General features: G+C 41.1%; 8 protein-coding genes and 2 long non-coding RNA genes across 10 annotated transcripts; 5 read left to right on the top strand and 5 right to left on the bottom strand.

Annotated features, from left to right (window-relative positions):
• Positions 1 to 3919: 3919 nt before the first annotated feature.
• Positions 3920 to 7821, bottom strand: LOC134184298 (TGF-beta receptor type-1-like). The gene is made up of 3 exons (XM_062651954.1): positions 7705 to 7821; positions 4761 to 5872; positions 3920 to 4142 (listed from the first exon to the last, which is right to left on the bottom strand). Exons 2-3 carry the CDS (start codon positions 5646 to 5648, stop codon positions 4023 to 4025), a joined length of 1008 nt encoding a protein of 335 aa, XP_062507938.1. The 5' UTR covers positions 5649 to 5872; positions 7705 to 7821; the 3' UTR covers positions 3920 to 4022.
• Positions 7822 to 16026: 8205 nt separating this feature from the next.
• Positions 16027 to 17849, bottom strand: LOC134178655 (N-acetylglucosamine-6-sulfatase-like). Its single transcript, XM_062645543.1, has one exon. It carries the CDS (start codon positions 17843 to 17845, stop codon positions 16178 to 16180), a length of 1668 nt encoding a protein of 555 aa, XP_062501527.1. The 5' UTR covers positions 17846 to 17849; the 3' UTR covers positions 16027 to 16177.
• A 727-nt stretch (positions 17850 to 18576) lies between these two features.
• Positions 18577 to 19447, top strand: LOC134178696 (U7 snRNA-associated Sm-like protein LSm10). Its single transcript, XM_062645582.1, has one exon. The coding sequence runs from the start codon at positions 18857 to 18859 to the stop codon at positions 19223 to 19225; it is 369 nt and encodes a 122-aa protein (XP_062501566.1). The 5' UTR covers positions 18577 to 18856; the 3' UTR covers positions 19226 to 19447.
• An 875-nt stretch (positions 19448 to 20322) lies between these two features.
• On the bottom strand, positions 20323 to 20912 carry LOC134178706 (HIG1 domain family member 2A, mitochondrial-like). The gene is made up of 2 exons (XM_062645594.1): positions 20777 to 20912; positions 20323 to 20718 (listed from the first exon to the last, which is right to left on the bottom strand). Exons 1-2 carry the CDS (start codon positions 20895 to 20897, stop codon positions 20537 to 20539), a joined length of 303 nt encoding a protein of 100 aa, XP_062501578.1. The 5' UTR covers positions 20898 to 20912; the 3' UTR covers positions 20323 to 20536.
• LOC134178687 (large ribosomal subunit protein bL35m-like) lies at positions 20913 to 21685 on the top strand. The gene is made up of 2 exons (XM_062645574.1): positions 20913 to 20962; positions 21024 to 21685. The coding sequence occupies exons 1-2, from the start codon at positions 20926 to 20928 to the stop codon at positions 21452 to 21454; spliced, it is 468 nt and encodes a 155-aa protein (XP_062501558.1). The 5' UTR covers positions 20913 to 20925; the 3' UTR covers positions 21455 to 21685.
• On the bottom strand, positions 21685 to 25728 carry LOC134178665 (sperm microtubule associated protein 2-like). Its single transcript, XM_062645553.1, has 7 exons — positions 25601 to 25728; positions 25470 to 25509; positions 25344 to 25406; positions 24041 to 24172; positions 23429 to 23566; positions 22990 to 23245; positions 21685 to 22088 (listed from the first exon to the last, which is right to left on the bottom strand). Exons 1-7 carry the CDS (start codon positions 25614 to 25616, stop codon positions 21795 to 21797), a joined length of 939 nt encoding a protein of 312 aa, XP_062501537.1. The 5' UTR covers positions 25617 to 25728; the 3' UTR covers positions 21685 to 21794.
• On the top strand, positions 25716 to 31071 carry LOC134178676 (uncharacterized). Its single transcript, XM_062645563.1, has 4 exons — positions 25716 to 25853; positions 25917 to 26169; positions 30453 to 30715; positions 30779 to 31071. Exons 1-4 carry the CDS (start codon positions 25767 to 25769, stop codon positions 30884 to 30886), a joined length of 711 nt encoding a protein of 236 aa, XP_062501547.1. The 5' UTR covers positions 25716 to 25766; the 3' UTR covers positions 30887 to 31071.
• A 1888-nt stretch (positions 31072 to 32959) lies between these two features.
• On the bottom strand, positions 32960 to 45478 carry LOC134182637 (regulator of G-protein signaling 12-like). The gene is made up of 13 exons (XM_062650076.1): positions 45240 to 45478; positions 43500 to 45166; positions 42892 to 43436; positions 42740 to 42826; positions 40023 to 40169; positions 39835 to 39954; positions 39479 to 39760; positions 39232 to 39420; positions 36141 to 36217; positions 35944 to 36067; positions 34676 to 34766; positions 34255 to 34611; positions 32960 to 33862 (listed from the first exon to the last, which is right to left on the bottom strand). Exons 2-13 carry the CDS (start codon positions 45076 to 45078, stop codon positions 33159 to 33161), a joined length of 4302 nt encoding a protein of 1433 aa, XP_062506060.1. The 5' UTR covers positions 45079 to 45166; positions 45240 to 45478; the 3' UTR covers positions 32960 to 33158.
• Positions 45479 to 52473: 6995 nt separating this feature from the next.
• On the top strand, positions 52474 to 53937 carry LOC134196872 (uncharacterized). The gene is made up of 3 exons (XR_009972570.1): positions 52474 to 52589; positions 53568 to 53641; positions 53709 to 53937. It is a non-coding gene; the product is annotated as an uncharacterized LOC134196872 (long non-coding RNA).
• Positions 53938 to 54249: 312 nt separating this feature from the next.
• LOC134196880 (uncharacterized) lies at positions 54250 to 54613 on the top strand. Its single transcript, XR_009972571.1, has 3 exons — positions 54250 to 54280; positions 54341 to 54435; positions 54507 to 54613. It is a non-coding gene; the product is annotated as an uncharacterized LOC134196880 (long non-coding RNA).
• Positions 54614 to 58446: the final 3833 nt, after the last annotated feature.

Raw genomic sequence — 58446 nt, 5'->3', positions numbered from 1 at the left:
TCGGCTCTTGATCATCATATGTAGTAAATGCAGTCGTATGCGTTACAGTATACTGTACAGTGAAATAAAACCTTGTGTCAACGTGAATTCAACGTACGTACTTCAACTTATTTTATTCCCTTTTTCACGTACAGCCCTAGAGTTTTGCATGAACTCACCAGTACACTGTGTCACTATTGTTGCTAATATTCGACATTATTATCGTGTCATTATTTGAGACAACCTCAAGTACGTTTTGACAGCACACGCATTCTACACGAATCATCATCTCACAAAGACCGCAGGTGAAACATGTGGATGTTGTTTACTTACCCGGATGTGAATCGATTACGTTGCTAACTCCTACTTCTACTTGCAATGATGACAAGCTATCGGGTAGCTTGTCCTCTTCCTCGTCCGCTTCCAAGGCAGCAAGCAATCTCAAAGCTTCAAAGGCATTGTCGCTGAACTCAAACCTGTGTGGTCTAATCACTACGTATACATACTAATGGCTACCAGTGGGTCTTCTTCATCCTGCGATTCATGCAATGACGGAACGTTATCATCACGTAAAAACTTCCAGAGCACTCTTCAGAGGACTCGCTGTTGCTGCCGTCGCCTCCACCCTAGCAGCGTTGCCTTGGATATGAAGATTTAGTCATTTTTACAGGCTGCTGACAATACAGACGCACACGCGTCGCCCCTCAGTGACGTCACACTACACCACGCCTGTTATCGGAAGTTGAAGAACTGGAAGCAACTTTGACGTGCTATATCTCAGCGAAGACTTAACCTAAGACTTATTGTTCTGTAGTCAGAGTTTAATTGATCTTTAAGACTTGTTGTTCTGTAGTCAGAGTTTGATCATTAAGACTTATTGTTCTGTAGTCAGAGTTTAATTGATCTTTAAGACTTATTGTTCTGTAGTTAGAGTTTTATCTTTAAGACTTATTGTTCTGTAGTCAGAGTTTGATCTTTAAGACTTATTGTTCTGTAGTCAGAGTTTGATCTTTAATTAAGACTTCTTGTTCTGTAGTCAGACTTTGATCTTTAAGACTTATTGTTCTGTAGTCAGAGTTTGATCTTTAAGACTTATTGTTCTGTAGTCAAACTTTGATCTTTAAGACTTGTTGTTCTGTAGTCAGAGTTTTATCTTTAAGACTTATTGTTCTGTAGTCAGAGTTTGATCTTTAAGACTTATTGTTCTGTAGTCAGAGTTTGATCTTTAAGACTTATTGTTCTGTAGTCAGAGTTTGATCTTTAATTAAGACTTATTGTTCTGTAGTCAGACTTTGATCTTTAAGACTTATTGTTCTGTAGTCAGAGTTTGATCTTTAAGACTTATTGTTCTGTAGTCAAACTATGATCTTTAAGACTTGTTCTGTAGTCAGAGTTTTATCTTTAAGACTTATTGTTCTGTAGTCAGAGTTTAATTTATCTTTATGACTTATTGTTCTGTAGTCAGAGTTTGATATTTAAGACTTATTGTACTGTAGTCAGAGTTTAATTGATCATTAAGACTTGTTGTTCTGTACTCAGAGTTTAATTGATCTTTAAGACTTATTGTTCTGTAGTCAGAGTTTTATCTTTAAGACTTATTGTTTTGTAGTCAGAGTTTGATCTTTAAGACTTATTGTTCTGTAATCAGAGTTTGATCTTTAAAACTTATTGTTTAGTAGTCAGAGTGAGATCTTTATGACTTATTGTTTTGTAGTCAGAGTTTGATCTTTAGGACTTATTGTACTGTAGTCAGAGTTTGATCTTTAAGACTTATTGTTCTGTAGTCAGAGTTTGATCTTTAAGAATTATTGTTCTGTAGTCAGAGTTTAATTGATCTTTAAGACTTGTTGTTCTGTAGTCAGAGTTTTATCTTTAAGACTTATTGTTCTGTAGTCAGAGTTTGATATTTAAGACTTATTGTTCTGTAATCAGAGTTTGATATTTAAGACTTATTGTTCTGTAGTCAGAGTTTGATCTTTAAGAATTATTGTTCTGTAGTCAGAGTTTAATTGATCTTTAAGACTTGTTGTTCTGTAGTCAGAGTTTTATCTTTAAGACTTATTGTTCTGTAGTCAGAGTTTGATATTTAAGACTTATTGTTCTGTAATCAGAGTTTGATATTTAAGACTTATTGTTCTGTAGTCAGAGTTTGATCTTTAAGAATTATTGTTCTGTAGTCAGAGTTTAATTGATCTTTAAGACTTGTTGTTCTGTAGTCAGAGTTTTATCTTTAAGACTTATTGTTCTGTAGTCAGAGTTTGATATTTAAGACTCATTGTTCTGTAATCAGAGTTTGATATTTAAGACTTATTGTACTGTAGTCAGAGTTTAATTGATCTTTAAGACTTATTGTTCTGTAGGCAGAGTGTGATCTTTAAGACTTATTGTTCTGTAGTCAGAGTTTGATCTTTATGACTTATTGTTCTGTAGTCAGAGTTTGATCTTTAAGAATTATTGTTCTGTAGTCAGAGTTTAATTGATCTTTAAGACTTGTTGTTCTGTAGTCAGAGTTTTATCTTTAAGACTTATTGTTCTGTAGTCAGAGTTTGATATTTAAGACTTATTGTTCTGTAATCAGAGTTTGATATTTAAGACTTATTGTTCTGTAGTCAGAGTTTGATCTTTAAGAATTATTGTTCTGTAGTCAGAGTTTAATTGATCTTTAAGACTTGTTGTTCTGTAGTCAGAGTTTTATCTTTAAGACTTATTGTTCTGTAGTCAGAGTTTGATATTTAAGACTCATTGTTCTGTAATCAGAGTTTGATATTTAAGACTTATTGTACTGTAGTCAGAGTTTAATTGATCTTTAAGACTTATTGTTCTGTAGGCAGAGTGTGATCTTTAAGACTTATTGTTCTGTAGTCAGAGTTTGATCTTTATGACTTATTGTTCTGTAGTCAGAGTTTGATCTTTAAGACTTATTGTTTAGTAGTCAGAGTGTGATCTTTATGACTTATGGTTTTGTAGTCAGAGTTTGATCTTTAGGACTTATTGTACTGTAGTCAGAGTTTGATCTTTAAGAATTATTGTTCTGTAGTCATAGTTTAATTGATCTTTAAGACTTGTTGTTCTGTAGTCAGAGTTTTATCTTTAAGACTTATTGTTCTGTTGTCAGAGTTTGATATTTAAGACTTATTGTTCTGTAATCAGAGTTTGATCTTTACGACTTATTGTTCTGTAGTCAGAGTTTGATATTTAAGACTTATTGTACTGTAGTCAGAGTTTAATTGATCTTTAAGACTTATTGTTCTGTAGTCAGAGTTTTATCTTTAAGACTTATTGTTCTGTAGTCAGAGTTTGATATTTAAGACTCATTGTTCTGTAATCAGAGTTTGATATTTAAGACTTATTGTACTGTAGTCAGAGTTTAATTGATCTTTAAGACTTATTGTTCTGTAGGCAGAGTGTGATCTTTAAGACTTATTGTTCTGTAGTCAGAGTTTGATCTTTATGACTTATTGTTCTGTAGTCAGAGTTTGATCTTTAAGACTTATTGTTTAGTAGTCAGAGTGTGATCTTTATGACTTATGGTTTTGTAGTCAGAGTTTGATCTTTAGGACTTATTGTACTGTAGTCAGAGTTTGATCTTTAAGAATTATTGTTCTGTAGTCATAGTTTAATTGATCTTTAAGACTTGTTGTTCTGTAGTCAGAGTTTTATCTTTAAGACTTATTGTTCTGTTGTCAGAGTTTGATATTTAAGACTTATTGTTCTGTAATCAGAGTTTGATCTTTACGACTCATTGTTCTGTAGTCAGAGTTTGATATTTAAGACTTATTGTACTGTAGTCAGAGTTTAATTGATCTTTAAGACTTATTGTTCTGTAGTCAGAGTTTGATATTTAAGACTTATTGTTCTGTAGTCAGAGTTTGATCTTTAAGACTTATTGTTCTGTAGTCAGAGTTTGATCTTTAATCTAAAAAGCAAAGCATCTCTCATGGGGCTAAAACTGCATTTACACGCTAAAATAAAAATCCGATCCCTAACTGATATGGTACAACTGGTAGCTAACTTAGTGTCTGTCTTTTGTTGGTGTGAAGGGTTTAGAGCTTCAACCACTCTTCCATGGATTGCAGTTTTTTTTTGACTCGCAAAGCGGTAAGTCGGGCTTGACTGTTTACGTACCAACATTCTTGCATGACTTTCACCATAATGTGAAAACACTAGAGACGAGAGGTGATGTTAGATGAAAGAGAAGAGAATTACAGCACTGAGAAGACAGAGAGACAAAATACTGGACTGACAGACAAACAGACAGACAGACAGACAGACAGATGGACAGACAGACACACGGACAGATAGATAGACAGACAGATGGACAGACAGACAGACAGACACACGGACAGATAGATAGACAGACAGATGGACAGAGACATATAAGGAGAAAGATGGACAGACAAAGAGACAGACAGCCAGACAGATAGACAGACACACGGACAGACAGATGGATAGATAGACACATAGACAGACAGACAGACAGACAGACAGACAGACAGACAGACAGGCAGACACACACACACACACACACACACACACACACACACACACACACACACGCACACACACGGACAGATAGACAGAACGACAGAGACAGACAGATGGACAAACAGACAGATAAACAGGAGAAAGATGGACACACAAACAAACAGACAGACAGACAGATGGACAGACAGACAGATAAACAGGAGAGAGTTGGACAGACAAACAGGCAGGAAAACAAAGACGGGCAAACAGACAGACACAGAGACAGATAAACAGACAAATACATCTCTTATATTTACCTCGTTATTGTACCATTTGTCTGGCAGCGAAGGTCGTCTGGCTTCAATACAAACAACCTTCTTCATTTCCTCGATCGAAGGATCAGACTGGACGACATCAAAGTACGGCAAATGGTACGAGTCCGACATCACGTCCGTCGCCTCAGTACACCTCGTAATCTCCCAAAACACGAGTCCCATCGAATAAACATCACCTGGTTTGAACGACTCAAACAGAGAGTAATTGATAGAATCATCGAGAACCTCCGGTGCCATGTACCTCTTCGTTCCCTGCTTCACAAGATTCAACATGTACTCACTCGACTCGTGCAAGAGATCACGCCGAACAGCCAACCCCAAATCAGCCAGACAACACTCGCCATCATTCTTCACCAAAATATTCTTACTCTTGATGTCTCTGTGAGCAATTGCCGGCTTCTTTGCGATTCCCGGTTGCGTCTTTGACCCCATGATCTCCATATGCAAGTGAGACAAACCGTTTGCTATGGACACACAGAATCTATACATTTCTCGGAGAGAAATCGATCGATCGCAGAGGAAATCATAGAGAGAGCCATTCGGATGATAATCCATTACCATCCACAGTTGAGTCCAAGTTCCGTTGTCTCGATTGTCGACGGCAATGAAGCCGAGGATATTAGCATGTCGCAGCATCACGGTTTGATACATCTCTGCCTCTCGAAACCACGACTGCTCATCGCGGGATGATAAGATTTTCACAGCGATGTTCTCTCCCCGCCACGTCCCTAGCCACACTTCACCGAACCGTCCAGCTCCGATGCGCTGCTCGAGCTTAATTTGTCGTGCTATCGTTCTTGGTTCTAGAAGCGGTAGTCCTGATCCACTGCCTGAGCATGTGATGCTCATGAGGTCGGTTAGTGATGCCATTACTCGGCCGTTTTCTGCTGTTCTGCCGTTAGCGTCTCCGTTTGCATGAGGATGGGGCACGTCCAGCTGTCGTGTTATTCTACGTTCCCGAATTTTTGCGACGAGATAAACGAAACTCACAACACACAGGCAGACGACACTGACGGGGATGATAGCGGCCAACAGGATGAAGGTGTTGTCACTAGCTTTACTTGGATCGCTTGGTTTATTACATGGTTTTGGACCTGCAGTGAAAACTATAGTCAAACACACACAGACAGATGGAAGGACAGACAGACAGACAAGACACACAGACACATAGACAGATAGACAGACAGACAGACAAACAAATAGTACTGGTTTATGAAAATATATTTTAGACAGACAAATGGACAGGACAGACAGACAAACAGACAAATACAGACACACAGACAGACACAAACACAGAGACACACAGACAGACAGATGGATAAACAAACAAACAGACAGACAGATGGACAACCAAATGGACAGACAGACAGTTGGACAAACAATTTACAAACAAACAAACAGACAAACAAACAGACAGACAAATGAATGTATGACGAAACATATCAACAAACAAAACGACAGATGGACAGACACATAAACAGACACACTGACACAACGGGTTATAACCAACGTTCAAGCATGCAGACTGACACACCATAAAAAACGACTCCAGACTCTATTCTCGGCATTCCAAAATGATCAAATACACAAAACGTGTGAATTCTAAAATCAACACACACACACACACACACACACACACACACACACACACACACACACACACACACACACACGGAACCTCAAACACCCAACTAAGGCTGTCTCCACTTGTTGCTCTTTAAGCATGACTAACGTTAAACATGTCATTTTATCCGGACTATTAAACTAATTATCCAGGACTTTTTTGTACGATGCGAATTCGTTTCTTGTGGACCAGACAGTCGGATATCGTCTTGAGAACAATTAGAGACACTCTCGCCGAAATCGCTCTCTCCAAACACCCTGCATCAGTCTACGCCGCCTCTAACATTGTCTTCTTCCAATAGTCTCCAAAGAAAGAGAGAACAGTGCGAAAGAAACATCATTCATAGTGTGGAACTCACATTACTATCAGGTGACAGTTAAACCTACATTACTTTCGCTAAACTACCTCTGCATGTTTAGCAAAAGCTGTTTAGAGGTTTACAGTTAAACAGGTTTAACGCTAGTGGAGACGATATTATTCTTAAACATGTTCAGACTTAGAAAGGTTTTAAACATGTTTAAGCCCTAGTGGAGATGCACCATAAGTCTTCACTTTGTTCTTGTACCAAACACCTGCACAGTTGCGTAAGAACCATTTACCGTTCATGAATTTTACAATCTCTGGTTCACTAAGGGTCACCAGACCTCCAATTATCACGAATAACAAAACTAGTTTTTATCGCTTACCCACACCCTCTAGTGTACACAAACAGTTTCCTGTTAGACACACATATTTACATCTCACAACAGAAACACCCAATGAAAGCACCTCACAGCTTAACACATCAACACCTACACCCTTCAAGGGAGCAAACACAAACAAACTAGAAAAAATAATTTTCTAATATTTTTGCAGCACACTAGAGCGACTTCTTATCACTAAGAATGGCGCCATCACATCCCCTGTCTACATTCGTTTGCTTCCCAATTTTTTTGCACAATGTGTTAGGTCTATGGTGTATTGCATATGTTGCTATACAATGTAGCTACAACAGTGTATCTCAAAAATAGAAATGAACGCCAAGAATGTCGAGTATTCCGTGTTTGTTGCTTCTGCACCAGCGCTTGGAGCAAGCCCAGTAGCTCATTTACCAATTAGAGTGACGAAATTCTGCAGCTACGGACAACACGCGCTCACAACACGAAGCGCCTACGTCTTCCATACACCAACGACCCTACGCCCTGCACACAACATCCCCCCACTGCTACACTGTAGTCAACATGTACCCACACTGTTACATTGTAGTCAACATATACCTAAACTGTTAGTATGTCGACATGTAGCAAGTTAATTAGCACAAACCATTGGGTTCCGACGACGACGGTGGCAACGTTGGAGCAGTGTTGCACAACGGTTTGTCGTTGCAACAGTCATGTCCACGAATGTTGCAAGCATGTGTGTCGGAATACGCGCAGTCTTGACTTATTTGTCTCTTGCTCTTGAATATAGTGTCTACCACCAAGCAGTATGGCACGCTACCCGTCCGTCCGGTGCACAACTTGGTCGTGTTTCCCACACAGACGCTGCAATAGCAGAGCAAGTTGATCTCTCGAGGATCCCCTAGGGAATGGACAGAGGTAAGCAGTTGAATAAAATAGCTACACTGTGACAGCAAGAGACGGTGTACGTGTTGCCTATGTGTCAAACTCGCCTGGTGATACTCGACGGAAGAACGAGGAGAAGAGAGCGAGGAACGAAAGCAGAAAGGCTTCGGATCTCATGGCTTCTCGGACGGGTCGTTAGGGTTGTGACGTGTTGGGTAGAGATCTTGGTCTCCACTCTCGGGTCGTTGAGCGGTCGGACAGCTAGAAAACCAGCGGACGGACGTGCTGATCAAGATAACATTAACCTCTCATTCGTACGGAATACTTGATGTTGACCTACGGGATATCACAGCTACTCGATTGCGACAGTGTGTTGGAATGATGAGCACGTACACACTGCTGTGCTGCTTGTGATTTGTAGTCCGCTATGTCGTTAATTTGCAGTGGATGGCGGTAATCGGTTGGGAAGACAAGAGTGACACCCGACGTCACATTAGGAGATTAGGAAGTGTTGGGCTCTTGTTCTCACCTTCACTTCATCTTATGATGTGTAGTCATACTGGTTTAAGACTTATTGTTCTGTAGTCAGAGTTTGATCTTTAAGACTTATTGTTCTGTAATCAGACTTTGATCTTTAGGACTTATTGTACTGTAGTCAGAGTTTGATCTTTAAGACTCATTGTTCTGTAGTCAGAGTTTGATCTTTAAGAATTATTGTTCTGTAGTCAGAGTTTAATTGATCTTTAAGACTTATTGTTCTGTAGTCAGAGTTTAATTGATCTTTAAGACTTATTGTTCTGTAGTCAGAGTTTGATCTTTATGACTTATTGTACTGTAGTCAGAGTTTGATCTTTAAGACTTATTGTTCTGTAGTCAGAGTTTGATATTTAAGACTTATTGTTCTGTCAGAGTTTGATCTTTAAGAATTATTGTTTTTCTGTAGTCAGAGTTTAATTGATCTTTAAGACTTATTGTTCTGTAGTCAGAGTTTGATCTTTATGACTTATTGTACTGTTGTCAGAGTTTCATCTTTAAGACTTATTGTTCTGTAGTCAGAGTTTGATCTTTAAGACTTATTGTTCTGTAATCAGACTTTGATCTTTAGGACTTATTGTACTGTAGTCAGAGTTTGATCTTTAAGACTCATTGTTCTGTAGTCAGAGTTTGATCTTTAAGAATTATTGTTCTGTAGTCAGAGTTTAATTGATCTTTAAGACTTATTGTTCTGTAGTCAGAGTTTAATTGATCTTTAAGACTTATTGTTCTGTAGTCAGAGTTCGATCTTTATGACTTATTGTACTGTAGTCAGAGTTTGATCTTTAAGACTTATTGTTCTGTAGTCAGAGTTTGATATTTAAGACTTATTGTTCTGTCAGAGTTTGATCTTTAAGAATTATTGTTTTTCTGTAGTCAGAGTTTAATTAATCTTTAAGACTTATTGTTCTGTAAGCAGAGTTTGATATTTAAGAATTATTGTTCTATAGTCAGAGTTTGATCTTTAAGACTTATTGTTCTGTAGTCAGAGTTTGATCTTTATGACTTATTGTTCTGTAGTCAGAGTTTGATCTTTAAGAATTATTGTGCTGTAGTCAGAGTTTAATTGATCTTTAAGACTTATTGTTCTGTAGTCAGAGTTTGATCTTTATGACTTATTGTACTGTAGTCAGAGTTTCATCTTTAAGACTTATTGTTCTGTAGTCAGAGTTTGATCTTTAAGACTTATTGTTCTGTAGTCAGAGTTTGATCTTTAAGACTTATTGTTCTGTAGTCAGAGTTTGATCTGTAAGACTTATTGTTCTGTAGTCGGAGTTTCATCTTTAAGACTTATTGTTCTGTAGTCAGAGTGTGATCTTTATGACTTATTGTTCTGTTGTCAGAGTTTGATCTTTAAGAATTATTGTTGTATAGTCAAAGTTTGATCTGTAAGACTTATTGTTCTGTAGTCAGAGTTTTATCTTTAAGATTGTTCTGTAGTCAGAGTTTGATATTTAAGATTTATTGTACTGTAGTCAGAGTTTGTTCTTTAAGACTTATTGTTCTGTAGTCAGAGTTTGATCTTTAAGACTTATTGTTCTGTAGTCAGACTTTGATCTTTAAGACTTATTGTTCTGTAGTCAGAGTTTGATATTTAAGACTTATTGTTTTCCTAACAGTAACACCATCATGTGATGTTGTATGTAGTTGTATTTCAAGCTGTGATCGCTACCTGTTCAACTCAACGCTAGTGATCTTTCAATAAGACAAACGTAACTGGCCACTATTCGTAAATCATAGTCCAAAGAGTAGATGTGCCACTCAGCAACGATAATCGACATAGATAGACAATATGTCTTTTACACTCTACATAACACCTAATCGTGTAAGAATCCAAAGTGCAACCCGGATATCTGTATCCGATTATTACATAGTAGCACTTTGCTTATGTAAGACTTTAATATGCAACTCGGATATGGATAATACTCGCTCATGTAAAACTCGAACATGCAACCCGGATACCTGTATCTTAGATAGATGACACTCCAATATAAGACTCGAAAAAAATACGCAACCCGGATATCTATATCCGATAGATAACACTTTGCTCATGTACATAATACCAGATACTCAAAGATGCAACGGGATATTTGTATCCGCGATAAGACTTTCCTCTTAGAAAAGTCTAGAATGCAACTCGGATGTCTGTATCCGCTTGCAAACATTTTGATCGTGTAAAGGCGGGTTCACAGCAACCTACGCAAGCCGAACGTCTTCCCAGAGCCGACGTCAGGGTAGCCTCAGCGCCAAATCATAGTCACTTGAAGCTAAACTCAACCAATTTAAAAAGGTGGCGAAAGCACAACGGGGCGACGCTCTAGCAATACTGCTACGGCTGCTAAATGCATTACTCCAAGGATTCGCTGCTTCTACAGTACTAGCTCATTCTATGGCTATGTGTCGACAGAGATGCAGAGATGCCTGGACGAGTAAAATGGACCATTTCTGGTTTTAGTTGACGCTGACTAGAGCTCGAGTCTATTCCAGCGTCTTAACCCTATAGATAGCAACAACGCCCAACAAAAGGTGTTCATTAACAAGACGTTGACATTATACGGTGAGCTCGCCTTAGTTAAAGAGCACTCTACCCTTCAACCCGGATGTCTCTATCCGCGTTAGATGACACGTTATGCCAGGTTTGATTTCTCAAACCAAGTAGAATTTCTAGAATTCTAAATCAACACAACCATAGCATTCGCTTTATCATCTCGAAGCGGTCAATTAGAGGGTGTGGTTTGTACGCTTACAATAATATATAGGTATCACTGCTCGCTGCTTCTTCATAACAACATTGTCATCCCAATCAATCGTATCAGGTTTGAAATAGATAGCGGATTTCGTTTCTAGCAATTTCATATCAATGTGTTTCTTGTAGGAATCAAGGAACTACACAAATTGGCACATTTCGTCTCCACGTTTGATTTCAAATTCTACTGCTTTGTAATTTTGCAGTACAAACCCGAACCATGGCGGCAAGAGCACATGTCGTTACGACAGTGATGGTGTTTTTGCTGAGCACGAGATATGTGCAGAGTTCACGTCATGTGAGTTACTCAGCCAGGTAGTATAATGCTAAGTGTTTCGATACACGCACGTCAGCGGCTAATATCAATCAGCGTTAATTACATTTAATGTATGTACATCATACATGCGTAAAAAGTAGTATATATTATTCAATTCCATTAATCACGTGTCAAAATTTGATAGAGCCAGTGCAACGCATGTGATTCTGTTTGCAACCTTTGCCAAAGAGATAAGTATGGAGGACTCGGATTGTTCAAATTCGATGCTGGAGTAACATGCGCAACCATTCGATACCAGGAGAAATTAAGTGGACGTAGAGGCGAGACTTCTGTTCGTTGGATTAACTCAAGCCAAGTATATACACTAACTAGGATGTGTTGGCACTTGTCGTAACGTTGCATACATGTGTTTGTAGATACCTGGCTGTGAATTTCAGATCTACTGTGACTTGGGAGTCATTTGGTGGTGGGTGGAATCTCATCTATTCAAGTCGTGATAATTCCACTCGTCGCAACAACATGCAGAAAGGAGATAGATCAACTGCACACATTCTTACTCTAGACTCACAAAATGCAAACAAGCGTCTGGCGTATGATGTATTGAAAGCCATAGAAGCAAGCAGTGTAGGATACCAGGAGATGATGCTGACTGGATACAGAAACTACACAGGTACGTAGAGTATTTAAAACCCATTTGTAGATAACTAGGTAAACGATCTAACGCAATACAATACCAAAATTAGTCACAACAGTATCACCTTATTAGTAAATAGTTATATAATATTACTAGATGACCCATCCTTCGTACGGGCAAGATATTGTAGTGTTCTGACGAAAGACGTGGTCTGAGCGTGTGTGGACACGTCACGTGCAATCTTTGTTGCGAGGTCTCGGATAAGCTGAATGAATTAGAATCTTGCTCTTCGCGCTTTTGCGATAGAAATCGACACACTCCCTATGTAGCGCTTGGTACATAAAACATGTAGGTTGGATTTGGTTCAAATGCAACCAGAATTTGGGGAGAAACGAAAGCATATAGCTAGAAATACTCGATTGCTCGAAGCTTTGCGAATGACAATGACACGTACAGTCTACACAGGGCTGGTGTGGGTGTGTGTTCAAATGAACTGGAATGAGTAGCGTTTGCGTCATCGAGAGATTCTACATGGGGATCAAACCCTTCAGAGGGAGACGCGGCGCAACTTTTTGCAAAACATTTTACGCAAAACTTCCCCTTTGCGTGCCCAGTGTGCGAGTCGATTTCGATTGCAAACGGACAAAAGACGTGGCTGCGTAACGCGAACACACACGCACACACACACACACACACACACACACACACACACACACACACACACACACACACACACAGAAAATTCGAGCATTATCTATAATAGATGCTCTTCAACTCTTCGACTCTTCTTTAGATAAGACGTTTACATCTTTCACCAAGATGTACTTTAACGTTAAGAAATCTTCAACATCAGGACATTCTGCCAGCACCATCATACATATCGCAACAAGCAGTCTTTATTGGGAAAGCAGTAGCGATTGTCGGGTTTGTTTGCGCAATATTAGAATATATATATACATACATATATATATATATATATATATATATATATATATATATATATATATATATATATATGTATGTATGTATATACTAGTATAAGTTTCTAGTTTAGTTCATGTTTCTCTAGTTCTCTTTCTACGGCGCAGAAATTTCCAGCGGCAAACCAATTGCTCTTACCTTGGTAACAAAGGCACAATACTATACATGTGTATTGTATGATTGAACGTTAATCAGACCGCTGATGCCACATAATTTTTCGTCATAAAGCACAACCAGCCTAACAACCCAACTGCAAACTGTTTAGTGACCGGTTAATAAACGTCACGCAAATCGTCGCTGTAATTTGTAGAATTCTTCAAATTATCATTGAAAGTAATTTTCAAATACGCGTTACCAGGTAGAAACACAGTAAGCAACACTCTCATTCACCTTTTTCTACTTAAACATTTACTGTGACTAGAAGTAACCAACTGAACCTACAGCCATATAGAACGTGAAAACACAACGATTGATAACCATGCATTGCATGGCTTAATTGTTGTTAGCACGTCACGTCGCGGCGTGCCTCCTTGTCAAACTGTCAACACTGAATCAAAACCTTAAACACTTCAATGAAATCCTACACTCCTCACGCTATTTGAATAAAAGTTATGGTCAGCAGTCTGAGTATAATCAAACAACAAATAATCTAACTAACGGTTGTTTCGTCGTTATTGTGATAAATTACAGAGATCACGTCTTCTGGCTGTTTCTCAATAATTAGCCTCGACGTCGCTAGTTATTCTCGGGAAGCTCTCAGACTCTCTGTAATTTATCTTGATAACGCCTCCCAACCATAATAAGTAATATTTGATAATGTAAAAATAAATTTCGACAGAAACGAGGTGCACTAGTTGCTGGAGCGGTGTCTTCGGGGTGTGCCTATGATAAAGAAGTCTGGAATGGTTAGGTTTAGAATGTAACCTTGTTTTGCGATGCTGAATGGTAACATCCATTGTTGTTTACAGAGATAAGTACATATGGTGGACACTTACTTGCTCCAGACGACTGGGATCGTGCTGAATCACACACTCGCCAGTCATTGTTTAGCGGAGCTTGCAGAAATCGGGGTCTCTTTCACATCTTCATCCGCTAATCAAAGGGATTTGCAATTGTTGGACAAGTGTGCATGCTGCGGCATGCAACCTAGATGACTATTTGTTAGGTAGTTTGTTTTGACGTTTGCTCTGTGCTGCATGCTGCTGCTGTGTGTTGTAAGTTTACTCAAAGTAGCTGCTAGTTTCTAGCTTTTAGCTACTCTAGCTAGTTGCTGTCGCGTCGTTTGAGTCTAGACGTCTCTGTAACATCCACTATATGCACATGCTGAAATTAAAAATGTGATGATATTATTTAATCACGCAATGTGATCTGTGGCAAATGCGAATGATATCTAGCAAAGCAAGTGCCTCGAGTTGAGAAGTATACGTCAGTTCTCAATCTGCCAAGCCCTACAACGTACAAATTCGCTATTTGTAAATCTCTATGAAAGAGAAAGACGAGGTGCTTGTTGATTCAACGCAAAGAAAGCTCCTACATATCTAAAGGGTCTTCATGTATGGTAATACTTTGTACTGTCATTAGAGCTTCTTGAATACTGTACTGCCCAGATCCATCCGGACTTCTTCAAGCCTTACTGTCACCTCTCTAGAATTCACTAAGCAAGAACATGTTCTGCTGTTACGATCTATCTTCATTCTCTTTATGCCAAGAATTCGTTCTCCTCGATACGTTCCTCTTTCGACGTTTTCTTTCTTCATAAAGAGCTAATCATCTCATTCTAGTCAATTAGGTTATGGGCGTGGTCTGGTGCATGAACTATTCAGCAAGCACCTGCATGATATGGCAAATGCACCATTACAGACCTACTGCAATGACAACAGCTCATATATACATGCAGCCCAGATATACTACTACAATGTATACCAGTTGTAAGACGTTATTGATCTCCTGAAATTGTAAATGCCAACCGCAAACCTTCTAAATCGTTTCCAAAGCTACTTTAATTATTTAGAAGACCGCGTACTACAATTTTTGATTTGCAACTAAAATCTAAACGGTCCAAGAATCCTACATGCTCGTATATACAGACTTCCTGCCATTTGGCAATAGTAGAACTAAACCACTACACATTTAGTACCCGAAATATTGGCAGTGTAGAAACTAGTGGTCGAGCATCGAACATTGGCCTACTAGATAATGAAAATGGCTAGCTGCAAGACTCCACCATCGAAATCATCACCACTAATAATTTTAGTCAGTGTTGCCGGCCCGATTTATGGACGGTGCCAAAATTGTGGTCTCAAATCGGTCTCCGATGCCACTTATATATTGATACTGATATCAACAAATTGACCAAGTTAAGACTTGAAAAATCGGTACGTATAGTACTCTTAGATTAATGATTGCAAAATGCTCTATACATTGTTAACTGTTTATCTGCAGCTCTTAGACTCTATCAGTTAGACTAGTTTCAGTAGCTGCAATATCTATAGTCGGTTAGCCATAAATAAAAAGTTTATGAGACTTTCATGTCAGCGGCATCCTCGGTAGTCAATCTGTCAGGCATATATATCCTAGCACCCAGTAATGAGCAAAACAAAACTGAAAAATGCCGTGATATATTTAACATTATTTAATTAACTTAAATCATAAACAAAACAATCTGTTCTTGTTCTTCTTTTTCTTTCAGTGCCTAATAGCTATATATCGCCTCTTTACAGTGAATACAACAATATTTAGTCTGCTGGACACATTAATTAAGTAAATGCATGCATGCATGCAGCCACTGCTAAGTAAGCTAGCCTAACACCAGATAGGGCTAAATTAATCTGATTTGCTAATGATTAAATTAATAATCACACAACTTAATTAAAGTTATACAACCCTATAACTAGCAATGAACTCTCAAATATAGAAACTGACACCAACAGTTCAGAACCTTTAAACAATATAGAAATCTCGTAAGACCAAAGCAATCAGGGCAGAAAAAAGGAAAGAAGAGTTCAAAACTGACAACTTGACGTGCAAGTAACACTAACAGTCACAACTGCAAACAAGTGTCAATCCAAATCTTTAACCCAAGTGTGACCATACGACCAACCATGAGGAACAACATCACTGTCAGAAAAAGGGAATCCGACATCTATTTCTTCCACACTAGTTGACATATCTGGTGGGTTGTGACAGGGAAGTGTGTAGCTATCAGCAATACTTTTGTAGTTATCGGGCAGCGACAGATGTTGACACTCCTCTCCACTACATGTCCCAACTTTGTGTAGCATAGCAGACAACTTATCAGACAGGTCTGCATCCAGCGATAAAGCCAAGTTTTTGATTTCACGTGGATCATCAGTCAGATTATAGAACTCCTTCTCTCCCGTACACCACTCAGCATAATACCAGTTTGCACCAGCTGCCCAGTCGGAACCGTTGATGACCCTGATTCCTTGATACGTGTTGTTCCAAAATCTGTTCTTCTCAAATCCTGGTAATCCCTTGTAGGTACTTCCCATGTTTGATGAGCCGCCAAACATCTCAGCCAAACCGACATAACGAAATACGTTAACACCATTCTCATCTGCTGTGCCACGTTGAAATAGCTCTGAGATACTCTTTCCATCCACGTGAACTGATTTATTTGCTGGAATGACTGCACTGGCAATATCTGCCCATGTTGGTAACAGATCGACACTCTGCACAACTTCATGCACCTTCAGTCCACGTGGAACACCCGGGCCTCTCACTAGAAATGGTACTCTGATGTCTGTGTCATATCCCTGACGTTTACCACCGGGAAGCCGATAATCACCAAGATGCTGTCCATTGTCTCCCATGTAGAAAATGTAAGTGTTGTTAAGAATGCCTTGCTTGTCCAACATATCAGTTATATTTTTCAACATCTCATCGACTGCTTGCAATGAACGTAGCCTGTTGCGATAAAAGTTGTCAACTCCTTCTACTTGCTTTTCTGTCAACTTAGGCAGTCGTCCAAGCCATGAAGGCTTCTGATGCTGAACTTCATCTGGAGGATTAAATGAATTAAACCGAGGTGCCTGCTTGTTGCTAAACAATTTTTCATGACGTGGAGCTGGAGTGGCAGGTGCATGAGGAGCAAATGGTGCAACATACATAAAGAATGGCTTCGAGTCACTTCTTCCCTTGAGAAATTCCAATGATCTATCTCTGATGTAATCAGTCTGATAAGTCTTTTTGCCTGTTTTAACAAGAGAACCATTCATCGAAAAGTGTGGATCAAAGTAGCTCGTGTCGGTCATTCCAATCCAGACATCCCAATCCGGAGGCACGTGATCAGCATGTTTATCCCCATATCCATTGATATACTTCCCACAAAGGAACGTCTCATAGCCTGCACCCTTCATAATTGTTGCAACCGTCATCTCCTCCAAACTCTCGTTAACCCACTTTTCGAATCCTCCACTGAGAAACGTGCTATTGTTGAGATCACCGTTGTCCCATACCTTTGTGTTGTGACAGAATTCTCCTGACAATATTGTGGATCGACTGGGGCAGCAGAGGCCTGTCGGGACAAAGTAGTTTACAAACTCGGTGCCGCCCTCTCTCAGGATTTCATTAAGAAATGGCATGTAGTCTAGAGACTGCGCTGTCACATCTTGATCATCCGTAAGCAAAAAGATAATGTTAGGCTTGGTTGCACAATAGCCCAAATTGATAATGGAATAGACAAACAAGCAGAGAAACACCTGCATAACGCTAAACCACGCCTACCTAGCTCTTTACAAGTTAGTTCCCGGATTGTCCACGCCTATGTTGGGAAGCGCCTTGTTCATGTAGAATAACTACACTGTAGTACTTGGTACAGAGTTAGAGCGGCCCCGGACCTTGTATTGCAACGTCTGCTGCTTGCAAACCATTCAAGCAGTCACGTGAGGTAAGTGTCACTTGCTACAGAGTCAAGATTGGTTAGTTATATTAATTAATTAATTAAAGATCAGTGTTATATTGTACTCAAAAATAAGTATCTGGTCACAGCACTCGCTACAGCCTCCGCCACGTGCTAGTTTGGTTGATATTTCATCATTCAATCCTCACCTGTAACATAATGTTCTCTTCCTAACCCTAACCCTAACCCTAGGCCTATACCAACATTAACTTTAAGAACATCCTCAATATCATTGAGCATATATACCATTTATCAAGATAGACCAACAAATCGTCTAACATACTGTACTATAGGCCAAACAGTACAGGTAGCCTTTAATTTAGTCAGTGTTGTGTGCAGTCACCTTGCTTATAAATCATTTATTATTGCCAAATTTATTTATTTATTTATTTATTTATTACTAAACAGTGTTTAGAAAGTAGGTACTAACCTTCAATCTTGACCATTGAATACGCTCAAACAAAATCAAACACTTTACAATACAAAATAATTTATTAATAACAAATAACTAAAATAAAATACAGCACATACCTTCGCCACGTTCCAGTGGCAATTGTCAATCCAATTGTCTCTCAAACAAGAGCAAGAGCAATGGTCGCACATACGGGTTTGCAGAACATATAAATCACGCGACTCAGAATATCCAGGAGATCAAATCCACATCAACACCGTATCAAGAAACTTATAGACAGACAAATAAAGAGACATACTGGTCTTTTCTACTAGAGACTGTTTTGAGACACACGGTCCAGAGCCAGGCCTGGCCCCAGAGCCGTGGATGTTGTAGCGCACGCTAAGGAGGACGTGTTCTGACCACATGCAGGATGTAGAAGAAAGACAGCAGTCCAGACGGACTCTAGTCTGCCTTCTACAAGCCTTAGAAGGCCGTAATACAACGATTGAGCTGCGGAACGAGACCTCTATCGATGGGCGTGTCGTTCACGTTGACGGCATGATGAACGTTGCTCTAGCATCTGCAACCTTCAACACACCCGATGGGACAAAACTGGAATTACAGGATGCATTCATTCAAGGCCGTCAGATACGATACGTTCACATTCCCGAAGACATCGACATAATGCAGGCCATTCGGAAACAAATAAGCGAACTGACGACTAGAAAACCGAGCGAAGCGAGGCGACGAACTCGAGGTCGAGGCCGAAGTAGAGCAATACGGCGTCACTAGCCCACATCCAGGAACACAAATTGCGTTGAGAATGACTATTTATCTGTAACCAGATTTTTTCAGGTAATTAATAATAATAGAAAATGCATGGCTTCTCAGCTCTAGACATATATGTTGATCTATGGACTATAAACACTTGACCAGAGTTATTGTTGCCATGGTGATTGTGTCAATTGTGACATCAGGCTTCAAAAATTGTGGCACCTAGCTTGGAGAATATTAATCCCAACTAAGTAACTGGGTGAGAGGCTGTCTTTGATCGTGGTCACCATAGTCTGATAGACCATCAGCATATCGGATCATTTCCTTTGGGAAGTTGCTGTTTATATATCAATATCATAGTCAGTCATGCCCACATTAATTTATTATTTTGCTGTGGGAATCTTTGGGTACCACTACAGATAGGGTGACAAACCTGTGTATACACACAGGGTACATGGTCAAGTTCGGATAAAGCTGATGCTTTGGTGTGGCACCAATAACACATCCTGGTACGGAATGGACATGACATGTCCACGTGCCCACATCTGCATGAGACTGGTTTGAGGCTACCTACGCTAGTGCCTACACAATATATACCATAGTACGTACATACAAACATACAGTACATATACATTTATACATACAATGTTATACAGCTGTGATTGACATTCATGATGTCTCGTGTTCACAGAATCACAGCTCTCTAGTCACAGTTGTGATGTCACCATCTGCTTGAATGACTTCAAGCCTAGGTGGCAAATCTGCTATTATTGGTGCCCAAGACCAGCCAATGGTGCCACTTGTGGCAGTATAGTGCCAGTTGGCTACCCCTGACACTTATAATTAAAGTGGAGCACAAATATTTATTTTGTGTTAATATTAGTCTTGCAGTTGCACATTGGCTTTTGCTTCATACTGGACAGAAATCACAGACTGTCTGCCTGCTAGTAGATTTTATGCTTTACTAACCTTGCATTTGTTCTCTAAGTCTTGTCACTCACGTTTGATCTTCACAGTAATGCTCGATACCTAATGCAACGCCTTAGAATACATACGAGAGTCTGAACAACCGAGAAGCAAACACAAGTGGTACAGAAAAAAAACTAGACCAGCAAATAGACATGGACACACTGTACTCCTAACAGAAAAATAGACAACAAATATACAGTACGTCTATATCTTAGTTTATATATACAGTACATCTGCAACTGATAGTTACAATATATATGCTGTCACAGGTCGTCGTCGATGCAATTTTCCATCCAAAATTTAATGAACAAAGTTTGCACACTGAGTTATGACTTTTACGTTATCTTACAAATCTAATGTCTAATTAGGTTTGATTGTTTTCGGTCTTTTCACAGCACTGAGACCGACACCAATCAAAATGGCTAGTACTGTTGCTCCTTGAGCAAGAACGCGAACCCTCATCATGTACTGCGACATCTGCACACGACCTCGTTTGAACGACGCCAATCCGTACGTCAACGCCGCCACCGTCCCCAAAAGCCCTAAACGTAATCAGAAGGTAGAGAAACAGGGAGGTCACGTGACTAAAGAGTAACTTACCCATTGGAACGAAGGGATTCTCTTTTATCCTGCGTATTAACCTCTGCTTGGTCGTCTCCGGAGGAGGAGGCGGTGTCCACGATGGAAGATCCAAATCTACAATAGTTGGTCGGTCAGCCATTTTAGCACTACACGCATGCGCACTATTTATGGCTTGGAGACGGTTTGGAACTCAACTTGCGAGATGTAATCGTTCTCTATATTATTTCCATGTTGGTGTATGCTAATTGAACTACCGTTGTATTAGATTTCGTTGTCTATCCACGATTTCGTTGTTGCGAAAATGAATCCAGATTGATTTCTACTACATCTAGACTTTCCAGCCGTCTACTCGACAAACCACGACTACTAGACTTTCACAGTAGATCCACAAGCACTCTATCATCCGGGAGAGCGACACTGGCGTTTCATGGGGCAACACAGAGCTCACTCATTACCGGCTTTTTGACTCGACGCGGTGTCGTGAGATACAGCAAGAACAAAGGCAAGATGAAGTCTGTCAAGGCCGTTGTGAAGAGATTCAAGCGGACGGCACACGGCAAACTGAAGCGCTGGCGAGCGAACTGTCATCACTACTCGCTGAGGAAGAACCGGAAGCAGAGAAAGAAGAACAAGAAGGGAGTGTTCGTGACAGATCCACAGCTAAAGCTATTGAACAAGATGCTAAGCAATAGATAGGTATAGACTATAATTGTATGTACTAAAATTCTATAGACTCGTGCCCAGTACAGTGTACATCAAGCCAATGACACGTGTGAAACCACATGGACGCATGCACACGTGATAGCTAGCGCGCGTGGTGTAGCAAATGAAACACGCGACAGCTAGCCCACGCGATGTAGCCAAAGTCTCGTAACGTGTGCACACGTGACAGCTAGCGCACGTGGAGTAGGAGAACTGGGCACGAGTCTAAGTTGTATATATAATAATATATGTGTTATAAGGTCGACTCCAAGGATACATACTAATAATTGATTATAAGTGTCTCATATTCATAGTCATAGTCTCTTTCCTGGCTCTAGTTTCTTGTAACTGGTTGAGCCAATTCGGCGATTCGAGCAGAGCATCTAGCTTTCTTTGCTGCCTCGCTCACATTGAATGCATCCGGATTGAATTGTACATGGTCCATTGTCTCTCGGACGATCGGCTTTGCCAGATCGGTTAGACGCTCGCTGGCGACTGCACGCCGTGCCGCTCCCGAGACCATCCAGGCGACGTCGCGGCATGGTTCATAACCGTCGGTCACTCCTTTTGATTTGCTGAGCTCACTCAGTCTCTCGGAAGGGATAGCAACCATAGCTGAACGACTCACCTATAAACAAGACGTCGTTCATTTGTCTGTGTGTGCACCATGTGGGTTAGCACTTGATGACATGTACTTAGTGTAAAGGCCAATGCGACTTGGTATTATGCTGCAACTAGTGTGTGTGTGTGGGGTGGGGTGGGGTGGGGGTGGGGGGTGGGGTGGGGTGGGGGTGGGGGGTGGGGTGGGGTGGGGGTGGGGGGTGGGGTGGGGTGGGGGTGGGGGGTGGGGTGGAGTGGGGGTAGGTGAGGGGGTGATTGGGGGGGAAGTGGGGGAGAGTTAGGGGGTGGAGTGGGTGTGTGGTGGGGAAAAGTCCCCACTAAACCCTCCAAGAGGGTACCCCATGGGACTTTGTATTTCATACATGCTAACTTTAACCTCCGGCAAGTTGAAGATTGTGAGAGTCTAGGGTGTGCTAGCCTAGCAAGCTGGTCACTCAAAACATATGTTGCTACTAAACGCAGAATAGAGCACGTCTATTATGCTGCGTTGCCAAAACCCATAGTGGGTATGGTGGAATCAAGGTCAATGTGTTGTGTGTGTGTGTGTGTGTGTGTGTGTGTGTGTGTGTGTGTGTGTGTGTGTGTGTGTGTGTGTGTGTGTGTGTGTGTGTGAATGTCAGACACAGTCATGTTGCAGTGGCTACTAGTGGGTGAGATACCAATGTATACCAAAACCATCTTTGGTTTCTTTGCATGGAACCTGCCCATCTGCAAGTTACAGACAATTGACCACAAATGCTGTAGAGATGGAAAGGCCATACAGCAATGAAACTCACGATAAAGACAGCGTATGGAAAGTGAAACAATAGTTTAGCTACTCAACATAACTGGCGTGAGTCGTCAGTCACTGGTTGACATAACAACTACTAAAGTGTTAACAACAATGACATCAGTCAGTTTTACGTTACCTTCCATTCTGGATCTCTAACCAGGCCATCCAATCTCTGCTTCGGTTGAGACAGCAACTCTGTGTGTTCCCTCGGTATCGCTTCTTGAGCTGGTTTGCTCACTGCCCATTGTGCTTCCCGAATCGGAAGATAATCTCGGTGCCAGGATTTTGGTGTCGACAGCCGGAGGGTGTGGTCTCTATCGCTGCAATTTCTAGCAGCTTCACTCGTGTCCCAGATAGGACTAGATCGACCACAGCTGAAGATACACTGAGGTCTAGACAACAGAGAAGAAAGTACAGTGTGTGTGTGTGTGTGTGTGTGTGTGTGTGTGTGTGTGCGTGTGTGTGTGTGCGTGTGTGTGTGTGTGTGTGTGTGTGTGTGTGTGTGTGTGTGTGTGTGTGTGTGTGTGTGTGTGTGTGTGTGCAACTATCAGTTCATCATTGCTGCATTGCTCCACCTGTGTGCATTGCTATCAGAATGATCTGTTTTAGGCATTGACAACTGTAATACACGAGTGCTTGCTTTTCCCTTTGCTGCTGCTGGACTGACACTCCACAGGACAGATTCTCTTCCACAACTGAATACATACTGTGGTCTAGTGCACAGATACCATGTCATTCAATTGTTACACACACACACACACACACACACACACACACACACACACACACACACACACACACACACACACACACACACACACACACACACACACACACACACACACACACACACACACACACACACACACACACACACACACACACACACACACACACACACACACACACACACACACACACACACACACACACACACACACACACACACACACACACACACACACACACACACACACACACACACACACACACACACACACACACACACACACACACACACACACACACACACACACACACACACACACACACACACACACACACACACACACACACACACACACACACACACACACACACACACACACACACACACACACACACACACACACACACACACACACACACACACACACACACACACACACACACACACACACACTTACATAAGCTTAGATTCATCCTGAAAATTAAGTTTTGGTTGAGATAGCTGGAGTAGACGAGGTTTTGTTCTTGCCTTCAGTGCATAACGAGAAAGCGGCCACATTGGATCTTGATTACCCCACACAAGATTTGGCCTGAAAATTAAGCATCAATTAAATATCAATAACAATTAAATAATTAATATTAACACACTAACATTTAATTAAATTAAAAATAAATTGATATTGACAAAATTTTATTTAATTTATTAAGTATCAATAGAATAACTATTTTAATTACATATTAAAAAATTAATTAATATTGTGTCGTGCTCAACCAGATCAGTCTGGTTTGTAAAGTCTATTACAAGTACCGGAAGCAAACCCTGCTTCAGAAGTACTTAGACCATCACGGCTGTTTAGAAAGAAGACATGACTTTACGAAGGATCCAAGTAGATCCCAGAAGCACTGTTTTCTGTAAGTGCTGCAGGTTGTGATGACCTGGAATAATGTCCAGCCACCCTGCAATACCTGCATGCACTGTGCCCAAAGCTTCCAAGACCACCGGAACCACCAGTGTTCGACAATGCCACGTGCAGCTTATCTCCACTCGCTAGTTGCTGTACTTCGCCGACTTCTCGGCATGTTTCTTGCCAATGTTAATATTAATACTATAACTTTAATTTTTAATTAAATTAAAATCATTAAAAATATAAATTAGATAATAGTACAATAACTTTATTTCACATATTAATTAGACATCAATACAATAATTTAATTATAATAAAAATAATAATTAAATATTAATACAATAATTTAATTATGATAAATATAATAATTAAATATTAATATAATAATTTAATTATAATAAATATAATAATTAAATATTAATACAATAATTTAATTATAATAAAAATAATAATTAAATATTAATACAATAATTTAATTATGATAAATATAATAATTAAATATTAATATAATAATTTAATTATAATAAATATAATAATTAAATATTAATACAATAATTTAATTATAATAAAAATAATAATTAAATATTAATACAATAATTTAATTATGATAAATATAATAATTAAATATTATTATAATAATTTAATTATAATAAATATAATAATTAAATATTAATACAACAATTTAATTATAATAAAAATATTAATTAAATATTAATACAATTTCAATTTATTTAAAAATTAATTAAAAATCAATTATTGAATACAAAATACTTTACTTCATTTATTAAATGTTAATCAATCTGGCAGCACGCCAAAACAATAATTAACAAACATTGATATCTATCGGTTTGCATACCCGAAGCTTGTCCAGTAGGTTGCCTTAGTTAGTTTGGGAGAGGCGAGAGTCATGATTCGCGAGCTGCAAAAAAATAAGAAAAATCGAACTGCAAAATAAGAGACAACCAAACGAACATTGCGCTACCGTTTTCCTCCCATCGTGTTGAATGCGGTGTGTGGAGCAACTGTGACAGAAACATGGTGTTGACCACGTGACACATCCGGCGTCCCGAACGCTGGGATTCTCTACTCGTCGATCGTTATTCGTACTCTTACCTTGCGTCCCGGCCATGTCGTTGGTGAGCGACGCCTCGCGTTGACCGAATTACGCGCCTGGTCTTCACAAGGAGAACGGCGTCCTCGCGACCTGCTCGTTGCTAGGGATGACTGGGTGGGTACCGTGCAAAGTATCCCGGATGTTCTTTAGATATCCCGTATTGCAATGAGTGATTCCGCTGTTGTTAGGAAAGTTTTGACTGTAGCGTTTGGAGGCGCTGCTGTTGCGGCTGGAGCGTACTTTATATACAAGGTACGTTCATATTTTTTGTTTGTCGTGTCACTTTAACGTGTCACCTCTTTGTCTCCTGTCTAGTCGTGGAAATCGACTGAACATAGTAGCAAAGACCCGGATAGAGATGAGGAGGACGTAGAATCGGAGTCCGACGATCATGAGGACGTGGTGCCGTCCGAGCACCGCATTGTGATCTTGGGACTAGACGGAGCTGGGAAGAGCAGTCTGATGGCTGCACTGGCCGGACAGAAACTGTCGTCGAGCATTCCCGTGACTGAAGGGTTTAATGTAATTAATATGAACATGGAAGAAGCCACTTGGAATCTGTGGGAAGGTTCGACACATTGTGCAGAATACGCAAATTGGTAGACACTCAGGAATCTGTCAATCGATATCAGACTACCAATTTGCGTATTCATGTTGGCACTAGAATTTTGGATACAATTGTGTGTTTGTTGTTTTTATGTAATTTGATATCAACCAACTTGAAGAAATATGATACAGTAGGACACCACTTATCCGACACTCAGTTATCCGACAGCATGGATTATCCGACCGTGCTTGGCTTGTCTGAACTGTGAGACTGTGTACACGCTAGGATATACGATTCCTGTGCGTACAGTACTGTATCCGTGATCCATGTGTCATCAAATTAAATGTGAAGCTCTAGAAACGGTTCTTCAGTACCAGGAAGAACAACCTGAAGTTTCAGTAAGCACAATGGTCCTACTGAATGAGCTGCTGATGAAAACTACAGTTAGAAGAGTGAAAGCATTGGTCCAGACTAAGATAAGTTGTTACTTTAAAGGAGAACTCTCACCAAATCAACTATCTCTCAGATGAAAGCTGTCACTTCATGACACAACCCTTTGCAACCGTTTACTGCAGAAGTTTACCGTAACGAAGAAATAAAGCATTGAAATTATCTGCGTAGGCGTGTTTAGTACCTGTATGTGGCATATGCGTAACTCTGATTGTTGGTTAGCAAGGAAGACCGATATCTGTGCACATTTCAAGGTAAGGATTGTGAGACATGGTGTCAAGTTGTGATTTATTAACCGAAGCCTAAAGTAGTTGCTTCGAGAGAGGAAGACTTTGCGTACATACAGGGAATCGTCTGAAAAACTCATTGCCGATTCTCTGCTTCTGTGGCTGTTTGGACCGTAGGTTTCCTGCAGGAAGATACCAGGCCTTGCATCTTTCTTTCAACAAGTTTTAGTATTTGGTGAGAGTTCTCCTTTAAGTCTTGACAGTTCCCATTAGTGTTCTCCCTAGTCAAAGAAGTTGTACTGTATTAGTTGTTACATGTACAATTAGATGTTGAGCTTCTTTAAGTATTCTGCAGTGGTTTTTCAAAATCCAATGTTTCAGTTATCTGACGTCCTTTTGGTCCCATGCCGTAGGATAAGTGGTGTCCTACTGTAGTAGGAATTGGTCAATTTTTTTGCATGTGTGTTTACATGCTGATTATGTGTAAGAACCTACTTATGCCATGCTGTCTCCATGGCCAGACATGTTTTAGTGAGTACTAAGTCCATCAGCTGTAGGAGCCAAATTTAACCTACACGGCTTATAATTTGGATACAGTTGTGTATCTGTTGTTTTATGTAATTTGATATCAACCAACTTGAAGAAATATGATTGTAGGAATTGGTCAATTTTTTTCATGTGTTTTTACATTCTGATACTTATGCTATGCAGTCTCCGTGGTCAGGCATGTTTTAGTGAGTACTAAGTCCAGCAACTGTAGGAGCTGAATTGAACCTATGGGGCCTAGCACGTATGTTATATGGGTGTGGCCTAGGTAACACCCTTGTCAGGGGTTACCTTTCTGTTTCGTTGATACTAACATGTATGTTACAACTTGTTCTCACAGCATTTCAAAAGTAACAGACAAAGTAACGAGGAAGTGTACTGTCTCTGTATGCACATTACGGTCTTGAAAAATATATTACTTATTTAATTACCTAACACCAAGATGTGAAGTGGCAGTTTTTGTGATGGACGAACACCAAAGTCAACCTTTTGAAAACCTGTGCGGCCATGCAGACTGTGTGCCGTCCTACGCTCTGTCTATAGTTGCTAACTAACTTAAAAGTAATATATTTTCTATACCCTCTCCTCTGTATAATAGCCCGTTCACACAAGCACAAGCCAACACAGTTCAGCACTGGTCAGGTCGCTTTTGAAAGATTGTGTGAATGCAGGTCGAGCCGACCAGAGCCTTGTTGGAATGGCTCACCCCAGAATGGCCTACCACTGCACTGTTTGGCTCGGCTCACATTCACCGTGTGAACGGTAACCAAGCCAAACGGCAGCTGTATTATGGTCTTGCTCAGTAATACTCATGTAGCCAGACTCTCTCTCTCTCTCTCTGGCAACATCATACTTTTAGCGATACAACCAATCTTCTCGACATATCTCACCATTTGATTGTTGTAATGCCATTAATTAAGGAGAACGATGGCAGCCTGTAGCCAATCCACAATCAAGGAAAGGTAGCGCGGGCATTTCTAATGCACACATGATCGTACATAGTTAGCATGCTTAGCAAGAGACACACCCTGCTAAGTGAGCTGAATCACTTGTCGGAACACCGTATGAACAGACGTTGGCTAGGCTGTCTGGCATGGGCTGTCTCGGCTCCAAACGGCTCGGTTTGAAAAGAAGCTCGTGTGAAAAAGGCTAGAAACTGTGACACATAAAAATGAAGTTCAACATGTGCTAATTGGATAGAATGTGATATAGCAAGATTAGATGTGATGCTGTGTATACAACAATTATTGAGTTTTAATTTCCAACAGGCCACGTTTAGTCACTTAGTTTGAATATTTTGAACAGAACGATTTGGAAGCAGAACGTCATATATTCTCTGTACACACGAGTCTATAGCTCTTGGTGCTAAGCTCAAGTGGTGATTACGGAAAACTATTCGTGGCAATTTGTTACCAAGTACACTTCTTGATGTATCATGTGATTAACTACGACTTTCAGCTTGTGTTAGGACGGACCAATTTTTATATGCTTATATAGTGCCCTTCGAGTGCATGTGTACATGTAGTGACCAAGTTGAGGACAAGGGTTTGTGACTATTTTGGCCATTTTAATTTCAAATTTAATTTTAAATTATTTTTATTCTTTTTCTAATTTTTTAAATTTTTAGTCAGTGATTTTAATTATTTTTCAAAGTAAAGTATAAAAATTGGAAATAAAATTTTGAAAATAAAATTTGAAAACAAAATTAAAATAGCAGGAAGTGTCACGGACCGACAAGGCGGTCAGACAGTGACCCAATGAATAAGTAAATGAGAGGTTAGGGTGTTTTGTTGGTACATTATTGTTGAACACACGGCTTTTCAAGTTTCCACAACAATCTAAATGAGTCTTTTGCAATAACTTGTGCGTGTGTGTGTGTGTGTGTGTGTGTGTGTGTGTGTGTGTGTGTGTGCTCGGTGGAGCAGATGGTAGAGCATTGGTGATGACATCTGGGATCTTGTATTCCGTGATAAGGGTTGGAAGTTCGATCCTGGTGGAGGCGACACTTTCGCAGTTTCCTTGAGCAAGAAACTCACCCACACTTGCTTTTCTCGACTCAGGAGTATAAATGGGTACCTGGTCATTGACTGAGGTGGACAAGACCGATGGCTTGGCAGCAACATCATGCAGCAGACGGGTAATTGTGGACCTTGGTGTCAGTCCCAGAGCTGCGCCATTGTCAGTGCCCCTGGATGACTCTGGCCAAGCTCCAGGTGGATTGAAGCGCTGGCCCCAACACTCCACGTAGCGCATGGAGGCCCTGTCTCTAGAGGCAGGGGGAGCTATCTCTGCAACTGACCTCAAGGTTGATGTCGAAAGATGTGGAGGGCTTAAAATTTGTCCATTTGTGTGTGCGTGTGTGTGTGTGTGCACACGTGTGTGTCTCTGTGTGTGTGTGTGTGTGTGTGTGTGTGTGTGTGTGTGTGTGTGTGTGCACGTGGTGTGTGTGTGTGTTTGTGTGCACGTGCATGTGTGGTGCTGTGGCTCAATTGGTTAGAGAGTGCGTTTGGAGAATGGAAACATCCGGGACCTTGCAGGGTTGCAAGTTTAAGTCACGGTGATTGCAAGCTATGGCATAATTTCCTTGGGCAAGAAACTTACACACAATTGCCTCTCTTGACTCAGGAGTATAAAGGAGTACCTGGTCTTTGACTGGGGTGGCAAAGGCGTCAGACTGCAACGAAGTCCATCAGCTACTCGGGTCCAGGTGGGACTTTGGGTGCCCACACCACAGTTGGCATTGCAGTTGGTGCTCCTTCGAGCACCTGGCCAGGTTTCAGGAGATTACTTAGCACGGCCCACAGCTCCTGGTTAGTGCGCAGGAACCCAGCCATCTGACTGGGGGCATTACTGTTTAACGGCAGCTCCTTATCCGTTTTCCATTTGCATGCGTCTGTGTGTGTGCATTGTGTGTGTGTGTGTGTGTGTGTGTGTGTGTGTGTGTGTGTGTGTGTGTGTGTGTGTGTGTGTGTGTGTGTGTGTGTGTGTGTGTGTGTGTGTGGACGCAAATACACTCGTGCTCATTGTACGCTATTGCACAACAGTTGGCAACAAACAAACCAACTACTGTGTTCATTCTAGTTGGTGGCGGACAAGCTTATCGTCAGCATTGGCCTCGTTTCCTCGGCAACACATCTCTTTTAGTGTACGTTGTCGATTCAATCGATAGCAAGCGGTTCGATGAGTCAGCCAATACTCTTTGGTCACTTCTGGGTGATGAGCAGCTTACTAACGTTCCACTTCTTATTGTCTTCAACAAGCAAGATATCGACGGAGCTAAGAGACCAGAGGAGCTTACAGAACAGTTTAGACTAGCTGAAATTCTGAAGACGAGGACAGTCCAGGTAGAAACCGTTTGCTTAAAATATTTGCAAAACACATTGTGTGTATCGTTTTTGTACAATCAGTTGGCGAGCAGTCAGGTCCCTCCTGCGGATGACGAAACTGGGGTGTCTGAATTTCAGGGAATCGTACAGATTAAGCAACTTATAATCTCTTTGTGTGAAAGTGAGTAGAAGGTATAGTGTGATGTGTCAATAAGATTGACTCAATTTTATAAGCTTGTTGACACGATGTTTGTTTGTCGGTCTCAGTGTGTTGCAATAGTGAGTAGCTTGGGTATATTTTCACAGAGTGCTACAGGTGTGGTTGTCAGACTGTATCGTATCATACAGTAACTGTGCACAATTTGCAAACTGTCTGTAATTTGCAAGTGTGTGTGTGTGTGTGTGTGTGTGTGTGTGTGTGTGTGTGTGCGTGCCTGTGTGTGTGTGTGTGTGTGTGTGTGTGTGTGTGTGTGTGTGTGTGTGTGTGTGTGTGTCATTGTGTGTGCCTGTGTTTGTCACTCTATGAGCCTGTGTGTGTGTGTCACTGTGTGTGCCTGTTTTGTGTCTGTGTGTGTGTGTGTGTGTGTGTGTGTGTGTGTGTGTGTGTGTGTGTGTGTGTGTGTCAGTGTGTGTGTGTGTGTGTGTGTGTGTGTGTGTGTGTGTGTGTGTGTGTGTGTGTGTGTGTCACTGTGTATGTTTGTGTGTGCCACTGTGTGTGTTTGTGTGTGCCACTGTGTGTGTTTTGTGTGTGTATTTGTTTGTGTCACTGTGTGTGTGTGTTTGCATTGAACTTTTGGGTCATTAGGGCAAACCTCAATTGTAGTCAATCACTGTATCTTTAGACCAAGAACTACCTCTAGAATGTCATGAAGTCGATAAACTGATAGTCACAGAACAAATAGAAAATGGGATAAAACAATTGTGAGACAAACTCTAATTAAAACATATGGAGATAAATACTTAGTACGAAGACTGCGAAAGAATGAAAACTGTGGAAGTAAGAAACTGGGGATAGAAAGCTTGGGGCTGAAACACTGCGGGAAATGGGAGATTAAACAAGGAGAAAAAAACTGGAGTATAAATCAAGGAGATATTGTAAACATGTCCTTCAACTGAAATGCCATGGCAGCTTGGAACAACAAACTTCCAATGGCCTTTAGTGATCACCTCTAAAACAATACATTGCAATGCTTAGTTGCATGCATGCAATGAAAGTACTAGAGATATGTAGACTATAGTGTAGACCACCTTTGCATAATGAGTGTACATACATAGACTGTAGCAGACCAAGGTTGAAACAACAGAGAGAAATCAGACATCTACTTTTGGTCAGGCCCTCAATTAATTCTTCTTGCTTGCTTGCTGTATGCTTGGGATGCTATAGTTAGGCGTCAATGGTATCTGTAACAAGGATGCCAGAGGTGAATATGCTTTGTACATGTGATGCCTGTGCATGCCTTTTCATATCTCATGTATGCAGCTGAACGCCGCCTTTGGATAGCGGGCCCTCAAATTGTGTTACTGTACCGGTTATTGCTGTAGTAATAACCGGAGGCCCGGATATCAGGGCTAAGGGTACAGTAGTCCTCTAGTGACAACCGACCGACTGTATGTACTACTGTATTTATCCTCGTTGACCCAGCGATAACAATGGAGCGCATGCGCTGCATTGCAATTGGTCATCTATTCGGCCGTTCAATGGTCCACGGACCACGCTACTGTAACCCTAGCGCATGCGCACCTCGAGTAAATGATCGAAATTCCGTAGATCTAGATTGTCTCGACACGTACTCCTTACCAACGTCTAATTCATATTACAGGATGAATTGAACTCTACATTTACAGGCTAGGGTTTGAAGGTGGCAGTAGGAGGTTAGCGGACCCTCGTTGTCTCCCCTATCTGTCCCTAGGTACGGCTGAGCGGCAATGAAAACGCGAAGAACTCCATTCATCGACAGCGGCGGATCCTATCATGTAATATGTACACGCGTAGTAGCATCAATCACTAATTAACAAGTATTGAAACCTGTATTCGTGTTCTTACCTTCTGCGTTCGCACGAACACCGCTAAAACGACTTGACTTTCTTTACCTTGAACGAACGTCAAGTAATAGGCAGGAGCTGCGCTGCGAACTGCAATTCAAATGGCACATGAAAATATAAGTCAGACAGGTTTCTTCACTGGCGTGAAATGAAACCAGTAAGACATACCGCACCACACTACACATGTGCGACGTCACCATACGGACACAAAGATGGCCATACATCATGATTATATTTCGTGAATTACAACCTGAGAAAATAATTTTCGTAAGAAAAATGTCGATTCATCATGCATTTATAAGGATATCCAGTTATGACATAACACCTCCGGCAGTCACAAACGGACGGTCTACGTGCGTCCGCGCGCATCCTCCTGACTAGAGGTAATAGAACTCATGTACTTGACGTAAATAAACATCTATACGAATGTGACACTCGTCTCGCTCATGCCACTGGCATCGTGCAACTTCTGACCGACCAATCTGTCTCGTCGTTTCGACTCCCTCCGCTGTTCATGCGACAGTTGATACCGACCGATAGGATGCTGGGTAATCATCAAGCTCCTTTCGACTCTACGTCGCTCTTGCCTCGTAGAAACGTCGCCGAACCTCTGGCTGCCACGCAGCGCGGCATCCCTGGTAGGCGTGCTCGTCACCGGCTCGCGCTCTTTTCGTCGCGACCGCGCATATGCAGCCCGTCGCGTGACCGCGCCGTCGCCGACGTCGACGTCGGTGATGTCGGGCGGACATGCGAACGTCGGGTCGTCGACCGGGCAGAGATCGGGAACCGACAGCGACTGATCGTTGGCGCCGCCGTTACCCACCCATTTCCTGTCCGCCGCGACGTTCGGAGAGCGTCGACCGTGCGAAATTCCGTCGTCGCCAAATGGCGGCGTGAGCTGCCGCATTTCGTTCACGGTAACGGGCAGTGTGAGACTCCGGCGGCTTTCATTGCTGTCGCTCCGCGGCAACAACGGCGGTCGGTCGGCGCCGCCGTCGAGGACGTCCGATTGTGATTGGGTGCGTTGTATGAGAAGATCCGGTAACGGATCGGGCGACGGCAAACCGGTGCGCTGATCGTCGAGCCGATCACACTGTATCCGATTCAACAACGTAATCAAATCTAGACACAATCAACCAGTCACGTGATAGTTCCCTATATAGTAACTGACAGTGGCGGATCCAGGAATTTGAAAACGGGCGAACGCTGTACATATTCAAGGAGAGGGATATGTCACGCGCGCTAAACAAGTCTAAGTGTACATGTACCGTATTTCTTCAATTAAACGCCCCGACGTTTATTTATTAGCTAGGGTTTCAACTAGGCGTTTAAACGAGGGCGGCGTATAATCGAAGCAATACGGTACTGTACTTGAAAATTTAGGTGACCGCGTAGATTAGTGTTTATGGAAACGAATGTGTGTAGCATAGGAAGGGTCATGCAGCAAAAGGGGTTGGTATCCATGGAAACCATGGAAACCTTCAGGATCCGCCACTGTAACGTATACCACAGACCGTCTGTTGATGGTGCCGGCATCAAACCACGGCTCGCCACTTCCGTGCTGACTCTCGCATCATCCTTCTTCTTTCTCCCACTCTTTCGCATCTTCTTCACCTCGTCTTCCCGCTTCCTGCCGCGCGGACTCGACGGCAGACACGTCGTCAGCTCGCCGTCCGTCACCGCGTCGTCGCTCGCCGACCTCGTCGGCGCCGACTTTGTCGCCTTCAGATCGAGATGCGCCTGTTGAAAGTTGCGCGTCTTGACTTTCAACGCGTTCGACTGCTCCGACTGCATCGATAGCGATGACGACGGACGTTCGCTTTGGTATCCTCTGTCCGGCGACGCGCTCGATTCGTTCTCGTAGATTTCGCCTGCAAAAGCGTAGAGAGTGAGGAAAAATTCGATGTTGGCTGCATGTGCATGTCGGGACCGTACGCGTTATCTGTGCTGTGGGTTTGATCAGGACGGTCTGGTTTACGAGAAGAGTTGATGAAATGTCGAGTTGTAATGGAACGGGACAGTTATCCTAAAAAATATTAATTAAAATTTTAATTGAGAGTTAAACGAAAACTACTTGACAGTAAACTCTTGTGCAAAAGCCGCCGCTTAGATGCACTCAGAAATTTTGTACAGGCATCATGACGTCATATTGTCTCCATGTTGACTACACCTTCTAAGTTAATAGCATGTGCACATACTGTTTGAATAACATTAGATTCTTTTCACAAATCAACTGTTCCATGCTTATGTTGCAACCACCACTCTGCAACACAGGCAGGCCCAAGTAGGATATCCACGAATTCGAGTTCTAAAATAATGCCCTGACTTTTTGTGACTCAGAGTGCCTTCATTCAAACTTGCCAAAATGATACAATAGAGGGAAGGAAACTGTCTCTTGAATGCAAGGCGGTTAAAGAATACTGTCACACGACAACCTCCATTACCACATCTACACCATGGGTATACCACAATGACATGAACAAAGCAAGTGACCCCCAGTCTGTTGAAAATACTAGCCGTGGCTACTATTCCAGTGCAGCTTGTGTAAAAGCTTAAGTTTCAGGATTTTTTGCAGGCATCTATGCTTGTAGGCAATCACGACAATCTGGAAGACAGGTTTATACCAAGACACAAGCAGGATAGCCACAAATTCGAGTTCTATAATGCCCAGTCTTTTCGTGAATGAGTGACTCTGGATGAGAGTGCACTGCACAGATGGTGCATTCGTTCAAACATTCCAAAATGATACAGGGAAAGAAACTCTCGTGAATGCAAAGTGGCAAAAGAAGAAAAGGCGTGTCACAACCCCATTATCACTCAGGTAGACATCCATGTGTCTACCAGGTGTGCACCCATGTGTATACCACATCGACAAAGAAAGGCAAATGACCCCCCTGAGTCTGTCTGTTGTAAATTCTAGCCATGGCTAATTTTCGAGTGTAGCTTTGAGTAGCTCTTATTCAAGGGCGGCTTTTATACAAGACTTTACAAAAGTTAAAAATTGATTAATTAATCAATTAATTAATTGACTGCCAAATAGCTTTCAGATATCGTCAGTTCTCTGTCAGTAAACTCGACTCTCCGCTGTTCTGCCCTTCAGCAAAAACAGACTGGCAGAACAAACTAGAATGACTACGGTCAACCCGTCCGTCCATCTGTCTCTGTGTCTGTCTGGCATCCTGTTCTGTCACTGTTTATCATACCAGGTGAACAACGTGGCAGTCGATATCCAATCCTCTCTGAGTCATCACACCACTCAGAACGTCTCGGATCGTTTTCTTTTTGTTTACTTTGACTGTTATGTGAACATTATCAGCAAACAGTGCTCTAACAAGAAATGATGATATCAATCACAGGTGCATCACCACAAACGTGTAGGAACAGGAGCAATACACTGTACTTGAAAGTCAATCCTGCGCTCTGAAGACGAACTTCTTTGTTGTGAAGGCATGAAACAGGAGCTTCATATGGGACGACCTAAATGTAATGGGGTTCAATCACAGGATCGTAAGAAAATGAGACAAATAAGTGGACACAAAGAGAGACAAGTAGGCAGGCCTGTACAGTACCCACGGCATGCACACACACACACACACACACACACACACACACACACACACACACAAAGAAAGACAAACAAACAGACCAACAGGCAAGCAAGGAGACTAGGAGACAAACAGGCAGACAGTGATCCACTAATCTGTAGTATTAAGAAATGTGAGTGTGGAAGGCTTATTGACAAGCAAGGGTTTCATCTCTTAGCCTGCAAATCAGGCGGTGGGCCTATATGGTTGAACGAATCGCTAGCTAGTGTGTGGAGTGACTGCATATGTGCCTTAGGTATGATCAACTTATAGAGCCTGGTGACCTCTACATCAGATAAAAATTGTCATCCTGACAGTTGGGTGTGTCTTTGGCACATCCATGGAAAGAGAGATCATCCCCTGAGGTTGACGGATTTACGCTGCATCAAAAGGGAAACTCACAGATCCTAAACTACAATAATGAAGCAGATGCCTTTGGCAATATTTCTGACTGCACCCCGCTAGTCTTTGAGCATTTGGCTGTTGGAGGTGGCGAGCTCACCAGTTTCTTCAGGACTTGCATGATATACCCGTAGACAAAAATGGACAGAAAATGGCAGAGACTTAAAAGTTTTCTGGAGATGGTGCTTCTCAGATTCTCTTCAGCATTGCAATGCTAGAGCAATTGCAAGAAATCTCAATAGACTCTCTAGTCGTTGACATGTAGAGTTTGACTTGTATTCTGAGCACTTGTTAGCTAGATAGCAGGGATCTCGCTACAGTGTGGCAGGCCACTCCAGTAGGAGTGCGCCACGCTCAGAAACGGTAGATGAGAGTCCAAAGTCTTACAGCTAAGGAATGCTTGAGAATTACATACTACTGAAACACGGACAATACTATGGTACTTAGTTTCGTGACAATTGCCACAAATCTAGGATCTTACAACATAACGCGGGATGATAACCTCATTCCAAATGTACGCATAAGTGCTGATTGCAGTCTAGTCCCGGATGACCTCCCAGTGACCTGGAAATTCGTTCGAGAAGTAGCACCTAGAATCTACTCGAGACTAGTCATGGCTTCATGCGAAGGAACAACAGTGGTCCACGTCACGTCAATCAACGTCTGACTAGACAGACTTTCTTGCATGCGCAAGCTACGAAAATTGCTAAGAAGTGCTTACTGGCGATCAATGTTGATTTCCTTGCCACAGTACTTGAATGTACGTTACATGCAGTAGCTACAATGCAAAGTCTACCTCACTTGAGATCGGTTCCAGTGCACATGTCCAACTGTAAAGAGCAGACTGCATGCGCCGTGGACCCGCCATCCATTCACACTCCCAAAATCTCTTGTGATAACCCTGGATTGTTTAGTGTTTTGTATGTGGACTTGATGGTCGCTGGACATTCTTTCGGTCTATGATGTGTAAATGTTTTAGTGTTGATTTAGGAAAATACACTACCATAGACAGACAGACAGACAAACAGACAGACAGACAGACAATGTGAAAGGATGAGAATGGACACACCAACATTGCTGAGTTCAAGATTCAATAGAGAAAGCTATTTTTCCGTACAGTTACAATGTCGTAACACAAGTGTGATTATCGCAAAACCTGCAATTATTTCATCAAGACCGAAGGCTATCGTCAGAGACTTTGATGACTGTCAATACGTTGTAAAATAAAATTCGTCGTTGGAAACTTTTGTTGTACAGTACACCCTGGATTATCCGGACTACTCCGGAGACAGGTTAGAAGTCCGGATAATCTAGTGTCAGAATAATCAAAAGTTGATAAATATCAACTAATTTTCCTCCACTGTACAAGACTACACTCTGTTTCCAACTTACTGTACATTCATGTCACTAGCAGAGTCATCAACAGCTGCCTATTTATTAAATTAGTACGTTCTCTGTTATGTATTCGCTCATTTGTGAAAGGCTGTACCTACTCTCTGTTCGCGCTGACTTTGCACTTTGAAAATCTGTAATAACTTCTGCACAATAGGGCAATAGGGCAGACAGTGACGACCTTGGTATCGTTCGAAACCGCAAGTTCCCGGACTTTCTATAGCTAGGGTAACGACGACGTATGCATTACACAGGCGGATTGATAAGGCTTTTGCATATCAAGAGTCGTTGGGGTTCTTAACTCATTAAGAAGGTTTGGTCTTACAACAAGAATGCTGCTAATAGAGGAAGTAGCCAATTAACAAGGTCACTAAACGGTTTGCTGCTTTGACATCAACACACAGTTGCTCTTGTTTCCCAAGTAGTTGCTTGATATTTCTGACTCCTCTTCTTGTTCAGTTTCGTCTTGCTAGCCTGCGACTTCCTCTACTGTTACCTTAACATCTTTGTATTGTAATATGACCTCTAAATTGTACAGTTAATGGGATATCACTTAACATCTGAGTGTGGTAAACAAATACTGCTGTATCATTAGTCACTTCCCAGCGCAAAGTCAGCGGGAGCAGAGAGTACAGCGTACTAGTATACAAAATAAAATATACTATAGTGCCTTTATCCGGGAACACAGAAAGTTAGGAGACACAGAATTTGTCTGGATAATCGAAAGTCCAGATAATCGAGGTCCGGATAATCAACGTTGTACTGTATTCGAAATATAGGTATTGACAGACAGACAGACAGACAGACAGACAAACAGACACAGAGACAGAGAGACTGACAGATTTTGCATTTACTAAATACAGACAAACAAACTAAATACAAGAGTACATTAGATTGACAAGAAATCTCAATAGCGGATCTCCAGGACCCTGTTGAACTTACAGGTACATTCCACTACTACCTGTACTAATTACGACAGACAGATAGACAAACACACTGACACATGTGCCCACGCACGCACACACGCACACGCACACACACACACACACACACACACACACACACACACACACACACACACACACACACACACACACACACCAATGACTGCACCTCGCCGTTGCTCTGTATCACAACATCGAGCAACTCAAACTCCAACTTCCTCCTATCAAACAACTTCTGCAACGCCTCCTTCACTGTCCTGCCATGCTTCGCCATCACAATCGTCGACGAGCTGTCCGGCAAGATGACACGAAACATCTGCTCATTTGAACCTCCACTAACATCGGCCAACTGCTTGAACTACCCAGAAACCAATAAATGAACACAACAACACAATACGATGACAGTCATCAATCACCTCATCCAATCGTCCTTCTTCGCTCAGGACGACCGCAGCACTGTTACGATCTCCAACATGTCCATCCAATTCTTCAGCCGACTGTGACTTTACCTTCCTTCGTATGCCCCAAAAGATGCCTCTCCTCTTCTTCTCTTTCTCCTTCTTCTTGCGTTCTTCAGTCTGTGAGCCATAACCGGATGAAATAGACAAGCTCGATTTTGTTTGAGCGGGTTCGTCGGCTCCTTGCGTTCTGCTAGTGCACTGAAATGACGAGGATCTCAGTTGAACCTTGACCTTTGCCTACAATTAATCAAAGCACATAAAGGTCTAGCAATGGTTGACTTTGGGTATACCATTTTTGTGAGTGAGTTTACCTTCGGCGATAGAGGATCAATTGGCAAGGGTAAGTTTTCCATCTCAGCCACTACGCACTGCTGATATAGAGTCGAACGAATGAAGCGAGGATGACAGTCCATTTTCATGAGTCTGAATACCTATTCGAATATCCAACTCGTTAGTCACAAAGATCGAGACTCAAGACTGAAAGGGTGTGCCACCGCACCTCGCGCTGAGCCTTCGCAAACATATCCTTGTGAGGACAATTGAGGCTTGCAGCCACCTGGTGAATCGTGTGGAAATCAATGTTGACTGGAGTGGGTGCACTCTCGGACAAAAACTCATCATAGATCATTTGAGCTTCTGCCTGCAACTGATAGTGAACGTTGGATGTAAAACCAAGAGTATGAGCACAATTTTTATCAAAACAATATATGGAATTTAAAATCAATGATAATGATAAATTGTAATACACAGGATATCGTGATCCTCATTCATTCTGATTAGAGACATATATACGACACAAATGAATACTCAGAAAGGTGGGCAAGAAGGTAGAAAGGCAGAGAGACAAGAGCTAAATATACAAAAAATAAATAAACAAATATAGAAATAAGTAAATACATAAATAAATAAATACATAAATATACAAATAAGTAAAGACATAAATAAATAATACATATAAATAAATAAATACATAATAAATACATAAAAAATACATAAATACACAAATAAGTATATTCATAAATAAATAAATAAATATAAAGAAATAACTATAAATACATATAAAAAATAAATAGATAAATAAATAAATATACAAATACATAAATACACAAATAAATAATAAATAAAAATAAATAAATACATAATAAATAAATACATAACAAATACATAAATAACTACATAAATCACAATGCATAGACAGACTTCTCGAGATATTGTTAGTACAGTAGAATAGACATAGTCTCGAGTAGCCAGACCTCTCCACTGGAGAGGTCTGGCTATGTGAGACTAGAATAGACAGATGTTGTAGAAACAAGACCATGCTGTGACATCTTTTATAAATTCATTCATACAGACTGAGCAATGTATCTGTATCATCTAGACACATGTTTTATACCTAAAAGATGGTGCAATGTAGGGATGGTGTACTGCTCAGTCTGCATGAGTGAATTCATGAAAGATGTCACAGCAAACCCTACATGGTACTGTTTTTCATACAGCAACCCTACATCTTTCTCATTTTTCAAAATGTTTTTATACTATTGTTAGTAGAATAGACAGATGTTGTAATGTAATAATGCAAAACATCACAATTCCAAGTCGTTCTAATCTAATTTACAAGGTCATACACACACAACAAGAGTTCTAGTGCTTGTTACAATAAACAAAATCACACGTCTACAATTTTACAAAAATTTAGGTCTCCTCCTAGTCTCACGTACCCAGACCCCTTTCCAACGCGTCATACTTCTGGCTGAAAATGGGTCTGGTGAACAGCCTTTGATGTCGCTGTGTGCCGAGCGACTATCTAAAGACCGGATTCGGTTTCTTACCGCTTTACTAAAGACCAGACTGGTATGCAAGCAGTGCAATCCTATCTTAAGTAGCTTCTCTTGTTTCGTAGGGAACAACTCAAAGACTACAGCTAGAGTCGTTGCTGTTTGTGAAATTTGCATGTCTACAGTAGCAATTAAATGCAGCTGCGAGAAAGTTGACGTCGGCAGGCTTTGATTTCATGCAGCTATGATCGTGACAACGTATGTAGCATGTTGTGGGCGTGCTCGTGTCACGACAGAGACTGAATGTGAACATAATGGATGTATGCGAATGTACTCAATGCTGTTTTCTGTTTGACGTCCCAACTGGCAGCAGACAGTCCAGAGTAAGCGATATCTGGAAGGTCTTGGCACTGACGTCATCAAAACAAGATGAGTCATCTTTTGGTCTTTCGGTACCATCTCATGTGTGCTTTACATTGAGTATGTTCTCATCCATTCAGTACGTTTGCATTCAGTCTCGGTTGTGACACAAGTGCGTAGCGTACGACTTCGATCATGGCAGGCTGCATGAGATGGAAGCCTGTCGATGGCAACGTTCCCACGGCCGTGTCTAGTTGCTGCTGTAGACATGCAGATTTCACAAACAACTATGAATCTAGCTGTAGTCTTTGAGTTGTCGTCTAGGAAAAAAGAGAAACTACTTGAGATAGGATTGTACTGCGTGCAGACCAATCAGGTCTTTAGTGAAGCCAAATCCAGTCTTTAGATAGCCGATTACTGGCTAGGCAGCACACAGTGACATCAAAGGCTGTTCACCAGACCCATTTTTGCCCAGAAGTATGATGCAGCGCAAAGGGGTCTAGCTAAGCGAGACTAGTCTCCTCCTTGGTGATATTTGAGTTGCACTTAATTAAACTTCACTATTTCCACTAGCATTCTTAGTCTACGATCCTTTTCACTGATTCTTTCTTCAAAGTTACATTCGTTCTGGCTGTGTCCCAGCAGATCAATTACAAGACGGCACAAAAAGACATTCCACTGCCCATCAACTGGTAAGGCAAACAGACAACGAGCCACATGGGCAACATATAAACAGATGAAAAACAAACAGATAGAGAACAGACATGTGGAGAACAAAGAACAGACAAGCTAGTGAACAAACAGATGTGCAGACAAAAAGGTATGTACAAAGATGGAAACAAACACTAAACAGGAAAGGCGGCACACGCAATAAATATGGAAGAAGTCTGGACACGCGGATGTCCGAGACGTTGACAATAAGTCAACATGAAAAGTCAGTAGTACAACCACATGTGGATTATAACACAAAAGATGACACATACACTAACACATGCAAACATGCATTCACCGCATGCACTCGCGAATGCATTCACACTTGCATGCACTTATGCACTCTCACATGCCGAGCTCATAAACTCACCGCTCCAGACTCCCGCAATTCGGCAAATTCCTGACACTGTAGCCAAAATGACAAGTTCTCGTCGCTGTGTTCCGATCTCATAAACTCCTAACAGAATTCAGAAGTCAATACACACATTATCGTATCGCTTGTCGGTGTCAAGTCATGCTGACCGTGAGACATGCCACGCCTTCCGGATCCTTTAGCAAACGAGTGAGGCTGAGAGCCCAACTGGCGATCCGTTTAACATCACCACGAACGCTGTACTCACTCCCGACCGTCGACATCAGAGCCAAACTGTCCATGCTGGTGTTCAGCAACGTGCCTCCTTGGTTTATATCGTTCACATAGCCGTGGCTTTGAGCACCGGGTGACACTGGTAACTTCTCATCCGGATCAGTTGAAGTGACAAAGTCGACGCCTTGACCGTGCTGAGCTACATCTCGTTCAATGGGAGAGACACGTGGTATACGACCGTGAGAACGAACCGCATCAAGTGAAGTCTTCTCTCTGCTAACACGACCGCGTCTTCCTTCGAGAGACTGAAGTCTCGGGATGTAGTCTTCTGTAAACCAATCAGGCAGGTCGAGGAAGTTGTTGCTCTTAGAGACAGTAACACCTGCTTGGTCCATTTTTCCGTTTATCCCATCTTCATTCACACCAGGTTGATCGATATTGCAGCTCAACTGACTGCTCATTTCCCGTGCTTTTTGTGACCCTGTACACACAAACGACCGGCTGTCTAGCACATCAGACAATGGGGTGACCGTGTGATTCTCACCTGACTGTCTAGGCAACTCAGAGTGATACGGAGATGCTTGCGAACAACCCAAATCTTTCCTTTGCGGTGCACCAAGTGTCTCTAACAACGGTGGTGGGGGTGGCGGAAGGTCAACGATGGAGTCTTGGTCTGACACTTCCCACACCTCTGGATAGTCATCTGGTGGTTGATCATTTTCAATAGTGTTACTTCCGTGTGATGGTTGATTAGGGTATCGTCCAACGATGTCCATGTCTGTTGGAAGACTCGGTGACGAAGTCACATGAAAAGACTTTCGTCTTATGTCCACGTTGAGAAGATTAGGATTGAAAAGATCAGGGTCAGACATACCTCTCCAGTCATTCGACGACTGCTCGATAATATTGTCGACGGAAACTGTACGTCCGATCATAAAGACTCCCGGTTGTTGTCCGTCGCTGCTTCCACTCCCGGCATGATCGCCGATTATTTGCTCCGATGGTTGACTTAGTTGAACACCCTTCTGACGTTTTGAAGTCTTCAATACATCCGCAATCGACTTCAAGATGTGCGACGTTTCCTGTGCGGATTGATTAAGACTGTCCTGCGAAGTGTATCTCCTGGATCCGTTAACCATAAACACGTGACACAACGGATGCTTCTGTGTGGACAAATGTTTCTCGTGTCGTCTCAGTCTACGAGTGACAATCGCAAAAAATCGAGTGTCATCGATACAGATGCAGCTGTAAGCCAACTGGTGCGCCGGTATCTCGATCAGTACTCGACCGTGAGTATTAATGAGACTGATGCTTGTGCTTGTGGCTTCCAACGTCACTGGTGCACACCTCCCTTCAGCCTGTACCCTTGCAACACACCGTCTGATAGTATCAACGCGGCCCTGTTGCGTCACCTTGGAGGTAGCCGTGACTTGTACCGATCCAAAATACGCGACGGGAAACCGAACTACCGAGTAGCCTAACCTGAGGCCCGAATCCTGATGGGAATCTCTCTCGGATTCATCCCTTGGTGACAGTCCCACCGCATTCCTATCCCCTAGTGCTTCCCTCGTTCTTACATGCGCCTCTTCGCGTCCTGCAGCGAGAGCCAACATGAGAGACTTTCTCTGTTTTTTCACTTTGTATTGACCGTCGGCGTTGTCAGCCGGTACGAATTGTCCATTCATCGCCTGATTGAGCGGCAACGACTCGTCGCTGCTCGGCAGACTCATTCTCCGCGCAATCGCCGCCTGTTCGTTCATTATACCTGCGCTCGCACTCCTTCGATTGGCCAAGCTGTCGTCGACGTCGAGGTTGCACACCGTGCAGAGTAGACGCACCGTGTCTCTGCTGCCGGCGACCAAACCGACGACGTCCTCGTGTCTCGCACGCGACACGTCGATGCCGTCGACTTCCAAAACGAGCATCCCTGGCTGTAGGCCATTCTCGTCGGCCGAGCTGAGCGGCAGTATGCTCGTCACCACCGACGGAAATTCGCCCGACAACGTGAAGCCGTAGCCGTTAGTGCGACGCACCAGCTCGTACTCGCGCGCGCTAGTCACGGCGCCCAGCATGTTGGTCCCGTCGTCCTCCGCTCCTACTCCTGCTGCTGCCCGCTTGTTCATTGATGCGACTTACGCTTGGACGGTCGCTGGCGCCGCGACTCTCGCGCGTGCGCGTCGAGGTCGACAACTTGGGAAGTCGCTAAACAACCTACAAAAGCGACACACAATTATTGTTACTCGCACAAAGAAGCTGTCAACACGCACACAGCCGCTCGTCTTACCGTCGAACGCCCAGAGGCGAGTCGCGTATGGCAACGACAACCGAAGCCCGAACAACGGCCGCTTGATTTGACCGCTACACAGGATATCTCGCCACTGGGCGGAGTTTGAGATGCTAATCTAGGAGAAAGATGACCTCTAACGTGAAACGAGTTCGCCTGCTGCCTCGTATGTCGCGTGAAATCAGCGTTTCCGTACGAACGACGGCCTGTTGCACCTCTGGTGACCGTTGTGACGCGGTCGTAACATCCAATATACGGGATATCGGTTACTAGCATTCCCACGCAGGACACGCCTTGTCTATTGTGTTAGGTTTCTCGCGAGTCTAGTAGACTACGTTCTTGACGAGCGAGCGTTGGCTTTCCGAAAGAGTCTAAAGTCGATGCTAATAGTAATACATTATTGTTCTAAGAAATTGCATGCGTACACGTTCAGGCAGCGTCGATCGGCTTTCAAACTTGATTATGTACTACAAGGCATTGATCACCTACTAAAACATAGTCAGAAATATTTCTGCAAGTTGGTGGTTGCTTGATTCTTCAGAATTTTTTGTGTCCACGACTACAGTACATGTCTGTGTCCATATACCTACTATCGTGTGTGCTCGCCTCCATCGGCCACCGATGCTTTGCTATCATTTGTTTGATTTCGCTTTGATTAATAATTAATGTAATAAATTATTTAATCAAAGTCTAGCCGATCCGACGTTGCAGTTGCACTCATCTTTACAACTAAAAATTTGTGGATGCTCATTCATTAGTATTCTGGCTCCGCCCTTGTATCTGGTTGGGTGCAGTACCGAGGCGTTAATTAGTGACCGCAAGAAAACGAGGTAGAACAAGAGTGTCGGCTTGGACTTGTTGCGTAATTAAAATTACTTGTGTACGAACTCTGTGGGATTGACTCGGGAAGACTGAAATTGGATTTACCAAATTGTCGCTTCCTCATCCACATTTGATTAGGTCACATGATCTTTAAGCATTTTCATTATTGGTCAATATAAAGTCTTGTGTGTACATGAAGGTGTACAAACATACTCTAACTAGATTACAGCCGCAAAACAATTTAAGCGGGATTTTAATTAACCACGGTATAGCAGTGCAACATAACTCTGTAGTCATAAAGCCTTGGCCTTCCAGACTCCTGTAGCACCAAATAAAATTGGCCGATTTGGGAGGTCGAGACTAGTAGTCATACGTATAGACTTTTCTCTGGTCATAGGCGTAAGAACCTAGGAGTTGATGGGGCTATAATATTATCTGAATATTCGCCAGCCCACATGACGTCACTAACAAGAATCTATCCAAGTACAGTAACACCGCATTAGACCAGAGATTCAGACAGCAAAGTTAATTAAGTTAAACTGCCTCCTACACCCCTGCAGGTTGCTAGATTCTGTTTCACGAAAGGTTATATTGACATTATGTGTCTAAATCGCTATCTGACTAATTTCAATAGCCATATACATATATATATATATATATATATATATTACCCAAGACCGTAAATAGGTTACTGTAGTCTGTTTTTGCTTTCCTTGGAAACTCACATGTACGTCTAATAATTCTATTTTTAAGCTGCATGCAGAATTAGCTTTGACCACAAAAATTTTAGTAGATCTTGTGCTATCATGCTAACTGTAAAAGACTCAATTAACCGTTATGTTTTAGTGGTTTTGAAAATGAATAAATCAACACAAATCTATAAATATGTATTAATTAATCAAAAGAAGAAGACCTGCTGACACTATAGAAGTATCATTGTGTACCAACATGACGTTGATCTCGTGGAATAGTACTGCTGATGCTTGTTGCAGCATCAGTCCATGCAAGCAACTGGTATACGATCGAGACGTAGATCACCACTGACGTCCCTAGAGAACAGCAGAATGTGATTGGAAGGAACAACAGAGAACAAGTATTGTACTCTTTTACTAATTGAAATATAAGTTATCTAAAAGACGTACGCAGTCTCTTGACTGTATCATCAACAGACACTCTGTGGCAGCAAAACATAAGCTCAATACATTTCACTGATGAACAAATTGTAGGTGATGACTATCAACAAGTTACGTCTGATGTGAATCAAATGCACTTGTTTTTTGCTCTAAACTATTAGTTAAATACCAGCTTTTACCCAACAGCAAAAACAACACATGCATGCATCAAACAGTACGTATTAATTACTACATAGTGAGTAGCCCAATTGCATTGCCTGAAAGCAGACAAATACCATTACAAAGCATCCGACATCGCATTTTTAACACAGCAACGGATGAGAACGATCGTTCACTGGCCATTCCAGCTTTGAATTTACTTGTTGTGACACGCTCCCTAATTAAATCAGAGGAGATAGTTCAATTGTCTGCCTACATGCAGCCCTCTATCAAAATTAATGATCATGTACTAGGGTTTGTTGCACTGTATTACCTATAGATAATTAAACTCTAAATTTTAAAGTAAATTTGTAGTGTCACTACAATCAACAATTAGCTCTATCCCCATGGAAACGGCAACCTTGAGTTAATGGCAGCGATCATGCATAATTCGCGCATGCAAGGTAGCACGTGTAAGTAAGCACACTGGCATTTGAATCGTTGGTAGCGTATCGGCGTTAGAACTCTGTTGGCAGCAGTCACTTTCACATGCACCGGTAACGATAATACGTTCTAGCTCACGTGCATCTCTAACGGCCTAGGGGAGTGTCACGGCAACTTTTGCTGCTCTAATTTTTTGAAGTGTATGCACGTACTACAAATGCAATCGCTTGAAACATTAAAAATTTCGGAGAATGGTCTCACTTTGTGGAGCTAAATAATACGTCTGGAAGGTCATACACATGTGAGAGTCTGTTTGAGGAAATTGAGTCTAAAGGCAAACAAAATGGTAAGGCTTAGAATGACTCAACCTGGCTTAACTAAACGCAAGCACTCCTAGTGTAGGTGTACTGATCCTGCAGTAATCGCACTAGCGGCTTTTTAGAGCTGCTTCTAGTCGGTAGCTGAAACGTCGCTAGTCTGGTCCTTGAGAGACACTAGAGCGTCAACGCTAACGTCAGTACAAAACCCTATTCACCCCTAGAAGTTGTCTACCAAAAATTGAATTTTTTTAGAAACCTAGGATGTTGACCACACTATCGCTTGTGCGTTTGTTTACGATGATTATGTTAAAATTCTCATAACTAACGTACGCTAAAGAGTAAACGAAAAGCTAGCAATAGCTGTAAAAACGGCAGCGATGGTTATTTAATTGAAGGGTGAAACGGTAATACCGTTTAAGAGATTAGATTTTGCAAATTTCAGAACTTGTGCCCCCAAGTTTTGCAGCCATTGTCAAAGCTAACATATATAGTAAGTTGCTACAGTACCCAATCGGCGTGCGATGACAAGCACTTTGAAGATTGGGTACCACGGAGAAGTTCCATCTCGAGGTTCCATCTCAAGAGAAGATCCAGAATGATCTGGCCTGCCACATGGCGATCTGCCAGCATCATTTTTGCGTTTTCTGGCAATGTTCAAGTCTAACTTTTGGTTTTAGTGCGCTTGGGCGGATTTCCAGTCGATGCGACACCGATCGCGAGCACCCGCCAGGCGGCCCGAGCGAATTTTTTGTTTGGACTACGACCTACTCTCTGTTCGCGTTCACTGTGAATCTGGAACTATGCAATGAAGCAACTGTGTTGGTTTAGAAACACTTAACTAATTGCCTGTGACCTATGACATCAATAGCTTGTTTACTGTGACTCCGGATTTACTAGAGGTGTTTTACTGTGACTTACTATACCTGCAAAACACGAGGAAAAAGAAGAAGAAAATTTCTAGATGCAGGAAAGACATCATGGAGAGCTCTAATATCACAAATGAGATAGATGACGACTACGAAGTGACGGACCTTGATAGTGATGTCGCATTGACTAGCCAAGCCCAGGTGAACACGACCAAGCGTTGCTGAACGCACGAAGCTTTGCAATAGAGTAATTAATAGTAATGAAGTAATCGACATGGCATCTGCTTACGTGACCACTTATCTGTAAAAATATCGTAACCCTAACGTTTTAGTAGACTAATGTGGTCTTTGATATGCAAAAACCTTATCCTCCTGGGTGTGTCTTAGTTTCATGCTATGTTTAGCGTCTACAAGAAATCCTGGCTCTTGCGCTTTCGAATGATGCCAAGATCGTCGCGTACCGACGAAGGACACAGGAGCTAGAGCGATTTTTTTTAAATACACAGTGAACGCGAACAGAGTAATCGCTGAAACGAACGTGGTCTGTTAGTACGAGGCACCCGGCGCAGCTTTGATTCTCGGTAGTCAATGGACATGTTACAACCGCGATTTTGACGTAAACGAACTTCTGCCTTTTCGCGCATCTTTCAAGCAGTAACCTGCACTGTTTATTTAAAGGGGCCCCCCAGTTTTGGACGTCGCGTCGGCTGAACGCTGTTTTCTCGGCACAAATCGACTTCAAATACATTGGACAGCAGGTAAAGTGATTGATAATCTAGAAATGATTATAATGATTACTGGGTTTGCGGTTAAACAAATCTATTTGTTTTGAGATCTTTTTTGGGTGCATGTATTGCCTGGATTGAATTGTGCGGCAATATTTACACTGTTGCATACACTGCATACATCAAATTGTGTACTAGTTATTGCAAATCTATTTTATGTGTGCAATTATATAATATGCAATTACTAATTAGAAGTGCAAATTAACTTAATTAAATATTCAGCTAACTTACTTCTATTTCACAGTACCAAAGTGCAAAGTATTCAGCTAACTTAATTAATTCTATTTCACAACTACTACTAGTACCAAAAGATTCTTAGAAGATAAACACTATATATACAACTAGGTTGACACTTACAGGTGTATACATTGGATATGCCTTTTGCCAATTGACATTATCATATTTGAAACTACACACTATGGCACACTATATGGCATTGGTTGTTATATGGTTGGTGACATGAATGACGGTGATATAATTAGTGTACTCTGTGTGTGTGTGTGTGTGTGTGTGTGTGTGTGTGTGTGTGTGTGTGTGTGTGTGTGTGTGTGTGTGTGTATTTGAACAACAAATATTTGTATATAGATATCAACAGTTAGATTTGTTGTTGTGCCAGTACACAGCAGTTTTACTAGAGATACTAGAGATAATAAGAAGTAATTGTGTTATGCTGCTTTGTGACATACTATAATATTTTTGACACTAACATGTACAAAGCAAGAAAGATGTCATCTGTCTGTTTTGTTGATTTCAATAAACTATTGAAGACAAATACATGTATACTTGTGATTTGGTTTTGTTTGTTGTAATGTGACGTATCTATGTACTGTGACTGGGGTCAAAAGTTTAAACCACTATATCTGTACATTACTTTTGCACTCTCATAAACAAGATACTTTTTTACAAGTTTCAGCTCATTCATAATTTAGTACACTTTTCAGCTAGTTTACTAACTTGACTTTGTATTACAAACGTTAATAGTCTTCACTGGCAAATGCAACGAGTAGACAACACGAGAGAGTCACTTGGAAAAGGCAAAGCTGTGAAGAATGGAGAGATGTCGCTAATAGTTTGGGACAGCTTATGCAGTACGTATGATGGAGCCATGCAACTCTCTTATTCCTATCAATGGAAATACAAATGGTTGGCAATTCTTGAGAAACAATTCTGCTATATGTTGCTGAGAAAAATGTCCAACATTTCTTTATATAGAGCCAAAATTATTTAGTCTGCATGGGAATCAAAAAAATCATTGTCTCAACTGCATGGCCAGCACAAAGCCCTATTGTAAATTCTGTTTGTCCGTACGTCCTACTGTCTACTGTCTGTTTGCCTGTCTGCAGCCTTTCTGTTTGTCTTTCCATATATTTTCATAAATGATGTTAGAAAGTTTCAAACAATAGCAAGCAAGGCTAAGTACAGTTCACACTGTCCAACAGCTAAATACAACTTGCAGATTAAGCAAAGTAAAGGGACATAAATGTCCTTGTCTGTCTGTCTGTCTGTCTGTCTGTCTGTCCGTCTGTCTGTCTGTCTCAATACATATATTTTCCATTTAAATCAAAAATTTACATCTGTCTGTCTGTCTGTCTGTTTGTCTGTCTGTTTTCATTGACTGTATAAGTCAATCAACATAGTGACTGTATAAAGAGATCAATATTGACTGTATATATCAATCAATATATATCAATTCATATCGACTATATAAAATTAATCAATATTGACTGTATGTATCAATCAATATAATGACTGTAAAATCAGTCGGTATTGATTGATTTTTATACATTCAAACTGATTGATATATACAGTCAATATTGGTTGATTTATACAGTCATTATGGTGATTAATTTATACAGTCGATATTGATTAATTTTATATAGTCAATATGAATTGATGTATATAGTCAATATTGATTGATTTATGCAGTCAATATTGATTAGTATATACAGTCAATATTGATCTATTTATGCAGTCAATATTGAGTAATGTATACAGTCAATATTGATTTATTTATACAGTCAATATTGATTAGTATATACAGTCAGTATTGATTGATTTAATAAAGCATGCAATTTCCTGTCCTTCACAAGTTATATACATTTCAGTTCTAGTCTATTCCCAAAGGGCTTATATGTATTCATACTTCACAGCTGGTCATCTGATCATCAGCCTGGTCATCTGATCATCAGCCTGCATGTAAACTAAAATTATTTTCTACATCAAACTATGATGGCTTGGTTGTCAAGAGCCCTAGGTTGGCTCTCAACTATCTTCATTCACATTCTTAATCCATCATGTATACTCGGAGTTTCCCAAATAGAATACCTTGTTGTAGTTGTTGTAGTATATGACTCAATGTCCCCGGTTAGAGTTTAAAGAAGAGACTGCATATCTCTTACCACAACTACTAAGACAGCGAAGTACTGTCAAGCATCACTTCACTACGTATGAGTGGCCATAAAACTACTTGTATTATTGTGTTCGTCAGCATCAGCTATATCTAATAACTTCAGAATGATGTTTTAGTAGTTTTATTCCTGGTTTGCAACATGAGACCCAGATTGACAGCTGTTCTATTCCAACTAGACGGCAAGACACACACACACACACACACACACACACACACACACACACACACACACACACACACACACACACACACAACACTAAATGAGCTCTCATGCATAAACTACAACTCCAACTGTTCAGCATTATGGACTAATCTCTCCTATTTGTAAAATAGCAATTGTTTTATGAGCTGTTAAATTTCATATTGACATTGTAGGTTATTGAAAGCTACTTGTATCTATTGAAGAACAGCACTCTTGACCACTCAAATAAGGTAATACACGTAAACACTGCTTATCAGGGATATACTAATTTACTTACTGTAAGTGCAACAGTTCTTATGTAAAATAGATTGATGCATGTTTTTTTGAATTTTTCACAACTTGGTGTCAACAGCTAATTAGTTCGACTCTACGCCTTGCCACGTGCCAGGCACTGACTCTTAAAAAAACAGCAATCTATGGCAAACAGAAGCTGCAACACACACAAAGACTTTAGCAAGATAAATCTTTGAGTGTTTTACAAAAATAGCAAGCATCTTTTTCCCCTTATTTTAATTGTCTTTGTACGTATCAGGATCATACTTGCAAGTATCTGGTTTGCCTTAATTAATTAAACGAGATCAACAGAAGTCTGAGTACTAAGCAAATTTAGTCTCTGTTCGGTATATCTCTTAGAAACACCAGCTTACATAATTTCAATTTTCCGTGACACTGAGGTATTGGAGTTCTTCATCATTACCTGTGGACCAATATATATTATGCATTTTCCAATTAATAGCAACTTAGTTAATTGACTAGGTGTCACTTGTAGCCAGTGATACAGATAACAAGTGAACTGCTCCATCATATAGTGAAATTACAACAACTCACATTAGTTAAGTTGAAAGTATAAAAATACACATGTAAATGCACACAAAAAGTTAGCATATTGTACTATTCATTTGATATGTCATTGACTTCTCTCTCAGATTACTGTTAATTAAATAGCTATGGCTTAATCCATTGCTAATCTTTAAACTGTCTACGCGCGTGTGTCTATGTGTACCTGTGGCACACAATCAAAATTACCATATAGTATGAATTAAGTTGAAACAAACCACAAGAAAATATTTGAGTAACCATCAGTATTGCTTGCATTCAGCTATGACTTGGTTTGCTGTATCAGAATGTTGTAAGTAAAATCTATCATTGATGTAATACTTAGCAAAATTGTGGTGCAAGAATGCTTACTGTATATACTCCTGTTACAGATTCAAATGGTTGGCAGTCTGTTTATGGAGAAACTCCGTGTCTGTGGATACGACGGGGTGAAGACTTGAAAAAGGTAACAAATTATACAGAAAAAGAGCCAAGTTCAACAGACAAACTACAAACTGCTATTGATCTTGTAGAAATGGACAGTGTTACAAGAAGACCTGATTCTTTGTGTCATCAATGTTAAATCCTCACATTGGTCATTAATGGGAAGAGCTACTTGAATCTCAGATAAAGGTATAATGGCTTATTTCGAATTGGCAACTACTAGCTTGGAGAACCAAAGGCAAGAGTGATGACTTACTATGACTCGCTTGTTAGAGATGGCACCAAGCCGTTTCATCAATTAAGGTAGGGAGACTAGTCTGATGTTTCATTAGATTCATATACCTGTCATGTTATACGCATACACCAGAAACTGCTAGATACCTAGAACTAGATGGTCATGTCTACAACACCAAATATACACAAACTCACAATTACAAATTCTAACAATGAAAAAGATGAATCTCATTGATTACCCAAAAATACAACATTTCACCCATTCTGTATCACTATACAACCAATGACTAATATACAGATACATGCAACTGATGCACTACTGAAACAAATTTAGTTAGTCATAATAAACTCAGGCCTTGCTGTTGTTCATAGAGAGTTCCTGCTGAAACGATTTAATAGTATTTGATGGCAACTTCAGTATCCAGATGTAAGACTGCACTGCACTATAAATGTGCTAACAGTAATATGCACTACATTGTTGATTTAGAACATACCACAGGAGAAAGCAGCTATGACTGTGGTGTATTTGTCTGCGAGTATGTCTGCTGTTTGATTCTGCACAAACCAATGGAATTTTCACAGGTCCTTTAATTGCAATGGTTTCAAAGTGCCCACTACATACTGTTCCATAAACAATGGGATTTTGCATTTAGGATTATATGCCAAATATAAGAGAAAGGATAGCAACTGATTTGCAGTCTGGGGTCCTGCTACCCGATGAAGCAGCAACAGGCAGCAGTGCCACTGATGCACAAGTACACAAGGTACCTTCACAAGACCAGCCTGCTTTCACAAGTAAGAAGTGTATCAAAGACATATGGGAAACAACAGAGCTGTCTAATGTCGCTGAATCATCATGGGAAAGATTGCCAAAATTTCTGCAACTTGTTCTACCCAAAGTTTACACTTACATGATAAAGCACATAGAAAGCCAACATTCCCGGGATTTTATAGGAGCGCAAACTGAACCTTTCAATGCACAGATTCGAACAAGTGTTACATGTAAAGATGAAGCACAAAACTGGCTAAAGTCAATGATGGATTATAGCCAATGCACGTATAGAGTTACCAGGACATACAAGCCAACAATGAAGCACTTGCTCTTTAGAGTAGGTAGACATTGCCAACACCAGCAGAAGGCACTATCACCAAACACCTGGCTTTAAAATCTTCCCATACAACAAAAAAGGTCTTGCCTCTGATCTTCGAAAAAAGAAAACTACTGTCCATCAACTCTGATTATGACTGTTGAAAATTCCACAGTGGCCGGTTCTGCCTTGAATGACATGTTCAGAAACTCCCGCTTGAAACAGCCTTGTTGCACTGGTAGCTCGAAGAGCGTGGTTGGTTCGAAATGGAAGACCAGCTTCAGCTGTCATCACTTTCATCATTGTAGCCAACGTGTTATGACCGATTACTTGCTTTGAATACCAAGGACTAATAAAGGTGCAGATAACAAAGGTTTATAATAGAAGGCTTCTCGGGAAAATCCTGCTGGCAACTTACTTAGATATAGAGATCCAAACTTTTTACGTGGCAACGGTCCCCGGCTTCTTTATTAGCGTATCTGATAAACCACAAACCACAAAATGCTATTACCTTACAGAGTCACCTTGAAGCTTGACTATAGTTTACCTTGCGACTTTTTTGTTTGGATGCCGTAAATCACTTAGTCCACCACTATGATTTTTGGATCGATCCGTGCTCAACGTAATTATAACAGACTTTTGACAATCCGATTGTGGTTTGGTCGTGTTCTAACAAATTGTACCCTTGCTTTACTCGTCTTTTCAGCAAATCTGCTGTCAAGTTGGCTAATACTAGTGGCATGCTTTTTGAAACCAACGCGTCTTATCTGTCGTCGTCGTCCTGGTCATTATAACGGTCTTCTTTCTGATCCGACATCATGCTGGCAAAATACGTGGATAATGTACTGTACTAATACTTTTGAGCACGTGGCCTTATGGGGCTGACGTGCACGTCAACAACACTTCACAGCTGTCAAAATGTGCTAGTTTGACATAAAACTTTAGCTGCCATTGCAATACACAACCACTCTAATTCAACTTGAATAATCTATGAACTCTAATTAAAGTACAATGTTAAACATGCAACAAATAGGTTAATGCAAAGTAGGGTCGACGATATCCAGTTTATTGATCTCCGTCTTTTCAAGACTTTCTCCTCGATAATTAGCCTCGGCTAATTATCTCGGGAAGCCCCTCAAGACCTCGGTCAATAAACTGGATATCGTCTCCCAACCATGCATTAACATATATATATATATTTTTTTTTTTTTTTTTTTTTTTTTTTTTTTTTTTTTTTTTTTTTTTTTTTGCCGCTGCAGCAGCTGGAGAGATGGAGAAAGACGATCGTCATAAAGACAACGTAGAGGCGACAGGAGGTGTTTTCTACCCGCTGGTAGTTGAGTCCTACGGAACGTGGACCTCCAGTAGCTTACAAACTTTAAAAACAATTGCTAGAAGGACATCTCTCCGTAGTAGTATTACTGTTAGCAGGGCTATCGTTAATTTTCACGGGCAGCTCTCTCTCCGCCTTTGGCAATTTAACGCTAGGATGATTTTGGACCGTTTGTCTTTGTTAGGTTTAGACAGAGACTACTCTGTTTGTTCTTCGTTGTGAGGCCCCTCTAGTGGAGGGGTAGCTATTATTTATATTTGAATAAACTATATGTATATAAATTAAAAAAAAAAAAAATATATATATATATATATATATATATATATATATATATATGTATGTATGTATGTATGTATATTACCCAAGACCATAAAGAAGCTACTGTAGTATGTTTTTACCTTGCTTGGAAACTCTTATGTATGTCTGATAATTTTTAGTTCTTGAGCTGCATGCAGAGTCAGCTGTGACTACTAAAATTTTAGTAGCTCTTGTGCTGTGATGCTAACTGTAAAAGACTTAATTAACCGTTATGTTTTAGTGGTTTTGAAAATGAATATATTTACGTAAATCTATAAATATGTATTAATTAATCAAAGGAAGAAGACCTGCTGACACTAGAAGTATCATTTTGTACCAACATGACATTGATAGCGTGGAATAGTACTGCTGATGCTTGTTGCAGCATCATTCCATGCAAGCAACTCGTATAATAATCAAGGTGGAGATCACAACTGACGTCCACAGAAAAAAGCAGAATGTGATTGGAGAAAACGATAGACAACAAGTATTGTACTCTTTTACTAATTGAAGTATGAGTTAATTGAAAGACGTGAACAGTCTCTTAGCTTATCATCAACAGACGCTTTGTGGCAGCATAAGCTCAAGACATTTCCATTGATAAGCAAATTCTAGGTGATTACCATCAACAAATTACGTCTGATGTGAATCAAATCCAATTTTTTTTGGCTCCAAACTATTAGCTAAATAACAGATTTTACCCAACAGCAAAAACGAAACATGAATGCATCAAACAGTACGTATTAATTACTACATAGTTAGTATCCCATTTGCATTGCCTGAAAACAGGCAAATATCATCATGAAGCATCAGGCATTGCATTTTTCAACCCAGCAACGAATGAGAACAATCGTTCACTGGCCACTGCAGCTTCGAACTTATTTCTTGTGACACGCTCCTCAAATCAGAGGAGACAGTTACCTTGTCTGTGTACAGCCCTCTACCAATTGATCCTAGTTAAACACATGTAATAGGGTTTAATAACACTTCAAATTTACTTCAAAATTTAGAGTTTAGTTACCTAGGTGATACAGTGCATTTTACAAAATTTGTTCTATCACCATGGAAACGGCAAGTTTGAGTTAATGGCGGCGATCATGCATAATTCGCGCATGCAGGGTAGCACGTGTAAGCACATTGACATTTGAATCGTTGGTAGCGTATCGGCGTTAGAACGCTGTTAGCAGCAGTCACGTTAGCATGCACCAGTAACAATAATTATGTTCTCACGTGCATCTCTAACGGATTAGGGGAGTGTCACGGCAACTTTTGCTGCTCTACCACTGGTTAATTAATTGAAGCGTATACACGTGCCGTACTACAAATGCAATCGCTTGAAACTTTACAATTTCAGAGAATGGTCTCACTTTGTGGTGCTAAATATTACGTCCGGAAGGCCATACACATGTGGGAGTCTGTTTGAGGAGATTGTGTCTAGAGGGAAACAAAAAGGCAAAGCTTAGAATGACTCAACCTGGCCTAAACGCAAGCACTCATATTGTAGGCGTACTGATCCTGCAATAATCGAACTAGCAGCTTTTTAGAGCTGCTTCTAGTCAGCGGTAGCTAAAACGCCGTTAGTCTGATCTTTGGGAGACACTAGAACGTCAACGCTAACGCCAGTACAAAACCTTAAACAATTTTGTGGTACCCCTAGTTGTCTAACAAAAAAATTGAAATTTTTTAGAGACATAAGATGTTGACCACACTATCGCTTGTGCGTTTGTTTACGATGATTATGTTGAAATTCTCACAACTACCGTAATTTCCTCTTTCAAAATACGCCAAAAAATTAACGAAAGGCTAACAATGGCTGTAAAAACGGCAACGATGGTTATTTAAATTATAAGGTGGAACGGTAATACCGTATAAAAA

This window comes from Corticium candelabrum, chromosome 1 (assembly GCF_963422355.1).
Source record: "Corticium candelabrum chromosome 1, ooCorCand1.1, whole genome shotgun sequence".
Taxonomy (NCBI): Eukaryota; Metazoa; Porifera; class Homoscleromorpha; order Homosclerophorida; family Plakinidae; genus Corticium; species Corticium candelabrum.
This window is presented reverse-complemented; position numbering and strand designations above follow the sequence as displayed.

Bases quoted from the DNA above. Each gene is read 5' to 3' on its own strand.
- LOC134178696 (XM_062645582.1), top strand. From the start codon at position 18,857: ATGCAGGATGTAGAAGAAAGACAGCAGTCCAGACGGACTCTAGTCTGC.
- LOC134178676 (XM_062645563.1), top strand. From the start codon at position 25,767: ATGAGTGATTCCGCTGTTGTTAGGAAAGTTTTGACTGTAGCGTTTGGA. The intron at 25,854-25,916 runs GTACGTTCATAT...TCTCCTGTCTAG, and splicing joins GAGCGTACTTTATATACAAG to TCGTGGAAATCGACTGAACA. The intron at 26,170-30,452 runs GTTCGACACATT...TGTTCATTCTAG, and splicing joins CACTTGGAATCTGTGGGAAG to TTGGTGGCGGACAAGCTTAT.
- LOC134184298 (XM_062651954.1), bottom strand. From the start codon at position 5,648: ATGGCATCACTAACCGACCTCATGAGCATCACATGCTCAGGCAGTGGA. The intron at 4,143-4,760 runs GTAAATATAAGA...TCTCGTCTCTAG, and splicing joins ACAAATGGTACAATAACGAG to TGTTTTCACATTATGGTGAA.
- LOC134178706 (XM_062645594.1), bottom strand. From the start codon at position 20,897: ATGGCTGACCGACCAACTATTGTAGATTTGGATCTTCCATCGTGGACA. The intron at 20,719-20,776 runs GTAAGTTACTCT...GATTACGTTTAG, and splicing joins GAATCCCTTCGTTCCAATGG to GGCTTTTGGGGACGGTGGCG.
- LOC134178655 (XM_062645543.1), bottom strand. From the start codon at position 17,845: ATGCAGGTGTTTCTCTGCTTGTTTGTCTATTCCATTATCAATTTGGGC.
- LOC134182637 (XM_062650076.1), bottom strand. From the start codon at position 45,078: ATGAACAAGCGGGCAGCAGCAGGAGTAGGAGCGGAGGACGACGGGACC. The intron at 39,761-39,834 runs GTAAACTCACTC...GATTAATTGTAG, and splicing joins TTGATCCTCTATCGCCGAAG to GCAAAGGTCAAGGTTCAACT. The intron at 34,612-34,675 runs GTACGGTCCCGA...ACGCTTTTGCAG, and splicing joins ACCCACAGCACAGATAACGC to GCGAAATCTACGAGAACGAA.
- LOC134178665 (XM_062645553.1), bottom strand. The intron at 23,567-24,040 runs GTAAGTGTGTGT...TCTGTGCACTAG, and splicing joins CAGGATGAATCTAAGCTTAT to ACCACAGTATGTATTCAGTT. The intron at 23,246-23,428 runs GTGGAGCAATGC...TCTGTTGTCTAG, and splicing joins TCTGATAGCAATGCACACAG to ACCTCAGTGTATCTTCAGCT.
- LOC134178687 (XM_062645574.1), top strand. From the start codon at position 20,926: ATGGCTTGGAGACGGTTTGGAACTCAACTTGCGAGAT. The intron at 20,963-21,023 runs GTAATCGTTCTC...CCGTTGTATTAG, and splicing joins TGGAACTCAACTTGCGAGAT to ATTTCGTTGTCTATCCACGA.